Consider the following 72089-nt stretch of genomic DNA (forward strand, 5'->3'; position numbering starts at 1 on the left):
TAAGTGTTCCAGACCACATTGGACACACTTGGACATGTTCCGGGTACCCCGGGGAAGTTGCTTGAATATGAATTGAATTAAAACCCATTAAATCACATTAAAATACGATGGTAAGGTGATTGGTAGCCTCACCAAATAGACTACACCCGGATATATTCCGGGTACCCCCAGGCAGTGGCGTAGCGTCACTGGATGACACGGGGGTGGGGGGCTTGGTCACTGATAATGACAATAAAATAAATAAACTTGAATAAGTAAGAAGGGTCTGATCACACCATAGGTGGATAAATTCGGGTTTTAATTACTCGATTAACAACTAATCGATTATTTTTTGTTCGCTGTGCTGCCATTTTTATACCAATGGGAGTGGAGCACATGTTGGAAACGATCGGTGATGATCCTCTGGAGATGTTAATGCTTATATCGGCACGATATAACCGATTACAAATATTTTACTTTTCGGTTCGTTAATCGATTAATCAATTATTCGAATGAAAATCGGCCATCACTAGATGAATGTGAAACGTCATTTCAAATATAAAGACCGTACATAAATAATGATACTATTTGAAAGGGACCGGGGCTAATCACAAGTTACGTCCCCACGGTAACTGAAATAAACACGAGTGTTCACCGGTTGGTTGAACTGCAGCGTTGGAAGAGAACACGCACACCAACATCTATACATGAACGAACCCACACAACTGAGCGGACGGTACAGCGCAAATCAAAACACGAAGCGGTGTCATCACTCATCGTCTTCATTCAGCTTCGGCTATTTCCGTTTGCGTTTGCTTTCACCGGCGTTGACAAATACTTCCTACGTTATAAAATAGGAAAGTAATGATTATTCCAATGTAATTTTTGAATAGAATGCGTGCTGCGTTGGCCAAAGAAGACGGCATATTTTATTACGTTTATCAATGATTTCGATACATCTCACTGCGTCCTAGCAAGAAGAACGGTCGACTTGTTTCGCGCTCCGTTAATTTGGAAGTTTTCTCGCTATTATCTGACGTAAATAATCAGTTTTTTCTCGCTTAGTGATTCCTGGCATAATTCCCGATAAATTTATCAAAAAGTGAGTTTTTTTTCTGAGAAGAAAGTGTGTTTTCGGCATCATCGGAAGGAAAATTGTTTTTGCGATTGCCAATTCGCCAACCATTTTGCACACCATCGGTGCGTGGTCACGCATACCTGTGCACACGGATCATCGTCATCGAGTGTCAGCATCTGCCTCCACATTCAAACCGCTCATCCATCTCGTGTGTTCAGCTGAGTGCCGAGCTTCATACAAGCACACACCAACGAAGACCGCCCGCACACGCGGATCGAAGATCATCAAAGCTGCGCGTCGCTCCGCTGCTGCTGTGTAAACGCTCGGTGGTAGTAGTATAGGATTATCAGATAAGTTTTTGTTCTTGTTTCTTTCTTTCTCCCATCAGTTAAATTTTAAGTTTGTGTTTCTGTGTTTGTATTTTTTTTTCTCGTGTATTGTGTCCGAGTAATTTTGATTATCGTTGCAGTGGTAGAGCGTTTTTCGCTCCCACTAGTACGGCAAAATGGACATTTTGTCGGAAGACGAAATGGACGTTTTGTCAGAAGATGACACCACTTTGCCACGCGATAGCAAGAAGGGTCGAAAACGTCTGTCATCCCAGAAATCAGATGATGTCATCCCTGGTTCGTCATCTCAGTCTGGTAATGGGCAGGGACAGATAAGCCCCCGATCGCGAGCCTACCCAGAAGACTCGACTGGCCCATGGGTTGTTTACTTTCAGCCCAAAAAGAAACCTTTGAATGTAATGCAAATTACTAATGATCTGACGAAGCGGTTCTGGGCCGTGACCGAAATCTCGAAGGTGAGGTACAATAAACTTCGCGTTGTCGTCTCTAACCTGAAACAAGCTAACGAGATTGCTGCCTCCTAGCTCTTTACACTCGAGTATAGAGTGTACATCCCAGCTCGTAATGTGGAGATCGAAGGTGTGGTCACCGAAGCGAGTCTGACCCCCGAGATCTTGGCGAAGCAAGCGGTTGGCCGTTTCAAAAACCCCTTGCTTCCCACGGTTGAGATACTGGAAGTCCAGAAGCTGAACTCAGTATCTTTCAGCGAGGGTAAAAAGAGCTTTACCCCCACAGACTCGTTTCGAGTGACCTTTTCTGGTTCAGCCCTTCCTCACTACATCGAGTTGGGAAAACTTCGGCTACCTGTGCGTTTGTTTGTTCCTCGGGTCATGAACTGCCAAAACTGCAAACAGTTGGGACATACGGCCCCGCACGCTGTTCTAAATGCGGGGAGAAGCACGAGGATGGCGCCTGCACAGTCACTGCACCAAAATGCGTGTACTGTAAGGGAACTCCTCATGGTCTCTCATCGTGCCCGGCGTACAAACAACGCGGGGAGAAACTAGAACGCTCTCTTAAGGAGCGTTCCAGGCAGTCTTTTGCAGCAATGCTAAAAACAGCCACACCATCAACCAACGACAAAAATCCCTTTGCTGTTTTGTCTGATGACGAGTCTGACTCTGACTTGGCTGAGGAGGGAGTTTCTTTCAGTTTTCCGGAAGGTTCTGCACGGAAACGAAAACGCATCCGTTCGCGGAAAGTTGCAGATAAGGAACCCCAAATCAGCTTGCCCAAATCAAGGAGTGATGGAAAAAAGGAAGTTTCAACTCCTCCTGGTTTCCGCAGAACTGACTATAACCAGAACTTTCCATCTCTCCCGGGGACATCAAAAACCCCTGATGGCCCATTTTTAAGAACAGAAGCCCCTTCTTCATCCGGGTTGTTCTCATTTGATAAAATTGTGGACGATATTCTCAAGTACCTCAATATTTCTGATCCTCTCAAAAGCATTGTTCTGGCAATGCTTCCTTCTGTGAAGACCCTCTTGAAGCAATTGACATTGAAGTGGCCCCTCATTGCAGCAATCATTTCCTTCGATGGATAATTTTCCAAACGAGGTCGGGGATTTGATCACTGTTCTACAGTGGAATTGTCGAAGTCTCATTCCTAAATTAGGTTCTTTGAAGTTTTTAATTCACAATAATGATTGTGATGCATTTGCTGTTTGTGAAACTTGGCTCTCTTCAGATATCGATCTTCCTTTTTATGATTTTAACATTATTCGACTGGATCGTGAGGATTCGCGTGGAGGAGGAGTACTTTTGGGGATCAAAAAGTGCCATTCCTTCTATAGAGTGAATCTTCCACAATTTCCAGGTATTGAAGTTGTCGCATGTCAGGCTATTATTAAAGGTAAGAGCCTTTGTATTGCTTCTGTTTATATTCCTCCTAGAGCCGTTGTTAATCGCAAACAACTTTCAGATATCTGTTCGGTACTTCCTGCTCCACGGTTGATTATGGGAGATTTGAATTCCCACGGTACAGGCTGGGGGGAACTGCATGATGACAACCGTTCTATTTTGATATATGACCTCTGCGACAGCTTTAATATGACAATTCTTAACAATGGAGAAGTAACACGTTTGGCTGGCCCATCCTCGAATGGAAGTAGATTAGACCTCACACTTTGCTCTAACTCATTATCGTTGGATTGCACGTGGAATGTGATCCAAGATCCCCACGGTAGTGATCACTTGCCGATCAAAGTTTCAGTTGCCAGTGGGTTCAATCCGTCGGAACCCGTTAACGTCGCGTACGATCTCACCCGCAATATCGATTGACAACGTTCAAAAATGTGATAGAAGATGCTCTAACGTCGGTAGAAGGGCTTCCACCGTTGGAGGAATATAACTTCCTCTCCAATCTGATCTTGGACAGCGCGCTCGGCCGGTTTCAGGAACGTCTTTCCGTAGGAAACCTCCTTCCCCTTGGTGGGACCAGCAATGCACTGAGGTTTATCGTAAAAAGTCCGACGCGTTTAAGCTTTTCCGGAAACGTGGAACACCCGTACATTTCGAAGCGTACTCGGCTCTTGAACGCGAACTCAAGAGCCTCATCAAAGCCAAGAAACGCGGATACTGGCGGCAATTCGTGGACGGATTATCGCGCGAAACGTCGATGAATACGCTTTGGAATGCGGCGCGAAGGATGCGTAACCGGTCTTCAAACAACGAGAGCGAGGAGTACTCCGATAGTTGGATTCTCAAGTTCGCGCGAAAAGTATGTCCTGATTCTGTGCCGGCACAGATGATTCCTCGCGAAACGACGAATTCGGTAGACGAGATCAGCCAGCCTTTTTCAATGCTGGAGCTCTCATTCGCGCTCCTTTCGTGTGGCAATTCGGCTCCGGGGGCTGATAGAATCAAGTTCAACTTGTTGAAGAACCTCCCAGACGTCGCTAAGAGGCGCATGTTGAACTTGTTTGGTCAGTTCTTGGAGCTTAATATTGTTCCGGATGATTGGAGGCGGGTGAGAGTTATAGCCATTAAAAAGCCTGGAAAACCCGCGTCAGATCACAACTCGTATCGTCCCATTGCGATGTTATCGTGTATTCGAAAATTGTTGGAGAAAATGATCCTTTTTCGCCTGGACAAATGGGTTGAGTTGAACCACCTACTCTCAGATACTCAATTTGGTTTCCGTAGGGGCAAGGGAACGAACGACTGTCTCGCGTTGCTTTCCACTGAAATTCAGTTGGCTTTTGCTAATAAAGAGCAAATGGCTTCTGTCTTCTTGGATATTAAGGGGGCTTTTGATTCAGTATCGGTTGAAGTCCTTTCAGACAAACTCCACGCTTGTGGCCTTTCTCCATTAATTAATAACTTTTTGTACAATTTGCTGTCAGAGAAACATATGAGCTTTTCTCATGGAAACTCTACAGCTTCACGATTTAGCTACATGGGTCTCCCCCAGGGCTCATGTTTAAGCCCCCTTCTGTATAATTTCTACGTCAGAGAAATTGACAATTGTCTAAGGGACAACTGCACGTTGAGACAACTTGCAGATGACGGAGTAGTGTCTATGACAGGACCCAGAGAGGCCGACCTGCAAGGACCCTTACAGGATACCTTAGACAATTTGTCTACTTGGGCTATCCAGCTAGGTATCGAATTCTCCACGGAGAAAACTGAGTTGGTCGTTTTTTCTAGGAAGCATAGCCCAGCACAACCAAAGCTTCAACTTTTGGGTAAACCGATCACTCATTCTATGTCCTTCAAATATCTTGGGGTCTGGTTCGATTCAAAATGCACCTGGAGATCCCACATTGAGTATCTGAAGCGGAAATGCCAACAAAGGATCAATTTTCTCCGCCCATCCGCAAGATCTTCTAACGTTGTACCGGACAACGATTTTATCGGTTTTAGAATACGGTAGTTTTTGTTTCCAGTCGGCGGCTAAAACTCACATCATCAAACTGGAACGGATCCAGTATCGCTGTCTTCGTATCGCGTTAGGATGCATGCACTCGACTCATACGATGAGTCTCGAAGTGTTAGCGGGCATGTTGCCACTCTCTGATCGGTTTTCGGAATTATCCCTCAGGCTCCTCACCCGTTGTGAAATTATGAACCCACTGGTGATTGCAAACTTTGAGAAGCTTCTTGAGCTAAACCCTCAAACTCGTTTTATGTCATTGTACTACGTGTACATAACACAGGATGTCAGCCCTTCGCAGCATAATCCCTATCGTGTTTGCTTCTCCGACTTCGGCAATTCTGTTCATTTTGATTTATCAATGACGCAAGAGATTCGCGGAATCCCAGAGCATCATCGTTCCATGATTGCTCCGTCAATTTTCGCTGCAAAGTTTGGCCAAGTTGATTCCGCAAGATCGTTCTTCACAGATGGATCACTAATAGAGGCGTCCGCTGGTTTTGGTATTTATAACGAATTTCATAGCGCCTCTCGAATGCTTCATGCTCCTTGTTCCGTATATGTTGCTGAACTGGCGGCAATACATTATACGATAGAAACGATCGCCTCACTTGCACCAGATCATTATTTTATTTTTACGGATAGTCTCAGTTCTGTCGAGGCTATTCGCTCCATGAGGCCGGTAAAGCACTCCTCGTATTTTCTCATGAAAATACGAGAGCTTCTAAGTGCTTTATCTTTAAGATCTTTTGTCATCACCTTTGCATGGGTCCCATCTCATTGCTCGATTGCGGGCAATGAGAAGGCGGACTCGCTTGCAAAGGTGGGCGCTATGGAAGGCGATATTTACGATCGACAAATCGCCTACGACGAATTTTTCTTCATTTATCGTCAACAGTCACTCGCCAGCTGGCAAAATAAATGGAGTGAAGGGAGTTTGGGACGATGGTTGTATTCAATTATCCCTAAGGTGTCGAAGTGTCCTTGGTTCAAAGGTTTGGAGGTGGGTCGAGACTTCATTCGTGTGATGTCTCGCCTCATGTCCAATCACTATTCACTAAGCGCTCACTTGTTCCGTGTTGGGCTGGGGGACAGTAATCTCTGTGAATGTGGACAAGGTTACCAGGACGCAGATCACATTATTTGGTCATGTGCTGAGCACCGTGGAGTCAGATCCGAGTTGTACGATTCCCTTCGGGCTCGAGGTAGACAACCTAATGTTCCAGTTCGGGATATTTTGGCTAGACGCGATCTGGAGTTTATGCAACTCATATATGTTTTCTTGAAGAATATTAACCATAGATTGTAAGTTTGATTAACCTTGTGTTTAGTTTGTGTTTTGTATGTGTGTGTGTATTTTTTTTTTTTGTAGAATTGTTTCTGTAATAATTGTATAATTACAGAGTTGATATAACGTCGATAGGATTAAGTATTTGTTTTAGAAATAGTGAAATTTTTGAATCATAAATCATATTCCAAATCTCCTTTTCCCTCTCCCGATCCAAACAATTGTCATCCACTAACCTCGAGAAGACCGCGAGTAATCGGTTCCAATCCTTTAATTTTAGATTTAAGACATTTATAATGTATAAAGAAAATGATAACTTGGCTCTGTAAAGTTTATTCGAATGAGCCTGTACAAATAAAGTAATTAACAAATAAATAATGATTTCGATACGTTGCATTTCCTGTGACTGGGGTGTTGGAATGATTTTTTAGAGAGAGTGAATGCTTTTCCCATGTTTACTTCTATGCTTATTAAGATTCTTTTGAGCACCAGCTCCGCAAATCATCAATTACTATTAGAGATTTGCATCTTACTGATACCGGTGGTATATTGGAAACTCTTTCGCTCGAAAGTAAAACATATTACAAGCACATCATGATGCGCGCTTGGATGTGTGATTGTTTTCTCAAGTGTTTCTGTTGCGTATAAAGTGGTAAAATCGGAACAATTACAAACAAGTAAGAATCTTGCTATCGCAATATAATGATGATGACTTCGAGGATGATATCGTCCTCTTTCCTCGGCTGATCATCAACGTCCGCATTGACATCTATCATGCTGACACCTGTCAGTTATTGAGCCCAGGTGGTGAAGTTGGCGAGGAACTCCCAACAGTTTCAATGTGCACTCAACAGATGGCACTGCGATCACATACGGGTGGTAATTATATGCCTTGTATGAGGAATTGATAAGTGGGATATCTTGTTAATTAAATATCTTTGATATCTTGTTAATTAAATATCTTTGATGTTATACATATTCTCAAAGGAAAAATTCTGCTGAATCGATTGGCCGGAGACTTTTGCGTACCGAGATAGAGAGCCGGGATCAACCCGAATTCCCGGTAAAGTAGGAAATGCCACTATCTATCGACATAATTTCACACTTTACTTAACGTATATTACTGGAAATTGATATTACTAAGCATATATGGTGTAAAGACACCAAATACGCCCTCAGGTAAACTCTAATGGCCTAAAGGAGGATCCGGAACGACCGATAAAGTGGCCACATTATAAACATGTTCCTAGAACCTTTCGATTTTTTCTATGATGTTCAGAATCAAGAGATCAAAGCGTATTTTATATGGAAACTATATTTTGGGGTAAAATGGCTATATTCTAGTTCTTCGGATAATCTGGATTGACCAATAAAGTGGCCGCATTATAAAAATTGTCCTAGAACCATGCGATTTTTTTGTATGTTGTTCAGAATCAAAAGATTTCATTTTATATAGAAACTATATTTTGGGGTATAGTGGCCATATTCTGGTTCCTCGGATAATCTGGATTGACCGATAAAATGGCCACATTATAAAAATTGTTCTAAAACGGTTGTTTGTCCAGAATCACGAGGTTAAAGCGTATTTAATATGGAATGTATAGTTTGGGATCAAATGACCATATCACAGACAAACAGACGTAACTCTTTGAAAAAGTTTTTCTTGAAAACATAGTATCTCAAAACATAGGACCTCAGTAGCGACATCTTTCAGGCTTCTCGCGGAAAATAAACTTGCTTGCTAACTCGCAAACAATATTGCATAAAAGTTCTATAGAATGTATACAAACGTCAAAGTGATCCGATGCCAGCGCTGCGGCGAGTAGTTCGCGGAACTGATAATATTCAAATCAACCGTTAAATGCGTGAACGAAGATACACAATGAAGAGTTACGTCTGTTTGTCTGTGACCATATCCTGGTCCTCCGAATAGGTAGACCCATAAAGTAGAATGTATAATCTAAACTGTTCAGCATTTGTCTACCGCACAAGTTGGGGAAATTTCGAGGGGGGCGACACATCTAAATCTCAATTCTAGATGCTCAAAAAATCTCACACTAGCGAATCAATCTTCGAAAAATCATCTTTCAATTCTCGCATTTACTTGCATCGTGCTTCATCTTTTAGCAGGAAATCTTCAAAATCGGCATAAATCTTCCTTTTATCTACTCAGCGTGCGTGCAGCTAGCCACAGCAAAACACAATCTTTTCTGCATCGTAGATAGAGTCGTCCCCTTCGGGAAATTTTTCAATTTAGGTATTGCGATACGTGTAAAATTGAAAGGCTTATTTAGGCCCATCCGGGCCTCTAATAAGCACCAAATTGCTGATAAGTCTCAAATTTTGCATCATATTCCTACTAACATTCACAATATCGGCAAATATGTCAGGCTCTGAAAGCAAACGACGGGCAAGGTTGCCGTTATTGGAACTACCACTTCCTCCTGGTTTCGGACGGTTAACCTGTACTTTGAAATATTGTTCAACTTCACTTCCGGGTGAGTGAGGGCAGGATGTCCTGGTACTGATTTTTTGGCTGCTGAGCGGATGTCCCACTGAACGGAATTCACTTTATCGGTCAATCCAGATGATCCGGAGAACTAGAATATAGCCACTTTACCCCAAAATATATTTTTTTTTTATCTAGTTCGTTTATTTGGAAGGCTCAATCGCGTTAGCTTTACGGAGCCGATAATTCATTGTTCACTGTGTGTAACAAGATTCACTTAATTCTATGTCTAGTAGGAGTTGGGCCGATTACTCGCGGCTTACTCGAGGTTAGAAGGGTACATTTTTGAAGGATAGGATCAGGGGAGGAGCTTGGGGTAGGGTTTCGTTGTCTCATCAGAGCGTTGTCGCCAGTATGAACGGTAGTGCTGTTCTAGCTTCGTCCGGAGTTCGACCGGCTGTGGTGGGTGACCAGTGGGCGACGATGAGACTCATCGAGACGGGGGGACAAGACAAACAAAAACTAATAAAGAGAGACAAAAGACAAAAGGAATTAAATTCTTATACTAGACATTTGAAGAAAAACATAAACGGACTGCATATAGCAGAGATCACGGGTTGCCAACACGTCTCTGATAGGAACATAGGGTTGTCTTCCTTGGGCCTCGAGGGTATTCAAAAGTCGCTCTCTGGCGGCGTCATTATCCGTACATTGCCAAACTGCGTGTTCGATGTCATCGTAACCGTTTCCACACCGACAGATGTTGCTGTCCACGAGGTTTATTCTATTGAGATGAGCATCTAGCGAGTAGTGGTTGGACATAAGTCTACTCATCACGCGAATGAAGTCACGACTTAAGCCCAAGCCTTTAAACCACGCTCTCGAAGAAACATTAGGAATAATTGAATGTAACCACCGTCCAAGATTTCCAGTGTCCCAATCGGTTTGCCAACTCGAAAAGGTACTCTGACGCACTAAATGGTAAAATTCATCGTGTGAAATTTGCCTGTCATACAATTCGCCTTCCTGCGCGCCCACCTTTGCGAGAGAGTCCGCCTTCTCATTGCCTGGGATTGAGCAATGTGAGGGGACCCATACAAAGGTAATCATATATGATCTTTCGACCAGCACACACATCTGCTCCCTTACCTTTGAAAGGAAATAAGATGAGTGCCTACTTGGTTTCATCGACCGAATAGCCTCAATGGAACTGAGACTATCCGAGAAGATGAAGTAATGGTCTGCGGGCATGTTGGAAATCATCCCCAATGCGAAGTTGATTGCTGCCAGCTCAGCAACAAAAACGGAACAAGGTTCCTGAAGTTTGCGGAAGGCGCTAGAGTTTTCATTGAAGACACCGAGGCCAGTGGATCCATTGAGACGGGACCCGTCTGTAAAATATCTTTTCATGCAATTGACTTGTTGGTACTTTTCAGTAAAAATACGCGGAATAATAATAGGTCGAAGTTGATCGGGAATCCCATGAGTTGCTTGTTTCATGGTCAGATCATATTCAATTGAGGAACTGCGATTGGTGAAGTGAACACGGTCTGGAGTATAACAAGGAAGACACATATCTGATGATATGTAGTGGTGGTAGATTCTCATAAATCGAGATTGTGTGTTCAGCCCAAGAATTTCTTCAAAATTAGCAATTATAAGTGTGTTCGTCACTCCGCATTTGATTAGTATTCTGAGAGAGAGCTCCCAGAAACGGTTCTGGAGGGGTGTTACTCCTGCCAGAACCTCGAGACTCATGTTATGCGTTGAGTGCATACAGCCTAGAGCAATACGCAGACAACGATATTGAATTCGTTCCAATTTTATTAGGTGACTTTTTCTTGCCGAGAGAAAGCAGAAAGAGCCGTACTCTAGAACAGAGAGAATAGTTGTTTTATAAAGCGTTATGAGGTCTCCCGGATGAGCACCCCACCATGTGCCGCAAATTGAACGGAGAAAGTTGATCCTCTGCTGACATTTTTGCTTCAAATACGTAATATGGGCATTCCAAGTGCACTTTGAATCAAACCAGACCCCAAGGTACTTGAAAGACAATGATTGGGTAATGTTTCTGCCCAAAAGATTAAGCTGCATTTGGGCTGGGTACCGTTTTCGAGTAAACACTACCAGTTCAGTTTTCTGCGGCGAGAATTCGATCCCTAGATTCATAGCCCAAGAAGACAAGTTATCTAAGGAATTTTGCAATGGTCCTTGCAAGTCCACGGCATGTGGACCTCTTACGGAAACCACACCGTCATCTGCAAGTTGTCTTAGCGTGCATTGTTCTGCCAAACAGTTGTCGATATCTTTGACATAAAAGTTATAAAGAAGAGGGCTGAGACATGAGCCTTGGGGCAGGCCCATGTAACTAATTCTGGAAGTTGTCAGTTGTCCAAGGGAAAAGTTCATTTGCTTTTCTGACAACAAATTGTACAAGAAATTATTTAAAATTCCAGAAAGTCCACATCTGTGCAGGTTGTCTGACAGAATTTCAATGGAAACTGAATCAAAAGCCCCCTTAATGTCCAAGAATACTGAAGCCAATTGCTCCTTGTGTGCAAAGGCCAGTTGAATATCTGTGGAAAGCAGCGCTAGACAATCGTTTGTTCCTTTGCTCTTGCGGAACCCAAACTGTGTATTTGATAGCAAGTTATTTGATTCAACCCAGTGATCGAGTCTCCGAAGGATCATTTTCTCCAACAATTTCCTAATGCACGAAAGCATAGCAATCGGACGGTATGAGTTATGGTCAGACGCTGATTTGCCAGGTTTTTTAATGGCTATTACTTTGACCTGTCTCCATTCAGGCGGTACAATGTTGTTTTCTAGCAAGGAATTGAATAAATCTAGCAAGCGTCTTTTAGCGATATCTGGGAGATTTTTCAGAAGATTGAATTTAATCATATCGCTTCCCGGTGAGGAGTTGTTCGATGAAAGAAGAGCCATAGAGAAATCCAGCATTGAGAATGGTCTATCCAGAGAGCCGCCACTAGGAGACGCTTCTCGAAGAATATTTTGTGCTGGAACTGAGTCCGGACAGACCTTTTTAGCGAAATCGAATATCCATCGGTTGGAGTATTCTTCACTCTCATTGAAAGATGAGCGGTTACGCATGTTGCGAGCCACCCTCCACAAGGTGTTCATTGAGGTTTCTCGTGAGAGTCCCTCGACGAAATTGCGCCAATAACCGCGTTTTTTTGCTTTGATTAATTGTTTCAGCTTTGTCTCAAGCTTTGAATATTCCTCGAAGTAAGTGGAGGTTTTGTGTCTACGAAAAGCTTTGAAAGCATCAGATTTTTCTACATACAATTTTGTGCATTCTTCGTCCCAGCCAGGTGTGGCTGGTCTCCTTTTAAAGGGTGCACTTGGAACTTTTCTTTTTTGTGCTTCCAGTGAGCTTTTGTAAATCAAATCGGCGAGGAATCGATATTCTTCCAATGGTGGAAGCGCATCTATTGATTCGACACCGATTGTCACCGCCGTTGCATATTTCTGCCAGTCGATGTTCCTTGTAAGATCAAATGGAACCCGAGATGGTTCTGCAGAGTGAGGGCCACACTTTATTGAAATGATGATTGGCAAATGATCGCTACCATGGGGATCATTGATAACCTTCCACTGACAATCCAATGATAGCGATCTTGAACACAAAGATAGGTCGAGTCGGCTTTCTCGAGCCGGAGGTTTTGCTATACGTGTCGCTTCACCAGTGTTCAAAATTGTCAAATTGAAATCGTCACATAAATCGTAAAAAATAGCCGCTCTATTGTCGTCATATAGATCGCCCCACCCAGTACCATGGGAGTTCATATCACCCAGAATTAATACTGGGGATGGAAGAATCGAAACTAGATTCCAGAGTTGACTACGGCTAATGGAGGTTCTTGGTGGAACGTATACTGAAGCTATGCAAAGATCTTTGTTCTTCACATTTATTTGGCAAGCAACGATTTCGACGCCGGATAGAGCAGGAAGGGAAATTTTGTAGAAAGGGTAGCACTTTTTGATCCCTAAAAGTACTCCTCCATAAGAATCGTCTCTATCCAGGCGTATAATGTTAAAATCGTGGAAGTTGAGTTCTTTATCGGAAGAAAGCCATGTTTCACAGAGAGCAAATATATCACAATCAGAATTGTGAAGTAAAAATTTGAACGAGTCTAGTTTAGGCACTAGACTACGGCAGTTCCACTGTAGCACAGTGATCATATCTTCAACCTCGTTCGACGAATTATCCATCGAAAGATATGATTGATGCAAGGAGGGGCCATGAAACAGTCAATTGCTTAAGATATGATTCTAATGTTGGAAGCAAGGCAGAAACTAAGCTTCTTAGAGGGTCTTGTATGTTGAACATGTTTAATATGAATTCCACAATGTCCGAAAAAGCTAGCAAACCTCGTTCGGACTTGGATTTCTTTTGAGAAGTTTGAGGAGCAGCTTTTTTATTTTTTTTATCTTTGTTGGGCAATGGCGGAAAATTCTTGCTGCATCCAGGGATTGGATCAACAGGAGCCTTCGGTTTTGTTTTTTCATCCCCATTACCCTGGGAATTTGGCAATCGTCTGGAGGTGACTTTAGTTTTCTTACGGCGCACTTTCGGGGAGGGGCATTTTCTTTTTGAGGAACCGTCCATTTTTGAAGGTGCGTGTACCACCGTAGAATCACCTTCATCGGATGAGTCAGAGTCCGATTCTTCAACTGACAAAACCGAAAATTGGTTTGCATCTTGGACGGCTGATGCAGCCTTCAACATTTGAGCATATGTCTGCTTGGAGCGTCCAGAGATTGAACGCTGCACTTTATCGGAGTGCTGTTTGTACATCGGGCACTCCTGCAAGGGGTGAGGATTCTCGCCACAGTAAGCGCATTTTACTGATTCTTTGTGGCAAGAATCCTCTTTGTGGTTTTCACCACATTTGCCACAACGAGTTTTATTGCCGCAATGGCTGGCCGAGTGTCCCAGCCTTTTGCAGTTGGTACAATTATATACCCTCTGTACAAACAACCGCACCGGAAAAAAAGCACCATCAATTTTAACAAAGTTTGGGAGAACTGAACCTGCGAAAGTCACCCGGAACGAGTCTGAATGTTTATAAACTTTTTTACCGTCTAGCAAAGATGCTGAATGCAGTTGCCTTACATCCAGTATCTTCACTAGCGCGGTAGCGAATGTCGAGTTTTTAAACGTTCCCGAGGCATGTTTCAAGTCCTCGACAGTCAGACTCGCGTCGGAGACCACGCCTTCTATCTCCACATCTCGAGAAGGGATGTAGATGTTATACTCAACACTAAAAAGCTCGTGATCAGCAATTTTATTTGCCACATCATAAGTCGGTGCTTCTACACGCAGTTTGTTGAATCTTTCTTTGTGTACCAAGATTCCCGGATACTTACGCAGCAAATCTCTCGTTATGTCGAGAGTTTTCAAAGGTTTATTTTTGGGCCGAAAAAAGACAACCCATGGTCCTTTCGAAGACGGTTCATAGTATCTGGTTCGCGTAACGTAGGCATCGGAAGATGCCATAAGTGTTGCGCAAAAGCGGTGCGCAACCACTTAAGAAGGAAAAAAAATAAAACCTTCACTAATTAATTAATTTTAATTACTAGTAATTAAATTTTTTGCCCGACGTACGAACAAATCAAAAAGAAAAAAAAAAAAAAATCGAAACAAAAAAAAAACTTATATCTACTTGCAAAAAGTTGTCTCACTATGACCCATACTCCCCTACCAGGGGTGAGAGACAGAGTCACGCGCCACGAGGCAAAATTAAACTACAATAGGGAGGCAATGGACTTGCAAAATGTATTGTCTAATACTTATGCCGGTTGTAAACAACCTATCAGCCGGTGCAGCTAGATGGTCCGTTTGCTGCTGCTGGTGGTGATGTTGGTGTTGGTGGGTCGGCACGATGATGAAAAAATGGCTTGACGACCGGATGGATTACCGGGGTGAATTAAAGCTGGATGGCAACTCCAAGGGGCTCGGCCCATGGAATTCCACTTCCTCTGTTGCACACTGGTCACTTGGGGCACCCAATGGGGGGTGAAAAAACCGCTCGGGCGGAAAAAAACTCCGAAAAAAACTAGATGCCGCGTGACTGAGACCGGGACGTTGTTAACCGACTGAGTGTTCAACTAGGAATGACCCCAAAATATAGTTTCCATATAAAATACGCTTTGATCTCTTGATTCTGAACATCATAGAAAAAATCGAAAAGTTCTAGGACCATTTTTATAATGTGGCCACTTTATCGGTCGTTCCGGATCCTCCTTTAGGCTAGCAGAGTTTACCTGAGGGCGTATTTGGTGTCTTTACACCATATATGCTTAGTACTATCAATTTCCAGTAATATACGTTAAGTAAAGTGTAAAATTATGTCGATAGATAGTGGAATTTCCTACTTTACCGGGAATCCGGGTTGATCCCGGCCCCGAGGGGCACGCAACCTTTTTGACTGCGTTGGATTTAAAGTACAAGGTGTTCAACTATGTAATTAAGTAATTAAAAATGAAAATTAAGTATTTTATGTAATTAAATTTAATTTCGCGTAATCAAAGCAGTGCCAGTGTAATTACTGTAATTAAAACACGTACTTCAATTTGATTACGTAATTAATGTAATTAAAAAAATATTTTCTGTAATTAATGTAATTAAAGTTACACAAATGTAATTAAAAACGTACCCAAATCCTTATTCTTGAACTATTTAAAAAATGCAGAAAACCTTTAACACATACTCGAATGAATCAATTTATTCAAAAACTATTCTTACACCCCGAAATACGCCCATTAATGTTTTACTAGACTACAAACATGACCAATTCTGCGAATACTTATACTAAATTTCTTGGAGCACCATGCTAGAGTTGGAAACTGAAATATTCCACTCGCGACAATCGATTTCCCTCTCGTTTTGTACGTTCAACATAATGTCGTATCTAGTGCACTGTATTCGTTGAATAATGCGCTTTAATGCAGAACTAGAAGAAAATCGATTGTCACGAGTGGGTTATATCGGTTTACAACTCTAGCGAAAATATACAGTGAAAAGGAAGTGATACTCATAATGAGGGCCGTGATGCCGTACAAATGAAATGGGAATCACTTAGTTGTGACGACAAGTCTTCAAATTTTACGTTTCCTTAAATTCAAGCAATTCCTCGAGCAAATTTCCTCGCGATCAAAAAATGTTTGAATTTTAAGCCATACTCGCAGCACAGTTCGACAGATGATGATATTAGCTTGTGCCTGAATTAACAGGTTCAATGGAAGATGTATTTGCATTTGCATTAATTTTATGCGTGAATTCTTCGATTATTTCAATATTTCTTTCAAACTTAATGTTATTATACTAATAAAAATGAACAGATTTAAGGCAGAGTTCATTAACAAAAAAAAAATATAATCTGGTTTTGGTTGCATACACCAAGATGATTCAAACCAATTGTGTGCTTTTATTTGTATTATCGCAATCATATGATCACATCCGTATTCAGAATTGACGCGATAGCACTTATGAAATTCGCCTCCCCATTATTCGTCTTTCCATGGGTCAACTAAACAATACTTTGGGCAGAACTCCAAACCAAAAGGAAACGATGAGTCCCATGTGCACAGGACACGAAATGATCGTTACCGATCAACTTGACACACTCAAGTGCTGGGAAGGCAATTGCATACTAGCTGCGATTTTTTTCCCGGAAGTAGCGCAGCGTGTGAATGTCCAAAGTATTCACCAGCTCCAGTGTCCGTTCAGCTCCTTCTCTTAGGGTCTGTTCATAAACTACGTAAACATGTTAGGAGGAGGGGGGTTGGGTTGACAATTGCACGGCTCATACAAATTTTAAAAATTTTGTATGGACAATTGGCTACGCAGGGGGTGGTCAGGGGGGGGGTCAATAATCAAAAAAAAAATGTGTATGTAGTTTATAAACAGCCCCTTATCGGCCTCAAAAAAAACTTCTGATCCTGCGAAATGGCCAGCGAAAGAACTACCGCCTTCTGCGCCTTTGTCACCGTTCCCGCTTGATCAGGTACCAAGTACAGAAACCGATCATCGCCAGTCAAATACAGACACATCGGTGACTGATGCTTTCAAATACAATTGATTTATATATTGCTGAAAAAACATGCTTTTAAATTTAATTCAAAATACATATTTTAGTTATAAACATGTTTTCAATTTACGTTGAATCATTCATATGTTTAGAGTATAAACAGATTTATTTTTAATTTGAATGAACAAAATTCGTATGCGTGAAGAAATAAATAATATTTTTACACGTAAATTTTGTTAACAATCTAAGAAAAAACTAATCGAATTATTGATAATTTTTCCCACGAAAACCGTTTCGAAAAAACTATATTTTCGGGGTGGTAAACTTCCCCTTAACCATACATTTTGGGGTTAAATACAAAGAGGCAAACCCGGATAAAAATAACCATACAATTACCATAACATAAAATACAATTACAAGCAAACCTATTGGCCACAATCGATCTTATTGTGCGTATATAGTACACGAAATTTTAGCATATTGTTATTACATTAGATGTATAATACGTAGTATTTAGTAAGAGTTTTCAACAATAGAACAACAATTCAATTAATGGTAAATGGCTCAAGTTTGTTCGGGAAAAAGTGATTTTTCGTATGGTTAAGATACATAACGACCCCCTTGTTCCATTGTATATTACCCCATTTACCATAGATTCTGTTGTGGACACAATACATTCTATTGTTATTTTATCTTTGTGGAGAATAAGATTTATTGTAAATACAATGAACTCTATTGTATGGTTCCAACACATTTTATTGTACCTCTACGGTTCTTTTTTTTACGGGAAACGTGCTTAACATAATTTTCTATTGTAAATCTGTTTTCGTTCAAATCCACCAAATTAAATTCGTTATTTCTTAGGTTCTCAGTTAGCACAAACAAACATTCCTTTCACTGTTGCATTCTCCGGTGCTTTGACAGGGGCCTGATCCATGGTATAGGTTTTTGCCCTGCCAACACCTCGGCAGTATTGAAATCCGACTACATTTAAAATCACGAACCGATCGTTGCTTATGAATCGGCACCAATAATCAACGTAGATTTCCTCGTATGTCCCGGGAGATGTATGTTTATAGGGTCTATGCTAAAGTCATAATAGCGGTAGCGATACAATCTATCAGAGCTGACATTATCCTTAACGTAGCAAAAGGGCCTGTGAAATTTTTGTTTCACGGGCCTATAACGAAAGGGTCTAACGGTACGCTGGGGGTAATTTAAGTACATTTCTCGCTGTACATTAATGGAGTTAATGTACTTAATTTATGCGACTTGTAATTAAAGCTAAAATTTGTACTTAAAAGTAATTAAATCAAAAAATTTCCGACGCTCGTAATTAAAGTAATTAACCATGTAGTTAACTGTAATTATTGTACTTAAAAAAGGCTTGCGTAGGAGTTAAAGGTTATTGCGTGCCCCTCGCCCGGCCCTCTATCTCGGTACGCAAAAGTCTCCGGTCAATGAGACCACCACCAATCGATTCAGCAGAATTTTCTTTGAACATATGTAGAACATGATGACTGAAACCGTTTGGCAGCCGAGATATTCAATTTAGTCGCGGTTTTGTCAATTTTTGCCCACTGTGGAATGTGGTAAAGGGCCACAATGCTTGTGGGAGAAATACTTCAAGTTGTTCTTCTTAAGCAACGACGGCCTGTGTGGTTCATCGCTGGAACCATCAGCTTGATGCAGTGTACAGGTGCATGGTTACACACCTTTTCCGATGAAAAAGTCATGTACATCCCTTCACGAAGAACGCTGGAAGTTTCACCTTCTTTTCTACCTTTGGTTCGTCGCCATTTTCAAGGATGGTGAAACGATTGTTCGACAGCAGCTTTTACGATGCCAACTAAGCGCTGGCGGCATCCGAGGGGGGTCGTTTCAACGTCGACGGCGAAGCAACCACATCAACACGCGGCGGTTTCCCCATGGTAGTGTCAAACGATGTTTCATAAAACACCACGAAAAAAGTAGCGCGAACACTACCGCAATGAAGTATGCGAACAACTAGAGGGAACGACCGAAAACCGAACTGAACTGCTTGACGGTCAGAACGTTAGTAGAGATCAATGTTCTTTGGTCATGATATGCCGTCATTGGATAGAGATGGGTCAACCTCATAGTATGGAGGGGTCTTCAATCGATCGCTGGATTGTCGGCAGGACAGCGCAGTAGAAGCAACGGACTCTGAACGATGAAATTAATTCGATAGAAATTTAACATCGGCGCTGGCCAAGGCAAAAGCAAGCAGAAGCCCAGGATGGAAATCATTCAAGTTGAACCTATGCGTATCTGGAGGTGCTCGGGATGTAAGGGATTCCTTTTTTTGTAATAACGGCATCCTTCATGCCTTGTTCCGACTATAAAAAATTGGCGATCGTGGGTGGGTATCGCGCTTCTATTGGGGAAATGGATGCCAAGTAAAAAATTACAACACTTCTCAACCATTTTTTTACAACTGCCGACAAAAACAGCATTGAAAGAGCTGCAAACGGTAAGAAAAAAGTATCCAACGGCCAGTTCACCTTTACCTACTTTTGACTAGTTTGTCTCCTTTTCTCTTTCTAATGTTGTCAAAAACGGAGGAGCAAAACCACCCAACAGGGGTAGTAAAGTGTGGGAACCCAACGTTGAGTATAATCATATTTACCTACTGTTGGGTACAACTAACTTACTTTTGGTTAAAAAGCCAGTGGAAAATTCCATACGAACTGCACACAAGTAAATGAAAATTACTTTGACCCGCTTACCTACTTTTGGGTTCCTGCACTATAGCGCCGAGATGAGTGAAAAGAACTTAATTTTGGGTTCTTTTTTCTAACCGTGCAGGAAACGAACAAAGCGCACCACAACAATAGAGATTAATAACGTTTATCGCACGCACACTAGCGGGAGCAACGCCGTGTAAAGTTGTTTATTATTTTCCTCTGGCTAACCTAAAAAATGTATGAAAGTAGATCTGTCAAAATGCGTTTGACATCGATTTGTTATGTATTTTCCTCGGATATTCACTAACACACTCTCACATATCGCACCAATACAACGGGACGTGAAAATCTCTAATACCGGCATACAGCTGTCCGCATAACAGCAGAATAGCTTCAAATCTTTACGAGCCTATTGACTTCTCGACGCAAGATCTCACTAACACAACCTTGCTAGTGTATTCGTGTAAAATCGATTTGTTTATTATTTTCAACCACGAAATCAGCTGTCAAAGTGTTCGACTTGACAGCGGTTTGTTTTTTATTTTCAACCAGTAAAACGTATGTATTAGTGAAATTGATCACTGATACTAACGGTGGTAGAGAACTCTATTCGAGCACCCTCGTAGGTAAATCCGTAATCTTCCATTACAGTTCAATGAACGCTGGTATTTTTAAAACAGTGAATATGATTACAATGCGCCTAGTCAATTAACCACTTCATTCGAGCAGTTAAAATGACGTTTATTACCACTGGAACTTTGAAATAAAATTTTGAGATTTTTTCTTGTAGAACCACGAGAAACGTAGCCAACATTTGTGCATTTCACAAAAAATAGAAATTTGTTGGTCCAGTTTTGTGAAATTGCTTGGTAGAAAGTCACGCCAAAACTGCTTGACAAAGTGGTCAATACCCCAATAGTTTCTCAAAATTATCAGAATGCAAATTTATTGTTTAACAGTTTTATTTGAATTTTCTTTTTAGACAATATTAGATATAAATGTATCTTACCGAACTAAACAAGGAATATAATTATAAGGTTGATCAACTAATAATTCTACTTACTAAGTAATTGATTTACGAACTGAACTTGTGCTAAAATGCTTAACATTAGTTTCAGGGAAAAATGATCCATTAATTTAATAAGCGTCTTTTTTCTCTCACATACATTCAAACCAACTTCTGCAAATTTATACGCTTCCATACACTATATATACACAACATTAAATCCCCTTGCTCTATCGGAGATTGCCGCTATTGTTGCCAATAGCGTCTTCTCTAAATGTTAAATTCCGTTTTCCAACTTTTCCACTCACGTTGATACTTTTCCAAAGCCTCGGAAAAGGATAGGTAGTGCGTTGCCATAGTTGTTAGTAGTTAGATAAAAGCGGGGGATTCCATGTTAATTGGATTGCTGGGATAAGCGTGGAGATGGTTACGTTTTGTTTTGTAAATGGGATAAAGGATGCTAAAGGAAATTATTAAAAGCATCATCGGAGGTGTTAACTGTTAGTGGGAAAATCGTTTAATAATTCGAATGTTAATGTGGATGGAGAGAAAAGCGTGGAGATGGTTACGTTTTGTTTTGTAAATGGGAGAAAGGATGCTGAAGGAAATTATTAAAAGCATCATCGTATGTGTTAGCTGTTAGTGGGAAAATCGTTTAATGATTAGGATGTTAATGCGGATGGAGAGAAAAGCTCGATTGCTTAGAAAGTATCAACGTATGTTTTGTACTATATTGTATGGTTGGCAGTATTGTTAATACTTGGATGAATATTTTGCTATAAGTATATACATATGCATTCTGAAGTCAACGTTTTATTGAGAGCTAATATCTATTTAGACATATACCAACCCGTTTCTGCGAATTGATGGTAGATTGTTAATGAGATATAACATAGTGATACACTTATTTAAACCTTCCATCAATTGGTTCTGCATAAAAATTCTTGCAATTTGAACTGTCAGACAAAAACTATTTAACTCTTTTACTCTTTAAAATATTATAAAATCTTAGTACATACTTCAACTTACAGTCTATTAAGTCTTATTCACCAGTTTATTCCCAACTTCGAGAGGATTGCTTGCATCGAGCGATTTCCGGCTGGAAGCGGGTGGAGTTAGTAGGCCCTCGGGATCCAACAGAGGTGCGGGTGAGGCTTCCTGTTGAATGATACAGGCGACGACTGCGAGATGTTCGCGGCGAAGAGATGCTTTATCCTACATTTGAACGTATAACATTAGAGCTCAAGTACACAGTGAATCGTGCAAGCGAGGAAACACTTACGAACATATCCAACGAGGTGGTGTGCGTCTGGATGATGTGGGAGCTGTCCGCCACCAGATTGGGGCAAACGTGTGCCAGTCCATAGCTACTGTTGACCTGTTCGTTGGACTCGAGCAGTGCCAGCGGAGATACTTCGTTCTCATCGCAGATCACTAGAAAGTACGGTTCCATCCATTTGGCACACGGAGCAATCACGTCCCAGTCCAAACCGGACACACTGTTAGCGGTTTTTCTGTAATGGGAAGCAAAAACGAACGTTTAGACGAAACTGCCACAATCGGAAAACGTCTGCAGTATTAACCGTACCTATCGAAAGTGTGGCTTATGGCAGCCGCGGCGATCACAGAGTAGGGAAAGTTCGCTAGACCGACGTCCAACGAGCACAGATCGATAAGTTGGGCAGTCTGCGCGAACTCCATACCGGAAAACTGGGGATATACGAAGGCTTCGTCAGGCTGCCGTTTCAATGCTGCGGTTTGCTGTTGCTGCTGCTGCTTCTTCCGGCAGCTAGTGGAATGTGGGTGCATCATTTCCATCTGCCGGCTGGTAGCGTTGACTTGCATGTACGTCCCTAGCCAACCCATCACCGTTACGGGGTTGATACTCCACTGGAGTTCACTAAGCAGCAGCAGCTCCTCGCGCAGGATGTCATCCTCCGAACAGGCACCGTCCGTGACGTAGGCGAATTCGCCGATTTTGGGCGGATAGATTTCCTCGACCTATTGGGGGAGGTGGAGAATTGATGGATGTTAGAAAAGCTTTCTCTTATTCAAAAGTTAACCCAAGTTCTTCACAGTAGATTTCAACAATGTATTCATGGGCGTAGTCCGAAGGGAGGGTATTACCGCGAATGCAGTCTCCCTTTGTCAGTGTTTTTTTTTTTATCGTAGATAATCATTCATGCTACAGTATTCTAATAATTTAAAAAATAGACAAATTGTTGACCTTTCAGATTTTGGGACATTTTAATTCAGGATCTAGAACAAGAAATTTTTTATAGAGACCCAGACTTAGACATTTTTTAAGATTCAAGAGGTCAGACATTAAAACATGTTCATGGTCTCAGAACACATTGACGATCTGTATCCCCCCTACGCCCTCAATTTTTACGTCATTAATGCATGAAGAGAGTTCTAGTTTAATTCTTAAGAACTTAAGAAAAAAATTAAGGATTGCTTTCAATGTAGATCTGAGCGAAATGCTATTGAGTCTACGGCAGTTCTGAGGAATTGTGAGAATAACTTCAAGTGAAATATAAGGATTGCTTCCAAGGTAGCATAATTTTAAGGTAAGTCTGAGGACCTTCTGATGCCAGATGAATTCTTATGAGAATTCGTAGGAAATTCTGAGATGAATTTCGAGGCAGTTTTGGGCAGAATTTCAAGGCAATTCTGAGGAGAACTTTAATTGAAATCTTGTTCTCCAAGGTTGTTCTGAGCAGAATTATTATAAGGTAATTTTGAGGGCATCCTAAATTCGAAGACAATCGAAAGGAGAATTCTTAAGAGAATTCCTAGGAATCTCTTGATAGAATTCCTAACGAATTCTGAATAGAAACTCAAGGCATTTCAGTCTGGCAAGAATTCCAAGCGCGTTTTGAGTATAATTTCAAGGCAAACCTAACGATTGCATCCAAAATAGTTTTGAACAAAATGCTAAGGTAATGTTAGGACCCCGTGATTCCAGGTGAATCCTAAGGCGAATTCCAGAGAAATTCTGAGGAGTATTTCTTGGGATTTCTGAAGAGAATTCGGGCTACATTAAACCTGTTAATAATGACAAACAGAAATATAAATAAATCAAGTAGATGACCCATGTTGCCTCATCTTACCCAACAAAAAATATATAGAAATCTACACTCAAAGAATTAATCACATATCCAATGGAAAATATTCATTAGAATTTCACATAACTTTCATGTGATATCATAATTGGGAATTGAACCACAGAATCACATGAACCTTATGTGTCAACTCTAAGGACAATCAAAATATGTGAGATCGTAGACTTGGATTTGCCATTTTCCAAATCCCTGACTAGAAAAAAAATCACAAGATTCTAAGGGAAATATTTGTGATACCGGATTTAGTTTTATTGTCAACATTCTGGGGACGAATCCATTCGATTCCTCCATGTTCAAGCCTGGCTACGCTCATCAATGTATGTATGTACTAATGTATTGCTTAAATCATATGTTTCTTGCCAATATATAGCCTCCGCTTTTGCATCTTAACTGGACGCTTACCTTTGCCGCCACGAACAGCGCCGTTATTCCCAGGAGCTGAAGGTGGGTCTTCTTCTGTTCCTTCTTCCGGCTGAGAAACCGATCGATGTAGTCCACCGCCAGATAGTACGTTTCCCGGTGTAGTTTGTACACTTCGCACACCTCGTTCAACCAGTCCAGTAGGATTGCACGCATTCGTGGCTGAAGGCCTGCGAAAGGAAGAAGAAAGGACCAAACACAACCAAATTAGTTAAATGTGTGTGTGTGTGCAAGGGATAGATTGTTAACAACAGGTAGTATGGGAATCTGGGAAAGTCATAAACATTTTCTTCGATTGTTACAGTTATAATGGATTTAGGAGGTCCTGTCATTTATCATGGCTCCCACTACAGCGAACAAAAAAGGGATAATTACGAGGATCGTTAAAAAAATCCCTCTTACCTGGATGCTGGTCGAACATGTTGGGTTCCCGCTCGAGTGATGCCTTCTCGTCTTTCCGACACATGAGCTTCCACACCTTTTTGGAGTCGGCCCAAGCAAACTGAGGCAACGGGCAGGTTCGCTGCTCGGACGACGGAGTCACACAGCACGAGAGCGAGGCGGGAATTTGAGATTTACTATTGCTATTATTATTATTACTGGTACTACCACTATTTTCACTATGTTGTCGATTATGAGACGAAGATTTTCTATTGCCGTGCGGCGTCGTGTCACCCTTGGTGGTGTGCCAACTGCCACGGGATGCATCACAGGAAGGACTAAGGATATTACTATTTACAGAGGTAGGACTAGCCAGTGGGAAAATGTCAAACTCGGCCGTCGTTGAGTAGCATTCCGACGAACTCTGCGTATCGGAGGTGTACTCGCTGCTCCCGATGGTGATACTGTTGCTGGCACTATTACTGGATGCCGCCGAACTGGCAACACTTGGGACCTGCACCTGTACCGCGGGAGCAGAAGACGCTGCAATTGGCGACAACCGTCGATCACCGCCATGCCGCTTGCTGGGCCGCTGGTTTTCTATGTCCTGTTGAAGGAGAAAAAAAAAATAGAATTAGATTCAAACTCATCAATTCCGATCGAAAGAGGGACCAAAAAGTAATCCACCACAAACAGCAACGTGAGCCACATTCCTACGGACAACGATCGACTGACTGTGACGACCAGTATTCAATCAGCTGACAACGACGGTTGCGGAAATTTGCGGAAAACCGGTCCGGATATTATTTACCAAATTTTAAAGGGCCGGAAAATGCTTCCTCATTTAACCAACAGCAACACAGGCATAGGTAGTCGCGATGGTAACGAACATCATTGTTCATTTAGAACAACTACCACGTGCAAGACGCTCATTTCCCAGGCGAATAGATGTATCAACAGAACAAACAAAAGGAGAAGAATGTCGCCCTTTACTTTTTTTTTCATGGATGGATACGAATCGGTAACGGCATCTTTCTAGAAGGCAAAACGAGTAAGGATGCACGCCAAGTCGAAAAGGACAGCTGCCAAGTTAGTATAGGCATTTTATGGTAACGAACAATAATGACTGGCAAAGGACGAAGGATTCTGATGACTGTGCAGCGGCATTTAAAATTATAATAAGGAGCAAATAAGAGTTGGAAAAAGCAGCTGGTCACTCTGCAGGCAACGGAGAGCAATTGTTTGTCAATCAAACCAACAAATGCCTTCCTCTTTCAAATTCAATTGTTTTTCCAAGGTTCGAAGGATGTTTGATTGCCTTCAAAAGGGTTTTCGATTTGATTTGATGGGACGGCTACGACTTGTCACAGGAAAAGAAAATGAACAGACCAACAATGACATAATCCAGCACACCTTTCTGCAACGCCTCGAAGTTGATGACGAATTCTTGGCACCCCACCTGGTTAATCGGTGATCTTGAAATCCTTAGGGCTCTTCTGCAAATCGAGTAAATGAGCTTCAATTCCAACATTTCTGCTTCATATCTTGATCCAATTGCCACTGAATTTTAGAAGTTTCAGCTGACGATGTTCTTCCTCAAACATAGCGCCAAGTCGATTAATGTCGTTGTTGGGGCATTTCAAATTGTCAATATCAGAACAGGGTAAGGGTGGATAAGATGGGTCACGGGACATAAAAAAATTGTCAACATCAACAGCAGGGCTGGTAGCGATCAATGATGTAAATAAAAGTGATTATAATGACCATGTTGAAGAAATAAGTAACCAAATAGTGACTTATCAATTGTAAAAAAAGTGACTAAAAGTGACCTATGAGTCATTGGGACCTCCCTTAGCTCAGTCGGCAAAGGCGTAGCTACAAAGCAAGACCATGCTGGAGGTGGCTGGATTCGATTCCCGGTCCGGTCTAGGAATTTGTCTGGTTGGAAAATTTATCGACTTCTACTAATGCAAAAATGGTACTGGCATCGAAAGCTCTCAATTAATAACTATGTAAGTGCATCTAGAACACTAAGTTGAGAGGTAATATGCAATAAGCAATAAGCTTGAAATACGAAGCAGAAGAAGAAGAAGAGTCGTTCTGATGGCACACAAGAAAAAAAAAATGCTTCTTCATTCCTTTATTTAACGTCGGTCTCTGTTCCGCAACCTAGCGCTAATCACCGAGGGAAATCGATTGCCGAGGCTTGAAATATTTTCTTTTGTTCTGGCATATGCATATTTCTCACGAATTTCATTTTTTTCCTTGATTTGTTTTTCGTCGTACTTATTTTCCGTGCTGAGCGCCAATGCTACCGACGTCAGGGAAGTAGCTCCCATACCTGGACCCTACCTATCAACTCATGAACCGGGGACCAACGGCTTTACTTCCCTTCCGAAGGAAGGCGTGATCAGAGATGTTATGCCTCAGAACATCCCGGCGGCGCCGACTGGGATTGAACTCAGGCTTGCTGGGGTGAGAGGTAATCACGAATTTCAAATTTGAAAAAAAAAATAAGTTCTGGACTTAAAAGTTATAATACTTTAAGAAATTTCCAAGAATCTGTAGTCAAATTACTTGTACAGTATTAAGGGCTCATGGAATTTTATTATAATTTTTAAGGAGCTCATTCCAAAGGAGTTCTGGGGAAAACATTTTGGAGAAAAACATCAAGTGCAATCTGCTTTCAATGTAGTTACAAGGAATTTTAGATTCCTTGTAGAGCCTGATATAGTTTTGGGTAGAATTTCAAGAAAACCCTGAATGGAATTCAAAGTAAATTTGTATAAGAAATCATAGGAATTTCTCAGGAGAATTCTGTATTTCATGAAGCTTATGAACGGCGCCGATGGTGTAGTGGTAAGCGTGATTTCCTTTCACCCCATCAGGCCTGGATTCAATCCCAATCGGCGCCGCCGGTATGTTCTGAGGCATAACATCTCTGATCACGCCTTTCTTCGGAAGGGAAGTAAAGCCGTTGGTCCCCGGTTCATGCGTTGATGGGTGGATAGGTAGTGTCCAGGTGTGGGAGCTACCTCCCTGGCGTCAGTAGCATTGGTGCTCAGCACGGAAAACAAGATCGACGAAAAACAAATCGAGGATAAAAAAAAAGTTTGTGGGAGAAACCGAATCCGAAGCATAAGTTCTTGGGAATTTTTGGAGAATACTTATGGGGTGAGAGGGGTGCTAAAAGGAGGATACAATTAAATCTGCAAATACGTCCAGGATTACATTTTCAAAGGAATTCGGAAAATAATTCCAGGAGAGTTTGCCAAACAAATTATGAGGGGAAATATAAGAAATTTGTGAGGAGAACTGCAAATGAAATCTTAGGAAACTTGAGTAGAGTTACAAGGGGAGGAGTGAGATTCAAAAGGAAACCTAAAATTAATTCAATGAAAATTCTGAGAATCTTTCCAAAGCGTTTCTTAACAAGGAGAATTTCGAGGAAATTCCGACGAAAATTCAAAGAAAATGGAATTTGGAGGATAGTTTCCACGAAATTTTGAGGAATATTTCAATGGAATTGCAAGAACTATCCAGCATTTTACAAGCGCTGATGGCCGCCACAATCTGACTGAGTTTCTGGTAGGGATCAAATTTGACCGCTTACATGTCAAACGACACAAGCCAAACTTCAAATAATATGTTCCCTACCAGAAATTCAACCAGATTGTGGCGAGCCATGAACGCTCGTAAAATGCTGGATACTAAGCATATTCTGATGATATTTTGTTAGAGAGAAGCGTTCCAAGTAAATTCTAGAATAATTCCATGAAAGCTTCGGGAAAATACAAAGCAAATGCTAAGGAGAAATCCAAGTGAATTTTCATGAGAAATCTTCGTTGAAGATGGAATGGACTATTCTGAAGTCTTCAGAACTACTTGAAAGTTCCCCAAAATTATCCTGAAGTTATTTAAGCTGCCTTGTAGTTCGTTTGTAGTTTGAGAAACTTGCTTAAACTTTTTTCGGATTTCCTAAAGTTTTTTTGAATTTTTCAAACGATCATGGATCTTCTCTAAAGTTTCAACAAACAATTCGCTTAAGTTCTCGAATCTTCGTTAAAAATTAAGTAATTTCTCAAATGTTAACGGAACTTCTCAGAGGTTCTCTGTTATTTCCTGAAATTCTCAAAACTTCTCTAAAGTGTTTGCAGTTCTCATGAAACTTGTTGTACTGCCATGAGTTGAATTGAAATGTCCTAAAAATTTTAAGCTTCAGTGAACTTTTAAACCTTCAGTGAAGACCTCAAGAATTTTCCTAACATCTCTGAAATTATCTGAAAATCTGGTAAGCTAATGGAATTGAACTTCCCCAGAAATTCCCCTGTTTTTGGAGCTTACTAAACTTCTTTTAAATGCGCCCGCATTATGCTAATGTTTCTGAAGTTCTCGAATCTTCCCTTAATTCCTTAGTTACTTAAGATCTCTGCACACGAGTTTTTCAGAAATTTCTGGAATTTATGTCGTGGAATTATGCCGCAATTTTCCTAGAATCAAAACGGAATAATTAATATAGTTCTATGATTTTCACTGAAGTTCTCAAGATTTTTGTGAAGTTCATGAACTGTCTTAAATTTTCGACACTAATTCATTACTTCTTCAATAGTCTAGACTTTCCTGATGTGATTAAAATTTCCCAAAATATTTCTGAATTTCCTTAAAGTTCTCTAGACTGCCCTGAATTTCTCAGTATTTGTTATAAGAACCCGCAATTTTACTGAAATTAATTGAATTGCCTTGAAGTTTCCACACTCTTCCTTAAGTTTTATAAACTTTATAACGCTCATGGAATTTTGCCTTAAACACTAATTTTCTCTGAACTTATCTGGACATTCCTTAAGTTTTCTAAATATATGTTCCGACAAATTTTCTGATATACAGTGAATCTCAAAATTGAGCATACAGCTGTTCGTACATTTCAGAACAACAACTGTACGAGTACAACTTAAAAAGATAGAGTTCTAAATTTTTGGCGGCTGGCTCATCAACCATTTATTGGTTATCAGTATGGTATTGGGCTTATTTGGATGAGTGTGTAAGAAGTTAGAGCTATTTTAGAAAAACTAGATTTCTTTAAAAACAACACTTTTTCTTGAAATACAATGAGCCAAACATATTGAAATTGTGCTAATCTGTAGTCAAAATAATAATCTTTAAAATGCCGCTAATTTTACGTTTTTAACTTAAGTTGAAAATTGAATCCGTTTTACTGAAATTACTCAAACTTCATACATACTCTGCCAATAAAGTCCAAAGCTATACCGATAAATCAACAAATAGTTGTTCAACCACTTGCCAAGATTTTAAAAATATATCTACTCACAGTCTTTCAAAAAATTGCCTATTCAGGTGTACGCTCAATTTTGAGCTTTTAAAGTTTTCGGATCAATCATAGAATTCTAGGAATTGCTCCTAATTTCAAATTTCTTGACGATATCGGTGCTTGCTAAAAGTGCTCGCATTTTATTTATTAATGGAACTTCGTTGATATTCTCTAATCAACTTAGCTAAATTGTTTGAAGTTCTCGAAATTTCCATGTATGTATATACAATCCCACTTCCACTGTCCGGCTGTGTTTTTATGGAAGAAAACTGTTTGCAATATAATCTATTATTATCTTATACTGATCCCATTGCAAACAATATTAGCCCGGAAGTTGAAAGGTGATAGCTCTGTTGAGATTCAGTAACCCATTTCAGAATGCCTGGTCACTCTTGTCGATCTTGTTTTCCGTGCTGAGCACCAATGCTACCCACACCTGGACCCTACCTATCGACCCATCAACTCATGAACCGGGTGAATGCCTGGTTATTCACGTCTAATCTGAGGTCGCTTCCACATGCAATAATACCGTTACAATTACCGTTATCAATTGAATAATGGCAATGCCAGCACACTTCCAGATTCAAAAACATGATGTTTTCAAATCCAGTGCGTATTTAGTAATAGTGGAACAGCGTTTATGATTAACTTATATTAGATTGATCTCACCAAAGATTCCGCCTCCTGTAAATCAGGCAATTTCACAAGCACACTAACAAAATACTACACAACCCGTCAAACTTTCTTTCGGACCGTGCACTAAAGTCAGTTTTAAAATATCATTGTATCTTTACTTTTTTGAAAAGGCACAAAACTAAAATTAAAATAACGTCAAGTGATAAAAGCGAGAGAGAAAAGCTACTGGAAAAACAACATATCGACCCGCAAGCAAAGCATATTTGGGAGTTTTTTTTCTGGCTCTAGTTTAACCTTCAAAACTATCTTTCCCGTGATCGTGGGGCAGAACGCCAACACCAAAAACGTAAACGAAAACTATTATTCCGGAAGCGGAGGCGTAGAACCGAACACGCGATAAGAAAAACCCACGGAAGCACAAATCAGCTAGCATGACGCTACAGCAACAATTATATTTATACCAAGTTCTTGTTCGGGAGTTTTCACAAGCTCAGAATCTTCATTTATTCACATTAATGAAAACGTTTGTTTTTGTGACAGCGAATTTAAAACCAACTGTTCTCGGGCAGTCGGGCAGTCGGGCAGTCAAAGTTCTCGAAATTTGCATGATATAAAACCCTTAAAATACTCTTAAATTTTCCGGATATTCATAGCTTTACTGAAAGTTCCGGAGATTCCATAAGCTTCTCGAAACTTCTATAAAGTATCTGTAAATGAAATTATTTGAACTGCACTTTGATTCTCTGATGTCTTGATGTTAGCGGAGCTACCATAAAGCTCTCAATTTTATTGAAGATCTCGGTCTTGCTCTGAAATAAATGGAATTCTCGTAAACACATTGAAACTTCCCTGGAAATATCTAGACTTCTGTGAAATTCCTGAAATATTTCTGAAGGTTACATAAATTCTCTGAAGGTCTGTGTACTTCCCTGAAATTGATCGGAACAAATTTGCAATATCTTGAACTTGTACATGGAATACGAAACTTCAAGACATTGCAAATTTCCAACCCGAAAGACTAGACCGGATCGGGAATCTAATCTGACGCATTCCCGAAGGTTGCTGATAATAAACTGGCAGCGCTATCTGAAGTCCGGTCATCTGCGTCTGATTGATAGATATAGCAGTGCTCGATTGAGAGCAGAACTATCGAACACTACTCGAAACAAGTCTTCACGAGTTTACCGAAATAATTCATAATTATTCCCAAAATCGCTTCATTCCCATCAGCTCGCACACAGAATGAACGAAGAATTCATCAATAGACACTGGACCACTAAGAACCCAGCCAGAGTGGCTCTCTTGTAGGCGTCCTGACCTCAGCAGCTCAAATATCAATTCGGTATTCAACAGCATGTTGATGTTATCGCGTCAGCCAGCTGGATATCTCCCGGATTCGAGAGCGATCTGGGATCAATCTTCGTAACAGGCAGCTCTCCGGTTATCACCCTAAGAATCACCAAGAGATGAACTAGCCTCAGGCTAAAAATCTCTAAAATAAAGATTAAAAAAAAAAAAAAAAAAAAAACCTAAGAATCACCGTAACCAACAAAAGGCCTTGCAGTAAACAAATATTGGCAAAACACGAGATTGTCTTAAGAAGTTCACAACGTCCTTGAAAAGATTGAAAAGACACATAGTCTTGTAATTGTACTAAAAAATTAAAAAAAAATCCAAACACGCTTTAAGCAGGATGGGACCCTATTAGCACAGACAAACAGACGTAACACATTGAATATTTCTCACTGTAAAACATCGTCGCTAAAACATTACCGCCATCTGTTGAGTACACTGTGGTGGGTAGTACGCTGATCAGATGGAGGTAGTGTGTAAACGTCAAACGCAAGGGAATTGACTATGCACGCCACAGGTGGCGGTACTACCAACTACGATACTTTTAAATTGACCGTTAAATGCTTGTTCGATGAAAAACTTACGAGTTTATGTCTGTTTGTCTGTGCTATTAGCGTAGGTTTTGCTTCAATAGAAATTCTACGCATTTTTATGACAATCTATGTCAACAATGCCTGTGTAACATTTTAAAAGGACCTATTAACTTTTGTAAACAAAACTTGTTAGATCCTTTTCGCACGAACCGTAGAACGCCCACGCAAACCAACAACACCATCGGGTAGGGGAAATTCCCTCCTTCCCGATAGTGCTCTTGGTTTGCGTGGGCGTATTTCAGTTCGCGTGAAAATTGCCTAACAAGTTTTGTTTACAAAAGTTAATAGGTCCTTTTCAAGTGTTACGCGAGACTACATGTATTTAGCTCGTTTCAAAGGGTTTTGCATCGTACATCACACTTGACGTAATATGGTCGAGATGTTAATTAGTAATCTTGATTTGCAAAACTTTGAAAACTCAAACTAGAAAACTGAGTTCGTTTGAAAATAAGCATCTATCAAAACATGTGTTACAAGATTATTTGAGAACTTTTGAGAATCCCGAAATTTTCTTGGTAAAAATAAAACCCCGAGGTTTTCCCGGTTTTCCAGGTTACTCTGATAGACAGTCAACTATCGAATAGTATTCGGTAGATGTGATAAAGTTGTATCCTATGATGGCTACATAAATTTACAATAAATCCGAATGAGAAACGTGATAAGAACACCAATCAAGTTGATCAACCGTTCAACCAGATTAATGACGCGCTGCGCCTGATATCTGCCTTTTTCTAGAACAGCTACAGCAAACCAGTCCTGAAGTATGAATACATTACCAAACACGACACCGTGTTTTGGCGGGAAATTCAAACCGCTTCGGTACGCGCAAACTTAAGCTTTCTCCCTCCGTACTTCTAGTTGTGCTTATGCTTCCTTTATTATTATATAGCTACATACATTCCTCCTGTTGCGGACGACGAAGCCCCCTCATTCCGATGCACATTGACAGCAAAGCAATATGAAAGTATTTAACCAGAAATGCACAGGCATGCATACAGCCGTGAAACAAGAACTGGTACCCATTAGTTACCCTCTTGGTCCTATCCTTCCCACCAAGCAGTACAGAGGTTTACTTTTATGGAAAATTTAAAGTCTATATAGACCCTGACTGGCAAAATAGTAGCTATGTTGTATCGGATCGCAATAGCCTGTCTAGTGTGCCAGGATGACCTAACTGTGTAGGTATGCGTGAGTTAGTTCACATATGGCGCGGATAATAGCTACCCTCTTCGAATTTCTCACAATATAATAGAGGTAAATAAACGACGACCACGTCGACGTCGGACAGGATGCCGATGGAGAAGTGTGATAGTCAGTGGATTGACGCGATAAAAAAAGAATATAAGAAATAAACGAACACAAAACAAACTGGAACTACCAGGCAAACTCAATTTCAACGACCCCTTTACATAATAAATTTGATCGAGAATGGTTTGTATTAAAATAAATAAAAGGGAACGAGGGAGGTGTTGACGAAGGCGCGTGCCTTGCGCTCATTATTGAGCAGTCAAATTGGTTATAGTTGAAAAAGGTTGAGAATGTTCCACGAAAGCCGAATTTGTATCATTCTTCGTAACAATAATTTGAGTTTACTAAATTGCATATCAGCCTTGCAGCAACATACTTGACATGCAAAAAGGATGCACTGCTGCGCAATTGGCGAACCCAAGGTCGAGTCAGCGACTGCCCGGGTGGTACCCGGCAAGCATATGCAAGCATGAAGATTGCAAACAAAAAACTGTCGCATTCAAATTGATAGGGATGTTCAAATGCGTATCTTAAACCTTCGGTACTACACACGGTAACCACAAAATACTCAATAATGAAAATAATGTATGCAGTTTCGACGGAAAATGAGGTTACCCATAAAATGAGTAAAATGTTTACTCATTTTTGAGAAACTGATATTCAAAATCAAAAACTTTTACTAATTTCTAATCCATGAGTAAATTCCACTTTCCCTTCGGAAATGCATAATTTATAGCCAATATTGAGTGTTTTGCAGTTTCCGTGCAGATCTATTTGCTAGAAACTAATCTGGACAAACTGATTGATCATAACCAAAGGTTGAACATCCCCACCCAGGGGGCAATAAGCCCGTAGCTTTCAACCATCCAAAATACCGGTTTCCTTTCTTCTTCGCCAAATATGCCAAACGAGCCTTCTCGGGCTGTTTATTTTGGTTCCTCATTCGTCTCGAATTCTGGTACATTAGGTTTAAATTGCCTGCTGAGCTGCTAAAGAAGCAACTTCGCCTGGTAGAGTCTCTCGTCCCTCTATCCAACGTTAACGCCTGGTGCTTGGTAGGTATTGCCTTTTAAAATATCATCGAAGACGATAAGAACAAGAGAACACTGGGTAGGTACCGGGAGAAAAAGTTGATCAAAGCAACAGGGAGAAAATGGAATCTGGATGTAAAGCGTCGTCATAGCCAACGTCTCTGTGTGTCTCTATTCGACGCACGGCTTTCGTCAATCCGACGAATGAACCTCCGAAACGCCGCAGCAAAGAGCGCCAAAATTCAGCTGTGCGACGCTTTCCCATAGAGTACCTACTGGTTTGTACAGAGGCAGTTGAGTACATAGATAGGGTAATAGGACATGGGAAGAGCAAACAATTTTTATTATCTAATACTTGCAGGTTCCTTAAAGGGATAGATAAGGCCAGTTCGAAACCGTCGATTATGTAAATAAGCATTGATTGATACAACTGATTATGCTCATATTTCCAACGGATCTCAGATACACACTCAATTCAATTACAAGATAATTGCCAAAATGATGTTGGCACTTACTAGTTCAAGTTCACTGAATCGCAAAAACCAGCGAAGCGCAGCTAGAGAAAAAAAAACTAAAACTTCTTCATGGACTTCGTAGAGTCAAATCAATGTCCAATACTCACACATACGCCTTAATAAAACAAAAAAAAAGCGCGTGGAGTAAATTATTCCATGTGACTCACGGCGACTACCTTTGACGATGGCGATTCCGTTTGGTACAGTATCATACAAGCTATACCTCCGTCGTATTTTCACCCCACAGAATTAAACGAAGCCCGTCTTCTGTTACCCCCACGGTGTGAAACTAGCACAACAAGGCAACATCTGCATTCTTCGGTTGTTTTCTTTTTATTGGCGCGATCCTCCCAGCAAGAAATAACACAAGGACTCGGAAGGATGTGCATTACAATTTGTGGTGTAACGGTTTTTGGATTGTCCTGAATAAGACGGTCCTTTGCGCGCATTGTGTAAGGATTACGAATAGGGATCAACGTGTCAACTACTTACCGCATCGTCCAGGGTATATTTCCGCTTCCGACTATTTCTGGTTCGAGGTTCTGGAATGTCCGACGTTGACGATATGCTGACATCCTCGGAACTACGGGGCAAAAGGAAAAATCATTTGAGGATTAGAGATTGGAACTTGAACTATTCGGGAATTTAAAATATAATTGGAGGAATTGTACCTATTCTGGACAAATTTTGATATTTAATTATCCAATAACGTATAAGAACATTGTCCTAAGTATTAGACAACTAGTACAGAAGGTAGGAAGTTTGAGGGGGCAGCAAAAGAGGCAATTTTAAACATAAACTAATATGATTCCTAAAATGAAAGTACTGATCAATAGCTAAACTACTCTAAAATAAACTTCCCATAATTGCATATCAGTCCCATCTTTACACGATTGCCTATCCATGTAGACAGTAATGGATCGCTCTTTTGGGGCTATTCCATTACTTTTTAATATAGAATGTTAACGTAAAATCCAGTTGAATTTCCAGTCAACCCATCCTAAAATGTGTTTACACTGAAGGTGCACTCGAGAGCGCTCTAAAGTGTACCTTCAGTGTAAACACAAAGTGTGGCTCTGTGGTGCGGAAATTTTGAATTTTGATACGGAGACTAATAGCACTAGACTATCTTTTTTAAGATGGGTATAATTCTACTGGATTTAACGTAAGCATTCTATATTAAAAAGTAATGACATAGTCCCAAAAGAGCGATCCATCTCTGCATGTAGGACAGTTTAATGATTATGAGCTGTACAGACCCTTCCCGGTTTTGGTAACAAGACTGCATCAACTAATACTTTCTTGTTTTGCATCATAGCTTTCTGAATATGATCGATGAATTACGAATATTTTAGAAAACCAAAACAATGGACTAGCAAAAGCAAAACTTAAATTCAGCTTTCGAGCGATTCTATACAATGGATTGGATTTGAATTGGATTGAATTTGAATTAGATTAGCATTGAATATCAATTGAACTTGGGTTTCGATTGGATTGTTATTGAATGGACTAGATATTAATTTGGTTCGAATTGGGTTACGATTGCATTTGGAGTGAATTTGAATTTGATTTGGATAAGAATTTAATTGGATTAGGATTGAATTTGCATTGTTTAAGCATTGAATTGGATTTGGATCACTTTTTGATTGAATTTGAATTGGAAAGAATACAAAAATCACATTTTGACTAAAAACTCGAATATGTTTACTTAGCTTTTCCAAGTGCTGGAAATATAATAAATCTCACATTTTTTCTTAACGATTTAAGTAGCAGAAATAGTGGCCATTTCTTTAAAAATACTGAAAACGTATTCAAATCTCTCTAATTTACTAAGTGACAAAACTTAACGAGGCAGAGGAAGTGGCTCTAATGTGGGCCTATGGATGTCATTCTCCATTTTGTTGTCAGAAAAATACGTCATCCGGACAAGAAAAATTTGTACTTATTGCTAAAAGGATCAAAAATACTTAGTTTTGGAATATATTTTAAGTTCCAGCTATATACTTATTTTGGATTTAATTTATAATGACTATGGATTGGATTGAACTCAGATGGAATTTGGATTGAACTTGTATTACATTATGTTTGGAATAGTATTGGATTTTGATGGTGTTCGGATTGGATGAGAATTGAATTTGGATTCGATTGAATTACATTCGAATAAGATTTGGATTTAATTTAGTTTGGATGTGGGTTGGTTTAAGATTGCATTTGAATTGTTTTTGGATTGAACTTGAGTTGAGTTTGGATTCGATTTTGACTACATTCGAATTAGAATTGGAATAGATTTGGGTTGGGTTCAGATTGAATTGGATTGGATTGAGTTTAGATTTAATTGAATTTGGATTGAGTTTAGATAGAATTGAAATTGAACTGGATTAGCAGTTATTGTGTGGTTGGATTCGCTGGAGGAGGAATTGTTTAAAAATGACTAGAGAAAATTAAGCACCGAGAATGCGCTCCCGGATATATTGATTTGGTGAGTACGTTCCAGTTGAAGATTGTTCTCTCTAAATATCCCTTGTTTGAATACATTTCATTTATCAAACATTATTATATGCTGGGTTTGGGGGGGCAGCCTAAGGGTTTCAAGGGATTTGTAGACTGGACAAGAGTTCGTGGATTTGCCAGTCCCTTGTCACGTGTTGATAGACGTACATCTTGTCGTTTGTCTTCCAAAGGTCTTCAATGAAATTGATTCACCCTGCTGCAACAAACCATCAGGCAGAACTTTACAACCAGTGAAGTATCTGCAGTCATAGGTAATCCTTGCACTGATGGTGGGTTCTATTCACATCACACATCACAATTGAAATTGAACTGGATTAGATTCGAATCGGCATTAGGAATGTATTTGAATTAAATTTGAATTAGATTTGGATTGGCTTTGGATTGAATTTTGAGTTGGACTTGGATTTGGAATGAATTTATTAGATTTAATTAGAGTTGAGTTGGATTGAATTTGAATTGGATTGAATTTGAATTGGATTTATTTGTATTGGTTATGGCTTTGGTGCAAATTAGATTCATAATAAGTTTGGATTGGATTTATATTAAATACTAAAGCGACTTGGATTTGGATTTAATTTGGATTCGATTTGGATTAAATTGTTATTGAATGGACTGGTTTTTAATTTGATTTTAATTAGATTATAATTGGATTTGTAGTGGATTTTGACTATATTTTAATAAGGGTTGATTTGGATTTGGATTGAATTTTTATCGGTTTTAAATTGAATTTGGATTAAACTTGGATTGGATTGAATTAGGATTAGATTTAAATTGGAGTTGGGTTGGCTTTTGGGGGCCTCCCTTAGCTTAGGCGGAAAAGGCGCAGCTACAAAGCAAGACTATGCTGGAGGTGGCTGGGTTCGATTCCCGGTGTGGTCTAGGAATTTTTCGGGTTGGAAAATTTTTCGACTTTGCTGGGCATAGAGTATGATTGTACTTGCCACACAATTATACTAATGCAACAATGGTACACGCATCGAATGCTCTAACACTAAGTAGAGAGCACGCAATAAGCTAATAAGCGATAAGCAATAAGCTTAAAATTCAAAGAAGAAGAAAAGAAGAAGTGGGTTGGTTTTGGATTGGATTTGTATAGGTAATTAGACAGGTTTAAATTAGATTCAGGATAGCTTTTGATGTTTATTACATTTTAAATTGAACTTGGATTTGGATTGAATTTTTATTGAAATGATTGGATTATGCGAATAGCAGCTGCGCAGGAACTAACAGAGCTACAGAAAGTTATATAACTATCCACGAACATCTTGAAAATAGAGAGGTTATGGAACTAGAGAAACTTCCGGAACTCATGAAACTCTCCAAACACAATTCCTAGAATTCCTGGGATGAGAATGGAAGCCAACATCACTGCAAGGATTACCCACCGACAAACCGACGTGGCTGCCAATTCTGATATTAAAATAAACATCTGGAAAATTTCACTAGCTCCCATCCGACTCTTACTGGATTCATGGAGCTGCCAAACCCTGGGACTCAGGGTCTTCGAAGTTATGGCTGCTCCAGGAGCTCCAACGCCAGTTTTTGGTATTTCGTAAGTATTTGGAGTGTGGACGATTTTACTGGAGTTTCAGGGCGTAGAAAAGGATCTGAATTTCTTAGAGTTCCGGAAATTGCAAATATATCTGAGTCCTTGATATTCGCTTTCGGAGTTCCAGGGAGTATTACAATTCCTACGGTGCCGACAATACTCGCAGTTCCATAATTTGGAAAAAAAATGTACAAGAGACCAGTTCCACGCTAAATAGCAAAACAAAAATTTTAAAAAATTACTCGTCCTTCTCCGATTTGCATGACACTTTGCATTATTGTTTGTTATGGGCAATCATTCATATTTTTGCAAAAAATCGGCCATTTTGGATATTGTATTTTTCTTTTTTTCAAAATGGCGTTTGACATTTTCAATAAATTGTAGCACGTAGACGTCACTTTTAATCAAAATGACGTTTGAAACAAAGTTGTTGAGAAAAGTATAGTCTTTCTGGGAAAAATATACACGGTAATTTGTTTTGGTTTTGTTATTTTGAGTGATAAACTTATGAAAAATGCAAATTTTTGGGATATTTAAAACCATGGACACTTGAAAATTGACAAACATCGTAGAACATCAACGTTTGTTTGCAACTCCAATTGAACAATACTCAAAAAGATTATAAATTCTGCAGTGTTCCAGTGATAAGCTTTATGCAAATTTAACACAAACTTAGTAAAAGTAATTTAGTAAAAAGTTAGTTCAAATTGAGCTAAAACCTCTCTAGGGACAAGTGTAACCCCCTGACGATTGTACGATCTATGTATTTCCTTTTTGAATTTATTGAAATATTGAAAGGAATTTGTTGATATTGTTTGAGTTTTTTTTTCAAAATTACTTCAAGAAAGTCGCTTTAATAAAGGAATAAAAAAATGTGCTTGGTGTTATATATCGGAATGTTGTGCCAGTGCTACTAAAGACGAAACATCAATTTCACAAAGATTTGATTACCGTGCAAGCACCATAAGTTGAACTGTCCATAATTAGGCACTGTTCAACTTATGGTGCTTGCACGGACCTTACCACACAACCTAAAAGTACCTAGAGACATCCTTGAAAGTAATTTCTAGAAAAGAGAAAAGGCACATCTTCTAAAGCTCCTTAAGTACACTTCTAGATGTTACAGGTAGCTTTGATCAATTCTCTTCATCGAATTTCTCTTTTGATAACCACAAACAGCTTCCGTGCTATTTTTACCACATAGTTTGAGAAGGAGAGCTGAGTTATTAACGAAAGAGAAAGTCGATGAAGAGATTAGATAAAAGCATATGGGACCATTTGAGAATTAATTCCATATTCAGTCTCCACAAAATTTCGAACATATTTGGAAAGAGTTTAGGGGAAACGCTCCTATAGTTGCCGTACGTTAGAAGCGTTAGGTTTCTATAGTTGTGCAGAATTCTGTGAGAACTGTCAGCGATTTTTTTTTTACTTCAACATAGTAAAAATTAACTAAAGCAAACGTGATCGTACATTGTCATAACAAGATTGCGTATTATGGGCCTACCCACAAGCTCTTGTGAATTCATAAAAGGTAATCCATATTGCCAAAAAATTGGACTTTTCCAAACCGGCTTAGCAAAAAATTCAGAGCAAATTCTAAGAATGTTGACTACAATCAAACTTGTAACGAATCTGTTTGATTTGAAATCTTCATAATTTTCACAAACAACCAAGACCAACAGACGAATAACTTTCGGTGAGATGACACAACTAACATTCGAAAAAATCCGAAAAGTACCACGCGTCTCCTCCGTAGGAACACAAAGCGCGATGTCGACGAGACCATCTGATCGCCGGCCTTCGCGGGCGAGACGCTGAGCAGGACAGACACACCGGCGCGAGACAGAGAAAGCGCGAAAACAAACGTTGCGGGAGGCCAGTCAGCAGATCGTAATCAACAGCAACCGGACCCACCACACTTTACCGCCCAGAGCCAAGCTAGGAGCGAGCGAGCGAAGACGACAAGAGAGATTCATCCGCGAGTTGCCGTTGTTTCGCGCGCAGCAGCGATTCATTCGCTTCACAGTTTGACAGCATCTTTCCCATTTTTCCTCCTATTTTCAAAGTCTGCTCTGCCAAATAATATGCTTGAGCCAAAAATGCAACGATAGGGAAAGAAAATCGCAAAATCGATCTCGTCTCTGTGCTTTCATTCATTCAACTTTTTCTTGGAGCTACGACCGACGAGTATAGTAAGTAGTCACAAACATCATCATCCATCGGTTTCAGTAGGCGCGAGCCACGAGCGAGTGTGCTCCACTTCTCTCATTCGCGAATCCGGTCTGTGCTGTGGCTGTAGGGTGAGATTTAAATGCCCCAACGCGTGACGTAGCCGAAATAAAAATGAAGAATTGAGAGGGAAAGGAAAAAAAAAAGAACACAACCAGGAAAGCGCGCGCGGAAAACTGTGGGCCAATCTTCTGCTTCACCACCACCTATTATCATCATCATCACCATCATCAGCCACATTCGCGAGCAGGAAGGCGCGCGCGAATCCATAGAGGAGCAGTAGGCAACAAAAACACAGCTCTCAAAAATCGAGCGCCAATATTGCGTCGGGCATTGCTCGCTGTGTGGTTGGCGTTTCGTCAAAAGAGGAGGGAAAAGAAAGGCAATGATTAAAGTTCTGGCGCGCTGTCAACCAATAGGTTTCGCCAGGCGGTCGGTGTGGTGTGTCGGTAAACATAGTCATATGCGAACACATTTTTTGGGGGGTGTCATTTTGGTTTTTTTTCTTTTCGAGAGGATGAAATGCAGAAAAAATGTTTTAAAAACTATTGGAAAAATCCATTTGCTATCATTTTGTTTGATTCAGCGTAAGTTGGTGATAAGCTGTTTAACGGTATTAAAGCAAATGTATTTTGAAGAAGTATGGGCAAAGGCTTATTGAAACGCATAGATGAACCTGGTTTAAATTAAGAATGTGACAGAAGCGTTATTTTTGTACAAATTTGGTTCGATGTTTGTTTGTTAATTTTAAATTAATAGAACCACGGGCACAAGTTTAATAAACATTGGGAAGATAACCATCTACAAAGATAATTATCTCTCTGTATGTTTTATGCAGAATTTGCACGAAGTCCCATAAACTTTCTTGGGATTATTTAAATTTCAATGCAGTTCTGTTCAGTTCTGAACTATCTCAATTTTTCAAGTTCTCTGTATTTCCTGAAGTTTTCTTGAGTTTGAGATTCCCTGAAATCTTCGAAGGTTTCCTTATTCAACTAAAGGATCCTTCAAGTTCATCAAAACATCCCCAAACTCCATTGGAATACCCTGAACATTCCTTGAACGTGTCCGAAGAGTTTTAAATGGTCCGTAATCCGGGCGCAAATTGATCACTATTTAACGTTCATATCTAAACAAATTTCTACAATACACAAAATTGAAAAACTAATAGTATTTAAATCAGTAGTTATGGGGACTCCAGGACGATGGAAGAGCAGCATGATTTCTTATAATATTGGATGTTTTGTTAATTTTAAGGATTTTTTTTTTTAATCTTAAATTTGAAAATATCGATATGGGGTGAAATTGATCAACCCCTTAAATGGCTTCCCATTGCATTTTTAGTAATTGTTCTTATTAAATGTGCGTTTTCTGAATCCGATTCAAATGCTAAAACCTTTGCTTGAAAAGTATTGTCAGCAGAAACGCCTTAAATATACGTTTTAAATGAACAGTTGCGCCTAAATAATTGCATTCAAAATCACTGGTAATTTTGCGAAAAACCCTAGATTTCTTGATATTTGAAACATTTTACTGTAATTTATTGGATAATTTGGATTCATTGAATATTGTGTGCTACTTAACGTCATGCGTCAGCTCTATAAAATTGAAATTTGTGGAATAAAATATAATTATTTGTTATGAAAAACAGATCAACGATTTTAAGAAAATGAGCCAATACATTTCAAATTTTTTAGGTTTAGCATAAAACCCTCTTTACTCGAAGTTCCAGGAGAACAAATCTCATAATATTGCTCCATGGTAAAGTTCGAGGGGAACACACTGAAAAATTATTACCGACTTCGGTAATGTCAAGTTTCTCTTGTTTTAAATCCTTAAAACAAATGCATTAAAATGCATGATTTTTACCAGCTCTTGAATGTTCGGTAAAAATGACCAAAGTTGGCAATCATTTCTTTGCATGTAGGAAACGTCATTTTAATCTGCTCGAATGATGTGAATGAACATCTTAAAGTATTGCGACTGAAAACTTAAATCAAATATATAACTATGTAAGATTTCGTCGAGCCCGACGACTGCGTAATTGCGTAAGACTTCGTTGTTTCGTCCAAAGATCACGTCGTTTGTGAAAACGTTAAGCTTCTCCAACAATTTATCTGCATTTTGCAGGCATCTCGTTCAACTAATTTCTTCACATTTTCAAGATGTAAAAGGATTCTAGCAAAGCTCGGTTCAATCATTTTTCGGCCTTTGTAGTTCATGCGTAGTTAACTTTTTTTTTTTTGACGAACGGCAGCAATCGACATACTGCTTCTTACTAGCAATAGCAGCGCTGATGTCCCACTTCCGAAGCTGAAGAAATTCAACTTGTCAGTTTGATGGTTGAAAATGGCATGACTTCTATTTCCCAATCGATGTCTTCCTAAACCCTAGTGATTGAGTTATGACCTAGAGGGGTAATATTAGAAACTGACATCATTAGTAATGTTCTTCAATTGTGACTGAAATAAGTCACGTTACGCTATATTCGGAAGAAGCTTCAACTCCTTTGTTCAAAAGTTTGATTGCGATTTAAGTGTAAGATATTAGAGCTATTTAAGATCAGATGGGGCCTCCCTTATCTCAGTCGATAAAGGCGCAGCTATAAAGCAAGACCATGCTGGAGGCTAGGAATTTTTCGGGTTGGAAAATTTATCGGCATTCCTGGGCATAGAGTATGATTCTAGTTGCCACACAATACACACTGATGCAAACATGGTAGAAGCTTAGAATTCTCTAAATTGTTCACCGCCGCTTATATCTTAATCCATGATTACCCATATAGTTAAACCTGGTTCAAAGCTTAAGCGGAGTTGAAAAAATCAACCCTCAGTTGAGAGCCGATGTAAGGTCCCAGTGGGGACGTCATAACACCAGAAGAAGAAGAAGATCAGAAAGGTATTTTTTGTTGGCATTAATATTGGAAAACTTAACAAATCATTTAAGTTTTCCATTCAAGCTTCCAACAATGCATTTTTTGTGTCGTAAGTAAGTGGATCATTAATATATGAGCAAGGTTACCTATGGAAGATTTGTATCCAAAACTTAATGTTTGCTGCAGAGAAGCAAATACCGAGTTTATTTTTTAGATCTGACAGACTGAATTTCGGCAAAACTTCTCGAACATGAGGAAAATCGATAGAGGTTTCACTCCGTCTCTAAGTATACTACTAGACAAAGTGAAAATTTCATGGATTTTCCTCACATTCGAGAAGTTTTTCCTGGTTTTACACGACTTTTGCCCAGAAAATTCAACTCACTGTTTCAGTAAATCCACGTTTGCCGAAATTGAAGTTAGCTCGATTCAATTTTGAGTAATGAGTTTAGTACCCCTGAAACCGCGCAGAGGAAAGATTCCTTCAATCCAAAGACAAGATACCTATCTTTCCTTACCAACATTTCGCGGATAAACAACGGACTTTTCTCCCTGGAATTCATTTAAAATATATCGATTAAATATGTGAAAAATTCTAAATTAAGAATGTTAAAATCACATGAAGTCTGTACCGATATTTCAAAACGTTTGCCCTTCCCTCAACAGTTTCCTTCACAGTTACTTCTACGACCCTCGAAAAAGGACACGAAGGGCCCGAACAAGAAAAGATAGAGAAAAGGCTCATACTCAGGTAGCAAGGACTATACAAGCGTTAAAAAAAAATCTCGGATAGCTTACCTATACAGATCCATCCTTTTCGGGGCTGGGCTTCTTCGATAGCTGCTTTCACCTACTGGTTCGGGCCGAGGCCTCGCCTGGACCGCTTGCACCGGACGGTAATCCGGAACTCCTTGTGCTTTCTAATTCCACAGTTATCCACTTTCACATAAGCTCACTTTCCAGGACTGAGGACAACTTAGGTTCCCAGATTTCCTCCTCCTGGTATCTGCTGCTGAGCTACTGCTGCTGCCGATGCTCAATGAGCGTGTACTTCTTATTCCCGGCAAAAATTCCTAGAGAACCAGCACCAAGATGTTAACACTCTGCAGGAATTTCGAACCCCACCACACAACCACGCACAAACTCGAAACTCAAGAAGAAAGGCAGGAGAATGAAGGAGGTGGAAAAATTAAATGGCTGACGAATCTTCCCGCACGGGAACTACCCAAAATCAATGGGGTTTTATGCTTGAGGTAGCCCGCTGAATTCCGAAACCCCTTCGGATCCGGATAGTCCAATAACGGGAGAACCGATTTCCCTTCGAACCGGCACAATCCGTTGGCACACTTGTCCGATAGCGGTCACACTAATTGCTCCAACGAGGCAACACGTTCGAAGTTCTAGCACCAAATGAGTTTTCACCTCTTCTTCCTCGATGAACTACTGCTAAGCTGCTTGCGCAGCTCTTGAAGAATGAATGATTGTAAAAAGAGGAAGATTTTCACCGAAGTTAGGTCAATTTTGGCGCGTATATTTTTCCGGAAAATCTCGGCCAAATCAAATTTTTCACGCACCACTGGATAGAACACTTCACGAGCAACCCGAAGACCTGGATTTTATTTAATTCCAATACTCGGAAGCGCTTGAAAATTGACTTAGAAAATCACACTCCCGCCAAAATTTAAAGGCCATATAAAGTAGACACGTAATCGATTCCGAATTTTAAATGGTACCACACATCAATAAAACAGTACTTTTCCACCGAAATGGCACGGGACGTTAATTGCACTTGCCTGTAGTTCTTCTGTACAGCGAAATTCCGATTTTTTCCGCGAAAACTGGCTTTTTAGCAAAAATGAACAAGATTTTGACCGGGAAATTTTCCCGCACTTTAACACAAACGTCACTGTCAAAATTTCATAGAAAACATAAAATAATTTCACTGCCTCCAAATTGTGCCATCATATTCTTCACGTTCAAGATCCACTTAACTACTTTTAAAAAAATTCAGAAAAGTTTTCATTCATAAATCGTCCCAAAACCTGCCGAAAAACTCATTATCCCACCTTTGCTTCTGATTCTAGGTTAGTCTCATGTTTGTGCCGATTTCCACCTGAAAATAATCGCCAAAATTTACCTTTTTCACACTAACCCAACGGTATTGAACTGCTTTTTCACGGGAAATTACCGTTCTTCACCTATCTCACAAATTTCCACCACAATTTCCACTAAATTCACCGGCTGTACATTTTGCACTGATGGCTGCAAGACACGAAGAACTATATCGCCAACTTCTCCTGACAACTGGCTGCCGATGATTGCGAGCCAAAAGCGACTTAATGCTGCGCACCAGCAACAACAATCCACGAACAGGGGAAAAAAAAGTATCTAGCTGTCAGCTGCTAGCCCTGCCACCATTGCCGTCTTGCTTTAACTAACGGAAACTTACAGAGATTCGGTTATAAACACTGAGCAACTGTCCCGCTTTCGCCAGTACGCGCTCTTTTGAGCATGGCACGCAGCACCACAGTTCGAGACGGCTAATACATAGGTGTAACAGTCGGAAGAAGTGTTAGTTTGTTTACTTAAATGAACCATGCCCATTTTGTTATGGCATGTTTGCTATACGAAATGCGCCTCGTGTTTATTAGCGAATTTCACATCAAAGATTGATTAATTGAGTAGGAAATCAGTTTGGCACGGCATTTGAGACCAGCATACACCTTCCGGTAGTATGAAACAGGTCAAAAACTGTTCAAATCCGCAGATAAAATTTTTGTTTTGAATTTCTGTATAGCAAAATAGTGAACTTTTCGTGAACATTAACGGCAAAGAACTCACCAACACTGGGAGACTGTGAGTTCCTGCCCACCTGTTCATTTTCCATCGTGACCACAGTTGATGAAGAAGCTTTTGTGACTTCATTCGTGAATTTTTTTACCGTTGTCAGATCATAAAAGCTTTCGGAATGCGCTTTGCTCGCCAGTGTGGCCAGCTCTATGGGCTTATCTGTTGAACTACACATTTTTGCCATTTTAGATTTACTGCGGCAGTTTCAGCACTCCTGCATTGGCTTCCAGATGTTTCACTTATTTTCACAAAGGTTTTCTCGAGGGTTATCACACAGAGATTTCCGTGGTCTAGTGCGCGAGGTGAAACGAAGGAGGATGACACAAGCATGTTGACTTACTGCATCAGCAATTTTCGAATTGATTACTGTTCAGTAAAACATAACGAATACTGAAAACTCGATCAGTTCTCTATTTTAGATTTTACTGAGTTTTAGTCATTCACCGAAAAATTCAGTACTTGCTATTAGGTAGCTCTATTACCGTATTCAGTAGTTTGTTGTAAGGAGCTGTTCAAAAACTACGTAGTAGTTTAGGGGGGGGGGGGGGTTGACATTTATCCACGGCCCATTCAAATTTAAAAAAAAAATTATGGACAATTGTCTACGCAGGGGAAGGGGGGTCAAGAATCCCAAAAACTATCTACGTAGCTAATGAACAGTCCCTAAAAGCTACTGAACATCAGTAGTTTTATGTTTTCATGCTTAAAAATACTGGTTTTTGAGTCAAAAGTTATTATACGTCGTTTGGTGGCCCCGTAATGTTACTTAAGTCAAAGTGTATTTACCAGGATATTCGGGAGAATTATCAATCACATCCCGTAAAAAAAATTAAATAAAAATACAATGATTTTCATTGTCATCGTAACCATGATATTTGCTGTCAAAACAATGGACATTTTTGTCCATTACCATAAAATCACAACGAAATTCATGGTTCACAACAATGAAAATCATGGTATTTGAGAAATTTACAAAAAAAAAGGGGGGTTGTTAAGCATCTTAACAATATAAAAAAGTGATTTTTCCCGAACAAATATGATCTCATCACACTAATTTTCGTTGTTTGAGCATTGTATCGTTAAAAATCGATTTTTTTTTCTACCGTACGATTAATTTTTAAACATTTAATTTTAATGTACTCAAAATTCAACAGTAAAAATCATTGTAATTTCGTTGTTTTATTATAATTATTTTTTTCGGGGTGTCCTCACATGCAGCCCATTCATCATTTCAGGACCACCGAAATCATCTTAGCAACAAACGGTTCGATTTATCCACTTTAATAATGAGAAAGTGAAACGACGAACGTACACTTTTCACGGGTTTCTCTATGCTGTTACTTAAGACAAACGGCATCTCCAATAAAAAAAAAGATTCCCAGCAGCATAATTTTGTCACACAACAAAATGTTCACACCGTTTTCAGCATGCATTGGTTCATTTCGACACTACAGTTTTATGTAGCGAGGGCGCATTCTAGGGTGGCGTATCGAATAATCGGTGTTTGTTTACCTACTATTCCCTTTGTATAGACTTCTCTGACGTTTGTGAATTGCACAAGTAGTAATGCAGAACTTTGGGTAAATTCAAAGGTTTTCTTGCACTAATACTTATAATTTACCCCGAGTTCTGCACTAATACTTGTGAATTTCACAAACGTCACAGAAGTCTATACTTTGATGTGTGAACATATGTTTTCAACTATCAAATATTTTCACATCAGTCTAAAAACCAATGCAACCCGCAATACTGCTTTAATTCCATAAATTACACAAAGTAGAACATTAACTACTTTTTACGTCCATTAATTACAGTCGAAATTTCGTAATTAAAGTACGTTAATTACATTTTCAATACTTTTAATTACATAAAGTACGGTTAGTAAAATTTAATTACCGTCAGTACTACTTCAAAACGCATGAATTGCTTTAAGTACTTTTGATTGCATTTGCGTGCCCCTCGGCAGGAGCATCGATTGACAACAGCCCAGTGGCAGGCACGTAGGCAACATGTTATACCGTGACAGCGGGCCCAGCACAGCAAAATAAACGATTTGAGCCCGGGACAACACGCACCATGCTATAAAATGGTGCTCGATGGTTTACAAAGTGATAACACGATGACAAATCATCTTTATTTTGAGTAATTGAGCAATGTACTTCTGCTTACATCATATGTACGATGCAGCATTGATGCAGCTGTGAAATGAAATGAATATATCTTATGAAAGTTCATCTGGAAAAGTCAAAGATGCACATCAGTCTGATCGTGAAAACATTTTCTTCCTCAATTCGAATGTTATATTGGAAGGATTTTACGCAGGCTTGATGAAAATTATGATTTAATCGAGGATTTAATGCTAATTTTTACGAATTTTATATGCAGTCTGTCAACATTATCATCATCATGCAGTGGCGACATCTGCGTCGAGCTTTTATGGTAATCTCCCAATAGAAAAAAATATTTTACATTCATGGCATCATTGGTCAACTCCATCGGCTCCATCAAATATCACGCACAACTTTCTGAAGGGTATTAAATATTCAAAAACATTAATGGTGGTAAGCTCCAACCGGTATTATCCTCGGATTAAATCCCGATTAAGAATGTCCGGCTGGTTTGATGTCGACATCAGAGTTAATCAACAGAACTCTGAGCAAACATTTTTCAGATCATACAAATAGGGACGGTATTAAAAGTTAATCCGAGTTGGAGCTTACCGCCATAAGAAGAGTGAGAAGATCGATTGTCAAGTCCCGTCTCGGCGTTAAACAACCCATTTATCATTAATTCAGTGCCAACATTTCAAAGGGGCGTAATTGCATTTGTAAACAATGGCTTTAGCCATAGATTTCTCGCAAATAAAAGCTCACTCATGAAAAATAATAACACCAGCAGGTAGAGGAATGTTTCCTCTACCAGCTAGCATTGTAATTTTGGAGAGGTGAGATATCATTCGCGAGAAATTGACGGCTAAAGTCATTGTTTACAAAAGCAATTACGCCCCTTTGAAATGTTGACACTGAATTGTATTGTTGTACATCTATTGTAAAACCAATATGTTAAAATTTCTTTTACAATACGTGTACAATAAGATCGATTGTTAACAATAGGTTTTGATGTAATTGTATTTTATGTTATGGAAATTGTATGGTTATTTTTTCCGGGCGTTATTCTTAAAATTAATTTAAATACAATTTAATCTTCCAATTTTTGCAGAATTCACTCTGGCATCACTGCTAATTTTTATCAGTGGATTTCGACAAAATTCACCAACATTCAACGCGAATCAAATAGTTTTTCAGTAATCAATGGCTAACTCCGTAGATCGAATTCAGAATGTTCGAAGCAATAATTTACTGATCGCTGAAGATGGCGGGAATCAGAAACGATTGCAAAATCTACTTTTTGAAGTAAGCATCGCTACCGTCATATTCCTATAGCATTGATTTATAATAAAATAACCAAAATAAACTATCCCACTAGACAGCAGTTCGGTATGCTACGGCTAATAAGCATGTTATCTTTGTAACGGAAAAGCCCATCGATAGCGTATCACCCGAAGTCTTCAGCAACTACAGCACTATCTACAAGAAAATTATATTCATGTAAATTGTTGTCAAATACTTATAATGCTTAATAACACTATTATAACGATTTTAGTTATTCAAAATCGGCTGAAGCAGTGCTACTGAAACTGAACGACATCAAAGGATGGAATTTCACACCCAGCTTGGTAATTGTAGAATCCATCCAGAACCTGCTGCGAGGAGCCAGCAGTAGTGGAGAGGATCTGCACTATGCCTATAGTGTTTTCCTGGCATCGGTGCTGGATACCATTTGCTTCTTTTCCCAGAAGCAGTGCGACCGATCACAGTGTATCATCACCGTTGGGCGGGACGTAATCGATTCTGGAAGCGTTGTGGTAGAACCATTCTTTAAGCAAAGCAATTTGGTGCACGGAAACGATATCAACTTATGTTCCGATGTACTTGACATGCTAAGAGAATGTTGCTGAAATGAAGACTAAAAGAGATTTTAACGTAATATAGCTTGGGGGTGCCTTTTTTGTTGAACGAATCACCTCACCTTTCCAAATGTTCGGTTAGCAAATGTTAACCCTTTCCCGCCCAAAGTGTTTTGGTATAAGCAATTTAAAAAAAAAACTAAACGCTGCTCGGTTGAACACTCGCTGCAAGCCGTAAATAGCGCTCTCTAAGCTATAATTAGTTCGAAGAAGTGGAAGTCTCAGCATAAGACTGTTGCGTAGTGATCGAGGTTGAACATTAATGTTCACTTGTTGCAGAATTGCTTCGCAGTCGATTCTTTCTTGCAGAGTATCGGCGACGGTTAAGGCTCTGAAAACATCTCTTCTGATACGTAAGGGCTCGATGATGATCAATTGGCAGCGATTCTCGTAGCTTGGAAGACGAAGTGGATATCTCCAAGGCAGCTTACGGAGCGCGAAGCGAAGAAAACGTCGTTGCATAGATTCAATTCGCTCGGCCCCATTATTGTAGTTCGGGCTCCACACTGCAGAGCAGTATTCCACCTTAGATCGTAAGAGAGCAATAGAGCGATTTCAAGCAGTAAATGTCTGTGATGTTCTTAGTAATCTTGAAGACAAAGCCAAGAGTACTGGACATTTTGTCGACGACACACTATATATGGTGTGAGTATGTCAGCTTTGAGTCTAGAAAAACGCCTAAGTCTTTCACGGTATGCACCCGTTCGATAGTCGTGCCTAGTAGTTCGTAGTTGAAAATAATCGGTTGTTTCTTGCGTGAGAATGTAATAACTGTACACTTAGCTGGGTTGACCACCAGTCGGTTTAGACTACACCAGTCAGCAAAGATGTCAATCTGATTTTGGAGAGAACGGCAGTCGGCGAGTGAGCGGATGCGCAGAAAAACTTTCAGATCGTCTGGAAACGTGTGATAACATGGTTAACGTCGTTGAAGTAAAGGAGAAATACCAATGGTCCCAGATGGCTATGGCTATGAACGAAACCATCTCAAAAGATTTCCACCGATCCCTAAATAACGTCCTAGTAAATAACGTCCGTTTGGGTCCGAGCAATCAAACTGTCTGTGATGTAAGACGTTAGGCACAGCAGGTTCGTAGTTGTGGAACACCCAGTTATGAATCCGTGTTGATCTATACTTAGATATTGCTTGCAATGCGCATTTAAAAACTCTATGACAACTAATTCAAAAAGTTTTGATACAGCCCTCAGCGACGTGATTCGCCGGTAGTTATTAACGTCGCGTTTGCTTCCCTTTTATGAATAGGAAAAATATTTGCAGGCTTCCAGCAAGACGGAAAGATTACTCTGGAAAGAGATAGCAGTGGATCTAAAAGACAAGTGATGTTCTTTTATGTTAAGTTGACATCGGCTTTCGTAACTGGGTAATCGAAACGGATCATTCCAAGGCAATCTAGGCAACGCAAAACGAAGAAAGCGACGTTGAACAGATTCAATTCTCTCGGCACCGTTGTTGTAGTTTGGGTTCCAAACCGCTGAACAATACTCAAGCGTCGATCGAACAAGCGAACAATAGAGATTTTAGACAGTAGTTATCAGTGAAGTTTTTAGCTATCCTAAAAATGAGCCCTAAAGTTCTTGATGCCTTATCGACAACATACGCAATGTGTTGCTTGAATGAAAGCTGCGAATCCAAGATCACACCCAAGCCTTTCACCTGATTCACACGTTCGATTGTCGAGCCAAGCAGGTCATAGCTAAATATTATCGGTTGTTGTTTTCGTGAGAACGTAATAGCGGAGTATTTGGCTGGGTTCACTACCATTCTGTTTAACCTGCACCAACTAGCGAATACATTCAGCTGACGTTGAAGAAAGTGACAGTCAGCAATGGAGCAGATTCGTAGGAAGATGTTGAGATCATCATCACCGAGGAGCCTCGATGACCAGATGCACGTCGTTAAAGTACAGTATAAAAATCAACGGTCCCATGTGGCTTCCCTGAGGTATACCTGATGTGGCGAGGAAGCTAGCTGATCTGCAATCTCCTATGGCAACCTTTAGTTGGCGACCGGTATGATATGATCGAAACCAACTTAGAAGATTACCGCATACACCGAGTCTGCCGAGTTGCAATAGCATGGTTCAACTTGTCGAATGCTGCGGATAGGTCTGAATAAATAACGTCCGTTTGAACCCGATCCGACATGCTTTCGGTTATATATGATGTAAGACACAGCAGATTGGTGGTTGTAGAGCGGCCGACAGTAAACCCATGTTGATCAGCACTCAAATATTGCTTGCAATGGGACAGCAACGGTTCCATAATCACTAGCTCGAATAGCTTCGAAACGGCACTTAGCGATGTAATTCCTCGATAGTTATCCACAGCTCGTTTCCTTCCTTTTTTGTGGACGGGAAACATGTGCGCAAATTTCCAGCAATGCCACTGGAGAGACACTCGGAACAGGCGAAGAAGCGGAATTAACAAGCTAGCTAGCAAGCAAGCTCTTCAAAAATACAGAAAAGGTCCAGGATTGAAGGATGACTTGAGCAGAGTCGCGGCCTTTGAAATCATCTCAGCATTAACATCAATTGCACCCAGCGTTTGATCATTTACTGGAATGTTCCTGGCAGCCAGGTTAATATGGTCGTCAGTTAGTATCTCATTAATGAATACACTAGCAAACTTGTCGAAAAAAAAGGCGGCATATATCCTGAACGGTGGCAGCAACTTCTCCGTTGAATTGTCCCATATGAATCGGAAATTAAGCAGAGATAAGACAGTTATGCTTTCATGGGCAGCATAGTCCTTTGGTTTGTTTTTTCCGTCGATCTTGTTTTCCGTGCTGAGCACCAATGCTACTGACGTGCCAGGAAGGCAGCTCCCACACCTGGACCCTACCTATCGACCCATCAAACTCATGAACCGGGGACCAACGGCTTTACTTCCCATCCGAAGGAAGGCGTGATCAGAGATGTTATGCCTCAGAACATCCCGGCGGCGCCGACTGGGATTGAACCCAGGCCTGTTGGGGTGAGAGGTAGTCACGCTTACCACTACACCACCGGCGCCGTTATGGGCAGCATAGTCCATAATTGTCTGATCTTGGGACGAAATAAGATTCATGATTTTAAATCTATTGGTAGTTGTTATTGTTATTGTGCCATGCTGGAGGGGGCATTGAGCCTGGTCACCAGTGTAATGTTGATGACCAATTATACCACTTCCATTCAGCTATCAAATAGATATACATGAGATGGCTCTTAGATAATGACTTATGCGAGTCGATTGAAATCACCCGAATATTAAATAAGGGCTAAGTTGATCCTTAACATAGAAGCATAGATGCATAGGTGAAGGATAAGAGCAAGGAGAGGCAAAGGTATTGAAATGCAGAATTAGATGTCGTCGAGATTGAATGCACACGTTGATCCAGGTACCTATCGTATAAATTTGTAAATCATCTAGTAATGATTATTGTCAATAATACTTACATTTCGAAAGATGATGCTACCTATTTTACCTTTTATGTGATACTTATCATCACAGAATCCAACTTTGAATCGTAGACCAGCTCCATTAACAATACACTCGTTCCGAGAAGGGGCTCATGGTACCACTCATCCTGTATAGTCATCTTCTTCTTCTTCTTCAGGTTCGCTCACCACCCGGAATGAACGCTCGGTGCGGTTAGTAATATCAAATAGTGTTACATGCAAACGAAAAAGAGATACAACCAGGATTAGTTTTTTGAAGTAATAGTTTCATCTGTATACCCATCCGAGTAGGCTCTGCCCGCGAACGGTTGGTTTTGTTTTCGCTGGCGCTGATTTCATTGGCAAATGAAAGTTGGCACTCGTGGAGAATAGAAGAACTATAACAGTGATGATGCTTTCAAAATTTTCCACTGGGAAGTATACGAATGCAATCTTAAAATGCTTTTATTTTGCAAATGGAACATTTTATTTAAATCTGGTTGCTGCTACAGTGGTAGAAAAGCTCAAATCTATGTGTACACCTAAAAATCTGAAAAGAAATTAATTTTTCTGTATTATTTGTCTATTGAGTAGTCCTTAAGTTTTCTACTAACATAGCATCAACCAGATTTAAATAAAATGCTCCATTTGCAAAATAAAAGCATTTTAAGATTGCACTCGTATACCTCACCGTGTAAAATTTTGAAACCATCATCACTCTCATAGTTCTTCTATTCTCCACGAGTGCCAACTTTGATTTGCCAATCTGTTTTCCGCATATTTTTCAATTGTACCAAATCAAAAAAATATTAGTTTTCGAGTATGGACAAGTGTAAATTAAGATCTATCACGTTTAAGGAAGTTTGTTTAGTGATATTGTAATTAACGTGAAAAATCTGGGAAAAGAATTTGTTTCGAGTAGCTGTGTTGCTGTGGTGTCGCGTTGGTCGGTTTTTCTTTTCGCTTGCTTTTTGGTGCTTTGCCTCCCTCCCAAGAAGAGTTTTACCGGTTTTTTTTTCTTTTCTTGGTGCTGGCGTTCTGCCTTCCGGAGGATGCACGCAAATGAGGTGTCAGGCAAAAATTCGGAGCAAATGAAAAACTTCGCGTGTGATTCAAAATGTCGTGTTCGGTTGTAAAAACAACGCGGAAGATTTTTTCGACTACCGCGAGTGAACAAACCGGTGCTTTTTCGGAGGCAGAATTTGATGAGATCCTTCTGATTTATAATCAATCATAAATGCATATTTCCATATATTATTATTATTATTATTTAGCTTTATTTAGGAGGCTTTCAGCCTTAGGCTGGTTCGCCTCCAATTTCCATATATTACTAAATACGCGCCAGATTTCGAAACATCACATTTCGAAATCTGGAAGTGTGTTTGCAGTACCATTATTCATATGATAACGGTAATGTTTACATGCGGGGCTTATTGTATGTGAAAGTAACCTCGGAATGGACGTGAATTACCAGGCATTCTGAAATGGGTTGCTGAATCTGCAGTAGAGCTATCGCTTTCTAACTCCCGGACTAAACTTGCTTTAAATTATTACATCAAGGATTTTTGTAAGCAAATTTCTTCCATAATACCACTGCCGTCCAGTGGGGGTTAGATTGAACACACACACACACACACACACACACAGGGCTACAAATGGTGAGTTGACAACCTAGCTCTGGTTCTCACAAGTTCCTACCTCACGCCTCCCCGTGGTGTAGCCTGGGCAATGTTGTCCTTCTGACAATAGCAAAGTGAGGGGGTGCGACGCGAACACTGGCGCGGTAACCATAACACGGCGATAGAGGAAATGCTTCGTCAACCCGCAGGAGTGCCAACCGGCACATTAGGATCGACGCCAGTAAGATCCTTATTACGGCATACTGGATACGGCATGGAACTATGGACACGACACGGCACAATGGATTGGATACCACGCTACAGGGCTGACAGTCGTGCTATTCTGCTCCCTAAGTAAAGAAGGGTGACACCTTCTTGAAATGGCGAGTGGGCTAATAGTGCGGCTGCCCCCGTCCCGGTAAAACCTTGGCAGGCCTCCGGATACGTTCAAAACTCGTCACCAATTGGTGATTGGTGAGTAGTAGGCTCAGATGTAACATTCCTGACTTACGCCGATCTGGCTCTGAACACGGCCCCCATGAAGGACCGTGTCAACCCTAGCATGGCCTCCCTGCTTGCATAGATAACCATGGGATCACGATAGGAGACTACATACAACGAGTGGAGATAGCGGCCCGAAGGGGGGACCCATCAGAATGGATAAAATTGGAGAAAAAAATAAAAATGAAGAAAAAGAAAAAACCAAAAAAAATATGAAGAACGACGGCAATACGCCAGACAGTGAAAACGGAGGAGCAAACGTGTTCGCAAGGAGTGGGATATTGCAGAGATCACCAGTGTCGAACCTGGGGGTCACTGCGAGTTCCAGCATCAGCAGTAAGTTTCAAGAAGAGCAGCCAGGCGTTGGGCTAAGCCAGATATTCACACCAATATCCAGTAGTAGCAAATCCCAAGAACTGCAGCTCGGGAGAACCAAAATGACGGAGGTCAGGAGGAAGATCGATGATCTCTATGTGTTCGTGAAGGATAAAAACAACGTACACAAAGAGATCAAGCAACTTGTGACCGGTATCAAATCCGGCATAACAGTGGCAGATCGGGAATGTCAAGAGTGGAGAAAAAGGGCCGAAAATGCCGAAAAGGCTCTGCTGGAGGCCAAGGAGAGCATAAGACTGGCTCAAGCACATGAGACTCCGAAGGGACCCACAAATCCACGTCCTGAAAAGAGAGATAGGGACACGCCAGGAGATGAGGAGGAGCCCAAAAAACGCAGGGACGACGAGGAAGGCATCAAGGAGATGGGAGAAAATGGTGCGTGGCGTAAAGTCGAGAACCAGAAGGAGAGGAAGAAAAAACAGAAGGAAGATGAAGTGAGGAAGAAGGAAGAGGAAGCGAGGAGGAAGGAAGAAGAAGCGAGGAAGAAGGAAGACAGGAAGAATAAGGAGAATCCTAGGCCTCGTAGGGAGAGAAGCAAGGGTGACGCTCTGGTTGTTGAGGCGAAGGACAAAACGTCCTACGCAGCACTCCTCCGGAAAGTGAGAGATGATCCGGAGTTGAAACACTTAGGCGAGAATGTGGTGAAAACCAGGCGAACCCAGAAAGGCGAGATGCTATTCGAGCTGAAAAGGGACCCTACGGTTAAGAGCTCAGCTTTTAAGGAGCTCGTCGAAAAATCTCTTGGCGAGACGGCGAACGTAAGAGCCTTATCCCAGGAGTCAGTGGTCGAGTGCAGGGATCTGGACGAGATCACAACAGAAGACGAGTTGAAAAGTGCGCTAAAGGTGCAATGCAACCTGGGAGACGTACCGATGGCAATTCGGTTGAGAAAGGCGTATGGTGGCACGCAGACGGCGTCGATACGACTTTCTTCGGACGCAGCTAACGAGCTGCTGAAGACTGGCCGAATCAAGGTTGGGTGGTCAGTGTGCCCGTTGAAAGCTATTCCTCGGGTATCTAAGAAAATGGAGAGATGCTACAAATGCATGGGCTTCGGTCACCAGGCGAGACACTGCAAAGGCCCTGACAGATCTGATCTGTGCAGGAAATGCGGAGAGAAGGGGCACGTTGCAAAAGACTGTACAAAGCAACCGAGGTGCATGCTCTGCAAAAAGGAGGACGGAAATGGCCATGTGACGGGAAGTTTCAGGTGCCCTGAGTTCAAGAAGGCGATGGTGGGCCAGCAATAATGAAGGTAACTCAAATAAATCTCAATCATTGTAACACAGCACAGCAACTGTTGTGGCAGTCAACAACGGAAACAAAGTGCGACGTTGCAATCATTGCAGAGCCATACCGAGTCCCTCTCGATAATGGTAACTGGGTGGCGGATAGAGCAGGAATGGCGGCCATACAAGTCATGGGCAGGTATCCCATACAACAAGTGGTGGCAAGCTCATATGAAGGTTTCGTGATCGCCAAAATCAATGGAATCTTTGTATGTAGTTGCTACGCACCCCCGAGATGGACAATTGAGCAGTTCCACCAGATGCTAGATGGGCTCACCGAAGAGCTCATTGGACGGAGACCAGTCGTCATCGCAGGAGACTTCAATGCTTGGGCAGTGGATTGGGGGAGCAGATGTACCAACGCAAGAGGGTATAGCCTGCTGGAAGCTCTGGCAAAGTTGAACGTCAGTCTGGCCAACGAAGGAACCATCAGCACCTTCCGCAAAGATGGTAGGGAATCCATTATCGACGTCACTTTCTGCAGTACGTCGCTAATGGCAAATATGAACTGGACGGTGTGCGAGGAGTACACCCATAGTGACCATCAGGCGATCCGGTACAGTATCGGCGAACGAACACCGGTGGAAATGCGGAGGACGAAAGTAAGCGAGCGGAAGTGGAAGACGAAGGCATTCAATAAGGATCTCTTCATCGAAGCTCTAAGGGTAGACAACAGCGTCCCGGGCCTAAGCGCGAATGAGTTGACCGAATTATTAGCAAGGGCATGTGACACAACTATGCCGAGAAAACTGGAGCCAACGAACAGGCGGCGTCCAGCCTACTGGTGGAACGAGGAAATTAGCACCCTCCGTGCTACTTGTCTTCTAGCCAGAAGGCGTGCTCAGAGAGCAAGAACAGAAGCAGACAGAGAGGAGCGCAGGGTGGTGTTCCGAGAGGCCAGGGCTGCACTGAAACGAAAGATAAAGCTGAGCAAGTCAAATAGTTTCAAGGAGTTGTGCCGCGATGCCGATGCCAACCCCTGGGGCAACGCATACCGAGTTGCGATGGCGAAGATCAGAGGCCCAACGATGCCGGTTGAAATGTGTCACAACAAGCTGAAAGTCATCGTGGAGGGACTTTTCCCACAGCATGACCCAACGAACTGGCCACCTACACCATATGGCGAGGTAGATGAAGACAACGTTGAACAAGTCTCCAACGAGGAACTCATAGCAGCAGCGAAAGGGTTGAAAGCGAATAAAGCTCCCGGCCCGGATGGAATTCCCAACGTGGCGTTGAAGGCGGCGATCCAGACGTTCCCGGACATGTTCAGGATGGTGCTGCAGAAATGTCTGGACGATGGTCAGTTCCCTGATAGGTGGAAGGTACAAAAGCTTGTGCTGTTGCCGAAGCCCGGAAAACCGCCGGGGGATCCTGCATCGTATAGGCCAATATGCTTGCTGGATACTGTAGGAAAGCTCTTAGAGAGGATCATCCTCAACAGGCTGACGAAATGCACGGAGAGTGAACACGGATTGTCGGAGAGACAGTTTGGATTCCGGAAAGGGAGATCGACGGTGGATGCAATTCGGACAGTGATTGACAGAGCCGAGAAAGCTTCCAAAGAAGCGGAGAGGAAATCGATACTGCGCCGTGATTACGATCGATGTCAAGAATGCATTCAATAGCGCCAGCTGGGAGGCCATCGCCAAGGCGCTCCATAGAATGAGGGTTCCAGGCTACCTCTGCAGGATTCTAAGTAGTTATTTCCAGAACCGGGTCCTTGTCTACGTGACAGACACGGGGCAGAAATCGCTTAGAATCACGGCGGGGGTTCCCCAAGGCTCCATTCTAGGTCCCACGCTGTGGAACGGAATGTACAATGGCGTGCTGACGCTCAAGCTGCCCAAAGGAGTTGAGATCGTTGGCTTTGCGGACGATGTCGTCTTGACGGTAACCGGTGAGACGCTGGAAGAAGTGGAAATGTTGGCGGCTGAGGCGATAGATACGATTGGTAACTGGATGCAAGGAGCGAAGCTGCAGATAGCCCACCACAAAACAGAAGTGATGTTGGTCAGTAACTGCAAAGCAGTGCAGCGGGCAGAAATTACCGTTGGAGAGCACACCATTGCTTCGAAGCGCATGCTTAAGTATCTGGGAGTGATGATCGACGACCGGCTAAACTTTAATAGCCACATCGAATATGCTTGCGAGAAGGCGACGAAGGTCATCAACGCAATAGCCAGAATCATGCCGAACAATTCTGGTCTAAGCAGCAGCAAGAGACGTCTTCTGGCTAGTGTTTCCTCATCAATACTAAGGTACGGAGGTCCAGCCTGGATTGAAGCGCTGAAAACGAAGCAGAACCAAAGGAAATTGAGCAGTACGTTCCGGCTCATGGCCATGCGAGTCGTGAGTGCGTACAGAACCATTTCGATGGAGGCAGTATGCGTTATCGCCGGTATGATCCCAATCGGCATCACCTTGGCGGAGGACTACGAGTGCTATATGACGAGAGAAACCAGAGGAGTACGAAAAATGGTGAGAACGGAGTCGATGGCTAAGTGGCAGCAGGAGTGGGATGCAGCAGAGAACGGTAGATGGACACACAGGCTAATACCGACTCTTTCGACCTGGGTGAACAGGAAGCATGGAGAAGCCAACTTCCACTTGACGCAGTTCCTGTCTGGTCATGGCTGCTTCAGGAAGTACCTGCATCGGTTCGGACACACAACGTCACCCTTCTGTCCGGAGTGTGGGAATGTGGAAGAATCACCAGAGCACGTGGTTTTCGAATGTCCTAGATTTGATGATGTGCGAGAGGATATGCTCGCCCTTAGCACGGAGAATGTCGTCGAAGAAATGTGTCGAGAGGAGGGCACCTTTAACGCCGTCAGCAGAGCAGTAACGCAGATCATGTCAGCGCTGCAGCGAAAATGGCGGGAAGACCAACTAGAAAGTAGTAATGTGCTCACACAAGTGCGAACTGAAAGCCGAAGCCGGGAGAACTCTCCGTCAGAGTAGGCTGTATCCACCACCAGGGATAACCGAGTAGAACGTGACGCTGGGAGATAAATGGCTCACAAATTGGAGAGACGATCAGCGAACTGGAAGCGCCAATTAGCTGAGGTAAAGTGAGGTGCGTAATGCACGGCCCCCTCCGAAGTAATACGACAAGTGGTTCCGGGGGAAAAGGGCAAGGCGTCTAAGGAGGTTTTAGTGCGGTAAGAATCCCACACACCGTGTCACCGCGACTGTGCGCCCAGTCGTCAAGCGGTGGCACGATGGCCTTTTTGAAGGTTTCCTCCTTGCCAAAAAAAAAAAAAAAAAAAAAAAAACACACACACACACACACACACACACACACACTCTCTCTCTCTCTCTCTCTCTCTCACACACACACACACACACACACACACACACACACATACACTCACACACACACACTCTCTGGGCTACAAATGGTGAATTGACAACCTGGGAAGAGCGTTTTTCCTATCTCTGGTCCTCACAAGTTCCTACCTCACACCTCCCCGTGGTGTAGCCTGGGCAATGTTGTCCTTCTGACAATAGCAAAGTGAGGGGGTGCGACGCGAACACTGGCGCGGTAACCATAACACGGCGATAGAGGAAATGCTTCGTCAACCCGCAGGAGTGCCAACCGGCACATTAGGATCGACGCCAGTAAGATCCTTATTACGGCATACTGGATACGGCATGGAACTATGGACACGACACGGTACAATGGATTGGATACCACGCTACAGGGCTGACAGTCGTGCTATTCTGCTCCCTAAGTAAAGAAGGGTCACACCTTCTTGAAATGGCGAGTGGGCTAATAGTGCGGCTGCCCCCGTCCCGGTTAAACCTTGGCAGGCCTCCGGATACGTTCAAAACTCGTCACCAATTGGTGATTGGTGAGTAGTAGACTCAGATGTAACATTCCTGACTTACGCCGATCTGGCTCTGAACACGGCCCCCATGAAGGACCGTGTCAACCCTAGCATGGCCTCCCTGCTTGCATAGATAACCATGGGATCACGATAGGCGACTACATACAACGAGTGGAGATAGCGGCCCGGAGGGGGGACCCAACAGAATGGAGAAAAACGGAGAAAAAAACAAAAAAGAAGAAAATGAGAAAACCCAAAAAAATATGAAGGACGACGGCAAGACGCCAGAAATTGAAAACGGAGGAGCGAACGTGTTTGCAAGGAGCGGGATATTGCAGAGATCACCAGTGTTGAACCTGGAGGCAACAGCGAGTTCCAACAGCAGCAGTAAGCCCCAAGGTGAGCAGCAAGGACACCAAGGAGAGCTAGGTCTTATGCTAAGCCAGGTGTTCACACCGAAATCCAGCAGTAGCACACCCCAAGAAGGATTGCAGCTTGGGAAGACCAAATTGATGGAGGTCAGGAGGAGGATCAATGAACTCCATGACTTCATCAAGGATAAGAGCAACGTCCACAAGGCAATAAAGGAAATGGTGACGGGCATCAAATCCGCCATTATTGCTGCCGAACGTGAACAGGATGCGCTGAGGACGAGGTCCGTAACTGCCGAAAGGGCACTGATCGAGGCCAAGGAGAAAGCAGCAGCTGAAATACAGGAGACGCCAAAGGGACCTCGAAATCCACGCTCGGAGAAGAGGAAAAGGGAAACTCCAGGAGAGGAAGAGGAGTTGAAAAAAGTCAAGAACGACAAAGAAGACAACAAGGAGGAAGGCTGGCGTACCGTCGAGAAGCCAAAGGAGAAGTGGAAAAAACGGAAGGAAAAAGACATGAAGAAGAAAGCTGAACAGAAGAAGGTGATACCCAGGACTCGTCGGGAGCGAAGTAAGGGTGATGCTCTGATCGTCGAAGCTAAGGACAAAACGTCGTATGCAGCACTCCTCCGGAAGGTACGAGAGGATCCGGAGTTGAAGCAACTAGGAGAGAACGTGGTGAAAACCAGGCGAACCCAGAAAGGCGAGATCCTCTTTGAGCTGAAGAAGGATCCTGCTATCAAGAGCTCAGCCTTCAAGGAGCTCGTCGAAAAGTCTCTTGGCGAAGGGGCGAGCGTAAGAGCTCTATCCCAGGAGACAGTGGTCGAGTGCAGGGACCTGGACGAGATCACCACAGAAGAGGAGCTAAGAAGTGCGTTGAGAGTGCACTGCGATCTGGGAGATGTCCCGATGTCAATCCGCATGAGGAAGGCGTACGGCGGCATGCAAACGGCGGTTATACGGCTTTCGACAGCTGCAGCGAATAAGCTGTTGGAGACGGGCAAGGTCAAGGTTGGCTGGTCATTGTGCTCGCTGAAAGCCACTCCTCGGGTTACCAAGCAATTGGAGCGATGCTTCAAGTGCATGGGATTCGGTCACCAGGCGAGGAACTGCAATGGCCCTGACAGATCTGATCTGTGCAGGAAATGCGGAGAGAAAGGCCATATTGCAAGAGGCTGCACGAAGCATCCGAGGTGTATGCTCTGCAAAAAAGAGGACGGTAACGATCATACGACGGGAGGCTTCAAATGCCTAGCATACAAAAAGGCGATGGCAGGCCAACAGTAATGGAGGTAACCCAAATAAACCTCAATCATTGCGACATTGCTCAGCAACTGTTGTGGCAGTCGACAACAGAAACAAAGTGCGACGTTGCAATCATTGCGGAACCGTATCGAGTCCCTCCCGATAACGGTAACTGGGTTGCGGATAGAGCTGGGATGGCAGCTATACAAGTTATGGGCAGATACCCCATTCAAGAAGTGGTTGCGAGCTCATACGAAGGCTTCGTCATCGCCAAAATCAACGGAATCTTCATGTGTAGTTGTTACGCACCCCCCAGATGGACGATTGAGAAGTTCTACGAGATGCTTGATGGACTTACCGAAGAGCTGGTCGGACGACGACCGGTAGTCATCGGAGGAGACTTCAATGCTTGGGCAGTGGAGTGGGGAAGCAGGTGTTCCAATGCAAGAGGGCACAGTCTGCTGGAAGCTCTGGCAAAACTGGAAGTTATGCTGGCCAATAAAGGCACCAGCAGCACTTTTCGCAGAGATGGCCGAGAATCCATTATCGACGTTACTTTCTGCAGTCCGTCGCTGATGGCAAACATGGATTGGAGAGTGTGCGAAGGATATACCCATAGCGACCATCAGGCGATACGATATGGCATCGGTCAACGGAATACTGTGGCAGTACGGAGGACGAGAACTTGTGACCGAAAGTGGAAGACGAAAGCTTTCGACAAGGATTTGTTCGTTGAGGCACTTCGTGTGGACGGGAGTCCCGTAGATCTAAATGCGGACGAGCTGACAGAAACGTTAGTGAGAGCATGTGACACGACCATGCCGAGGAAACTGGAGCCAAATAACAGACGGCGTCCAGTCTACTGGTGGAACGAGGCACTTAGTACTCTCCGCGCTAGTTGTCTCAGAGCCAGAAGACGTGTTCAGAGAGCAAGAACGGAAGCAGACAGAGAGGAACGAAGAGAAGTGGTTCGAGCGGCCAGGGCCGCTTTTAAACGAGTGATTAAGCAGAGCAAGTCGAACTGTTTTAAGGAGCTGTGTCGAGACGCTGATGCCAACCCCTGGGGCGACGCATACCGAGTCGTGATGGCGAAGATCAGAGGTCCAACGATGCCCGCTGAAATGTGCCCAGTGAAGCTGAAAGTCATCGTGGAAGGACTTTTCCCGAAGCACGACCCAACAACCTGGCCACCTACACCGTACGGAGAAGGAGAGGGAGATAACGTCGAAATCACCAACGAGGAGCTCGTAGTAGTGGCGAAAGGATTGAAGGTGAAGAAAGCTCCCGGTCCGGATGGAATCCCCAACGTAGCGTTGAAAGCGGCGATCCAGTCATCCCCGGACATGTTCAGGATGGTGCTGCAGAAATGCCTGAACGAGGGTCACTTCCCTGACAGGTGGAAGATACAGAAGCTAGTGTTGCTGCCGAAACCAGGAAAACCGCCGGGGGATCCAGCATCATACAGGCCTATATGCCTGCTGGATACACTCGGAAAACTCTTGGAGAGGATCATCCTAAACAGGCTGACGAAATACACGGAGAGTGAGCACGGATTGTCGGAGAGGCAGTTCGGATTCCGGAAAGGGAGATCGACGGTGGATGCAATTCGGACAGTGGTCGAGAGAGCTGAAAAGGCGTCCAAACAGAAGCGGAGAGGAGATCGATATTGCGCCGTGATAACGATCGACGTCAAGAATGCGTTCAACAGCGCCAGCTGGGAGGCCATCACCGAAGCACTGCATAGAATGAGGGTTCCTGACTACCTGTGCAGGATCCTGAGGAGTTATTTCCAGAACCGGGTTCTGGTCTACGAGACAGACATGGGACAGAGATCGATTAGGATCACAGCGGGAGTTCCACAAGGCTCCATCCTTGGTCCAACGCTCTGGAACGGGATGTACAACGGCGTGCTAACGCTGAAACTGCCCAAAGGAGTTGAGATCGTTGGCTTTGCGGACGACGTCGTCTTGACGGTAACAGGCGAGACGCTGGAAGAGGTGGAAGTGTTGTCAATCGAGGCAATCGACATGATTGGTAACTGGATGAAAGGAGCGAAGCTGCAAATAGCCCACCACAAAACGGAAGTGTTATTGGTCAGTAACTGTAAAGCGGTACAGCGGGCAGAAATCACCGTCGGGGAGCACACCATAGCCTCGAAGCGTGTGTTAAAATACCTGGGAGTGATGATCGATGACCGGCTAAACTTCAACAGCCACGTCGAATATGCCTGTGAGAAGGCTTCGAAGGCCATCAACGCGATAGCTAGAATCATGCCGAACAACGCTGGTCCCAGCAGTAGCAAGAGGCGTCTTCTGGCCAGCGTGTCATCATCGATACTGAGATATGGAGGTCCAGCCTGGGTTCCAGCGCTGGAAACGAAGCAGAACCAAAGGAAACTGAGCAGTACGTTCCGGCTCATGGCCATGCGAGTCGTGAGTGCGTACAGAATCATCTCGTCGGAAGCAGTATGCGTTATCGCCGGTATGATCCCTATCGGCATCACCCTGGGGGAGGACAGCGAGTGCTACAGGCAGAGAGAAGCCGGAAGAGTACGGAAAGTTGTGAGAGTGGAGTCATTGGCTAAGTGGCAACAGGAGTGGAACACGACGGAGAACGGTAGATGGACACATAGACTAATACCGATTCTTTCGACCTGGGTGAACAGAAAACACGGAGAAGTCAATTTCCACCTAACGCAGTTCCTGTCTGGCCACGGCTGCTTCAGGAAATACCTGCATCGGTTCGGACACGCAGCGTCACCCCTCTGTCCGGAGTGTGGCAACGTCGATGAAACGCCGGAGCATGTGGTCTTTGACTGTCCAAGGTTCGAGGCAGTGCGATCGGAGATGCCCGTCCTTAACGTGGAGAATGTCGTTGATGAAATGTGTCGAGAGGAGGACTCTTCGAATGCCGTCAGCAGGGCAGTCACGCAGATTATGTCAGAGCTGCAGCGTAAATGGAGAGAAGAGCAGTGATCTAGCAACGCCAGCTAGCGCTGAGAGTACGACAAGTGCATGAGCACAGCCACCCCCCGAAGTAGTCGCTTCACAGTGGTCCCGGGGGGATCCAGGCAGAGGAGAGAGTAAGGAATGGGTTTTAGTGGAGCTGCACTAGGCAACTAGTGGATACCACACCGTGCCACCTTCACTACAGGCCAGGCTTCTTGAAGCTTTCCTAAAACTTACTATAAAAAAAAAAAAAAAAAACACACACACACAATAGTTTCATCTGAATACCCAACTACCCTAATAAGAATTGGTGGTTAGGCGCTTCTTATGGTTAGCATGCGGGTAACCATATCTCAGTGACATTATCACACTGTGAACCTACATTTAAAGTTATTTTGTGATTTATGATTACTTTGGTACTTACATGCAAGCATGGGAAAAATCGTTCCATGTTGCATTTACTACACGAACCGAAAATCAATTATTTAATTCATGTGTTCCACTTATACATTTTTGCCAAAGCATCAGCCTTATACATTCCATAAGACAAACCACATAGGTCCTATTAGAATGCATAAAAGGTATGTGTGACCGCTTATACATTTCATTTGACACATGATCTTTATTAACTTTTTGCAAGGCATCTGCTTATTAGTTGACTTATACATTTTATGTATAATCAGCAATGGAAATTTGCCAAAAGGTATAAGGAGATTTCTATCCGTGACTCACTCACACGCATACAACATCAGAAACGAACAGCAGCTTGTGCGAGCCGCACTGATTTCGTTCGTATTAGCATTGCTTCTCAGTCCGCAGTGCCGTGCGGATCTATTTGCTTTTTGCTGAAGGAAGTGTTACTACTACCTAAAGCTACAACAAATTTAAACAGCACTTTTCAGTGCTCAACCTGTAAAATTTCTACCTTGTTCAACTTTATTCCTCTTCGATCCTTGTTTGGACCCTACCCGAGGTAATCCTTCTTGGATATCGATTTGGAAAATTCCTCTTCGATCCTTCAGATTCTTATAGTAATCTGCTTGGAAGTCGATTTGGATAAAAAATTACTGCCGCCATGGCGCCTAAACGCAAAAGAAAGGGGCAAACTCTTGACCCCCCTTCTGATGAAATTAATTTGAGTAATCAATTTGATTTGCTCACGGATGATGAGAATGATCCATCATCCAAGAAAAATTCTAGTAAACTTTCCCGGCTTAATGCCAAGAAGGAAAAGATTCCCCCTATTGTGATAACCACTACCGATTTCCATGCTCTTCGCATGGAACTTTTGAATTTCGTGAAAGTTAAGTTTTCACTACAAATTGGACGTCGGGGTGAATGCCGTGTATTGGCTGAAACCTTGGACGGATTTAAATGTCTTCTCAAGTATCTTACTGAGAAGAAGCACAAATTTTTTACTTACGACACCAAAACTGAACGTGTGTTCAAGGTTGTCATGAAAGGACTGCCCAGTGGTGAATCCCTGGATCAGATCAAAGATGAACTGGCAAAATTACTTGGAGTTGTGCCACTCCAAGTAATCAAAATGAAAATGAAATCCCGTCCTGGCGATTCGCGCAACGGGATTTCTAATGATTTTTATTTAGTTCACTTCAAGTCTAGTGAACTAAACAACCTTAAGGCCTTAGAAAAAGCTAGCCTTATGCTCCATGTCCGAGTGAAGTGGGAACACTTCAGGAAGACTGGAGGAAATTTCCAAAACCTCACTCAGTGCCGGAAGTGCCAGGGATGGGGTCACGGAACTAAAAATTGCTACATGCCAGCTAAATGCATGAATTGTGGTGATTCCTCTCACGCAAAGGACGACTGTCCTGTGAAGGAAGATCCTAAGAAATTTAAATGTTCAAATTGTGGTGAAAACCACAAATCCAATTTTTGGGAATGTAAGACTCGCAAAGCGATCCTACAATCTCGTTCTAACCGACAGGTAAGAAACGCTCCACGTTTCCGACCAGGTACAAATTCCTCTGCTGTTAACAACGGTCAGCGAGGAACAAATTCTACATTCGTACCCGTAGGTACAAATATCACCCCTGCTTCAAATGTTTCATCTGTACCTACTCCCCTCGCTGCTAACAATGTTCAGCGAGTTAATGGAGCTACCTATGCTGCTATTGCAGCGGGTAGAAATCAAAATACTAACCAAAGTAATTCTAACGGAAATTTTGACAATTTTGACTTAGGAAGCATTACTTCCCCTAAAATGGAATTTTTACAGAAATCATTAATTGACATGATTTCTGATATGCTTAAATCTAACTCCATGTTTGATGCTATTCAAACTGGAGTAAAATTTGCAAATAATATTGTCATGACTTTAAAATTCAGTAATGGATTTTAAAGCATTAAATATTGTAAATTGGAATGCTCGATCTCTTAAAGATAATGAAGACGAGCTATTTAACTTTTTGCGAGTTCATAACGTGCATATTGCCGTTATAACTGAAACATTCCTTAAACCTGACCATAAGGTTAAGAAGGACGCAAATTACTTGATTTATAGAAATGATCGTCTTGATGGACCCTGTGGTGGCGTTGCCATCATTATTCATAGACGAATCAAACATAAAATTTTTTCTTCATTTGAAACCAAAGTTTTTGAAACTTTGGGAGTTTCTGTAGAAACAAAATTTGGACAACTTACGTTTATAGCTGCCTATTTGCCATTCCAATGCGTAGGCCAGAAAAAGAATTTTCTCAAGGGTGACCTCCAGAAACTTACCCGTCATAGGTCTAAATTCTTCATTATTGGTGATTTTAATTCAAAACACCGCTCATGGAATAATGCTCAAAGCAATTCCAATGGTAATATTCTGTTTGATGATTGTTCTGCAGGTTATTACACTATTCAATATCCAAACAGCCCAACATGCTTTTCTTCTGCAAGAAATCCCTCCACTATTGATTTGGTCTTAACTGATTCATGTCAACTTTGTAGCCAATTGGTTACCCATGCTGACTTCGGTTCTGATCACCTTCCAGTAACTTTTGAAATATCGCAAGAAATAATTTGTAATCCCAGCAGCTCTACTTTCAATTACCATAGAGCTGATTGGGAGCAATATCGAACATTTATGGAATATAACTTCGATCCAAACATTCCTTTGCAAACCAAAGATGAAATTAATTATGCTCTTGAATCTCTGACTACTTCTATAGTTGAAGCAACAATCAATACGAAACTAACGATTTTAAATTGGCTCACCACTTTAGTAGCCTATTGGTCCCAAGCAAACGATTAACGTACCCTATTCTAGTTGAAATTCTATTACTACACTATGTTTGTTTTGATTCGCTATGAAAGTTTGACAGATAACATCAGGGGTGTGTGGATTCATGCAGAACATGCAGGGGTGAGTGAAATAGCTTGGGACTGCTTGGGACCGTTGTTCTGGTACTGAGTGAGCCAAAAATAATAATGATTTTCTTCGGGACCCAGTGGTCTTAGAGTTACCTCTATGGTTGAAGCAAGAGCTGCCTCAGTACCAAAATGCGAGGTTAAATTCGATTCAATTATAATAGACGACGATCTTCAGCTCTTGATCCGTCTTAAAAATGTCCGTAGGAGACAATATCAAAGAACACGCGATCCTGCCATGAAGGTTATCTGGCGGGATTTGCAAAAACAAATTAAAAAGCGATTCTCTGCCCTGAGGAACAAAACTTTTGAAAATAATATTTCTAAATTAGACCCGAGTTCCAAACCCTTTTGGAAACTCACAAAAATTTTGAAAAAACCTCAAAAGCCTATTCCAGCGCTTAAAGAAGGTGGTAAAATTTTGATCACAAATTTGGAAAAAGCTCAGAAACTTGCTAAGCAATTCGAGAGTTCCCATAATTTCAGTTTGGGTCTTACTAGTCCTATTGAGAATCAGGTTGCTCGGGATTTTCTGAATATTTTCTCTCGGGAAAATATTTTTGATGATTCCTGGGGGACTGATTTGGACGAAGTAAGGTCTATAACTAAAAAGTTTCAAAATATGAAAGCTCCAGGTGATGATGGAATTTTCTATATCCTCATCAAAAAACTCCCAGAGAGTACCTTGTCTTTCTTGTTAAAATTATTTAACAGATGTTTCCATTTGGCATACTTTCCTGATAAATGGAAAAATGCAAAAGTTGTTCCAATTTTGAAGCCGGATAAAAATCCAGCTGAAGCTTCTAGCTACCGCCCGATAAGTTTGCTTTCTTCAATAAGTAAACTTTTTGAAAAGATAATTTTGAATAGAATGATGCTTCACATCAATACGAACTCAATTTTTGCAGATGAGCAGTTTGGATTTCGCCATGGGCATTCAACTACTCATCAACTCTTAAGAGTTACAAATTTAATTCGTTCAAACAAATCGGAAGGCCACTCAACTGGAGTTGCTCTTCTAGACATAGAAAAAGCATTCGACAGTGTTTGGCATGAAGGTTTGATTGCTAAATTGAAAAAGTTTAATTTTCCGCTTTATATTATGAAATTAGTTCAAAATTATTTAACTGACAGAACTCTTCAAGTAAATTATCAAAATTCCAAATCTAATCGACTACCTGTTAGAGCAGGAGTTCCTCAGGGTAGCATTCTTGGGCCTATATTGTATAACATTTTCACTTCGGACCTCCCTGATTTGCCTCAGGGTTGCCACAAATCTTTGTTCGCTGATGACACAGGCATTTCCGCTAAAGGAAGAAGTCTTCGTGTTATTTGCAGCAGACTGCAGAAAAGTTTAGATATTTTCTCTTCTTATTTACAAAAATGGAAGATTTCTCCCAACGCTTCCAAAACTCAACTTATAATATTTCCACATAAGCCTAGAGCTTCGTTTTTGAAACCTAGTAGTAGTCACATAGTCACTATGAACGGAGTTCCAATTTCCTGGTCAAACCAAGTGAAATATCTTGGATTAATACTTGACCAAAAATTAACTTTTAAAGATCACATTGAGGGCATTCAAGCTAAATGTAACAAATATATTAAATG

General features: G+C 41.6%; 2 protein-coding genes across 3 annotated transcripts; one reads left to right on the forward strand and one right to left on the reverse strand.

Moving 5' to 3' along the window:
• Positions 1-20881: 20881 nt before the first annotated feature.
• On the reverse strand, positions 20882-46886 carry CycE (cyclin E). Of its 2 annotated transcripts, XM_065218583.1 has the most exons (8): positions 46724-46886; positions 45385-45659; positions 35912-36002; positions 24739-25324; positions 24319-24506; positions 22380-22792; positions 22074-22305; positions 20882-22006 (listed from the first exon to the last, which is right to left on the reverse strand). In XM_065218583.1, exons 2-8 carry the CDS (start codon positions 45396-45398, stop codon positions 21827-21829), a joined length of 1704 nt encoding a protein of 567 aa, XP_065074655.1. In that variant the 5' UTR covers positions 45399-45659; positions 46724-46886; the 3' UTR covers positions 20882-21826. The 2 variants fall into 2 exon arrangements, with proteins under 2 accessions (XP_065074655.1, XP_065074654.1); XM_065218582.1 differs by lacking the exon at positions 46724-46886 and having other exon boundaries at positions 45385-46060.
• A 3822-nt stretch (positions 46887-50708) lies between these two features.
• Positions 50709-51572, forward strand: LOC135698550 (uncharacterized). The gene is made up of 3 exons (XM_065218579.1): positions 50709-50849; positions 50923-51044; positions 51100-51572. The coding sequence occupies exons 1-3, from the start codon at positions 50748-50750 to the stop codon at positions 51452-51454; spliced, it is 579 nt and encodes a 192-aa protein (XP_065074651.1). The 5' UTR covers positions 50709-50747; the 3' UTR covers positions 51455-51572.
• Positions 51573-72089: the final 20517 nt, after the last annotated feature.

Source organism: Ochlerotatus camptorhynchus, unplaced genomic scaffold, assembly GCF_037179485.1.
Source record: "Ochlerotatus camptorhynchus isolate MF236.1 unplaced genomic scaffold, CSIRO-AGI_Acam_v1.1 ptg000090l, whole genome shotgun sequence".
Taxonomy (NCBI): domain Eukaryota; kingdom Metazoa; phylum Arthropoda; class Insecta; order Diptera; family Culicidae; genus Ochlerotatus; species Ochlerotatus camptorhynchus.

What these genes read in the sequence shown, in the direction of transcription:
- CycE (XM_065218583.1), bottom strand. An exon ending in AATATACCCTGGACGATGCG is followed by an intron (nt 25,325 to 35,911) that starts GTAAGTAGTTGA and finishes CTCCTTCAACAG; the next exon opens with GACATAGAAAACCAGCGGCC. An exon ending in CGCTGTTCGTGGCGGCAAAG is followed by an intron (nt 22,793 to 24,318) that starts GTAAGCGTCCAG and finishes CTCCCCCAATAG; the next exon opens with GTCGAGGAAATCTATCCGCC.
- LOC135698550 (XM_065218579.1), top strand. Translation starts at nt 50,748, where the DNA reads ATGGCTAACTCCGTAGATCGAATTCAGAATGTTCGAAGCAATAATTTA. An exon ending in TGCAAAATCTACTTTTTGAA is followed by an intron (nt 50,850 to 50,922) that starts GTAAGCATCGCT and finishes CTATCCCACTAG; the next exon opens with ACAGCAGTTCGGTATGCTAC. An exon ending in TACAAGAAAATTATATTCAT is followed by an intron (nt 51,045 to 51,099) that starts GTAAATTGTTGT and finishes TAACGATTTTAG; the next exon opens with TTATTCAAAATCGGCTGAAG.